At 46.7% G+C, this 71,474-nt stretch overlaps 2 protein-coding genes across 2 annotated transcripts; both read right to left on the bottom strand.

The window, feature by feature from the left end:
- Nucleotides 1-22,591: 22,591 nt before the first annotated feature.
- On the bottom strand, nt 22,592-35,529 carry LOC132585769 (alpha-tectorin-like). The gene is made up of 6 exons (XM_060257655.1): nt 35,463-35,529; nt 29,528-29,658; nt 27,293-27,574; nt 25,924-26,061; nt 24,639-24,798; nt 22,592-23,043 (listed from the first exon to the last, which is right to left on the bottom strand). Exons 1-6 carry the CDS (start codon nt 35,527-35,529, stop codon nt 22,592-22,594), a joined length of 1,230 nt encoding a protein of 409 aa, XP_060113638.1.
- A 10,012-nt stretch (nt 35,530-45,541) lies between these two features.
- LOC132585770 (alpha-tectorin-like) lies at nt 45,542-58,754 on the bottom strand. Its single transcript, XM_060257656.1, has 6 exons — nt 58,712-58,754; nt 57,786-57,830; nt 55,205-55,335; nt 53,128-53,427; nt 51,106-51,243; nt 45,542-46,360 (listed from the first exon to the last, which is right to left on the bottom strand). Exons 1-6 carry the CDS (start codon nt 58,746-58,748, stop codon nt 45,542-45,544), a joined length of 1,470 nt encoding a protein of 489 aa, XP_060113639.1. The 5' UTR covers nt 58,749-58,754.
- Between the last annotated feature and the right edge of the window lie 12,720 nt (nt 58,755-71,474).

Below are 71,474 nucleotides of genomic sequence, written 5' to 3' on the forward strand. Positions count from 1 at the left end.
TTTCCCCCCTAGATGATGGCATCCACTCTTTCCTGCTCAGCTCTTTCCTTCATGCAACATGAACACAGCTGATTTTGGGAGGCCCTGGACAGAATTCCCAGGGGCCCCCTTCCCATGCACTCATCCACGTGTCTCACCAGCTGCCTAAGCATCCTTCCCCTTGCTCTGCTCACAAGCCCTTCCATGGCCCATGCTCAAAGCCTGAGCCGGCCCTAGACTGTCTGGCACCCTAGGCAAGGCTAATGTCTAGTGCCCCCCTGCACTGATAACATCTCAGAATCACATGGGGGTGCCCAATTTGGCACCCCCAGAGGGCCAGCACCCTAGGCAATTGCCTAGTTTGCCTAGTGGCAGGGCCATTCCTGGATGGCTCTGGGCAATGTGTGTGGCTGGCCACATAAGCGACGAAGCACTCACAAGTGAGCAGGCAGGGAAATGGCATGTGGGGAGGGGGTCAGCAACAGTGGGCCCTGTCAGTAGCCCCACCTAAGAGTATGCTGACCTCAGCCCTGAATGTGTATCCCTGAGGTCATCTGTCTATATGTCCTGATGCTGTTAAACCGGAGACTATTCTTGATAACAGTTTTGGCTTAGACAGGACTGGGGGACTAGATCACCTTGTAGTAGCGTCCCTCCTGTTCGCAGCCACACTTGTTCTGAAGGACACACTCATTGCCACTCTGGAAGTAGTTATCATCACAGGGACATCCTTCAGAACACAAAGGTCCACTGATGTTCCGCAGCCAAGTCCCTGAACAGAGGCCATGCGCTGGCTTGTTACAGAGTTCGTAGTGACTGTGGGCTGGACAATGAAGAGCTAAAAGAAAAGGAAGAAAATGGGTTGGATCCAACTAGGTAATCCATTTATGATGATAAAGAATAAGCACAAAAAGAAGAGGAGATTGGATTTATACCTCACCCTTCACTACCCAAAGGAGTCTCAGAGCAGCTTCTCTTCCCTTCCCTTCCCTTCCCCTCCCCACAACACACACCCTGTGAGCAATGTTCCCTCTAAGCTGCAGAGTCTTGTGAGCAAAAATTGTACTTTGTGAGCTACTGGCATTAAAGTTGTGAGCTACTGTATAAACTAGTAGCTCTGAGGTCATCCTTCCTGAGCTAAAACGAAAATGTGTGAGCCGGAGGCTAAAAAATCTAGTTCATACTAACTCAGCTTAGTGGGAACACTGCCTGTGAGGTAGGTGAAGCTGAGAGAGCTCTGACAGAAACTGCTCTCAACCAGAAAAGATCTGTGAAAACTTGTGACTGACTCAAGGTCACACCAGCGGGTGCATGTGGCGGAGTGGGGAATCAAACCTGGTTCTCCCACGTAAGAGTCCATGCACTTAACCACTACGCCAAACTGATGAAAAAGGGAGAAGGGGTCTATGCGGGAGATTATCAGACCTGCATGGACAGAAACCATGGAGCTGTAGTACAAGTAAGGGAGAAATGGGTGAGAGTAAGCAAAAAAGTGGGCTGGATCCAACCCCAAGAGTGGTTCCTCTGTCCTTTGCACAGAGACAGTGGAGGAATTTATTAAATAGAACACTAGGTGAAGAACATCCTGTTATTAACTGGACAGATCTGAGCCCAGGCTAGCTTGATCTCATCAGATCTTGGAAGCTAAGCAGGGTCAGCCCTGGCTAGTATTTGGATGGGAGACCTCTAAGAGACTTCAGGGTCATGATTCAGAAGAAGGCAATGGCAAATCACCTGTGAATGTCTCATGCCTTGAAGACCCTACAGGGTTGTCCTAGGTCAGTTGCAATTTGACAGTTAGGTTTGGTGTAGTGGTTAAGTTTGTGGACTCTTATCTGGGAGAACTGGGTTTGATTCCCCACTCCTCCACTTGCAGCTGCTGGAATAGCCTTGGGTCAGCCATAGCTCTCTCAGAGCTGTCCTTGAAAAGGCAGCTTCTGTGAGAGCTCTTAGCCCCACCCACCTCACAGGGTATTTTTTGTGGGGGGGAAGAAGATAAAGGAGATTGTGAGCTGCTCTGAGACTCTGAGATTTGGAGTGGAGGGCAGGATATAAATCCAATATCTTATTTATTTTAACTTAAAGATAAGAAAAGGGGGGGGGGGAGGCTGAGTTCCAGTACTTTAAAATTTGCTTTCACGTGTGCATTGAAGGCTTAATGGATGATGTCAAGGGCTGAACGTAGAGTTTTTGGTATGCAAACAACCCTTCCCCTGGACTGGGAGACTATCTTGCAGAATCTAAAGATCTGCCACCAACCATTGGCAAATCAGCGCCATTTGAAACTAGCACCATCAATTAAAGGAGACTATTATGATCTGGAGTCCTGGGGCCATCAACCATGCTTTTTGTAGCTCTGGGAACAAATCCTGCTACACTTCCAGAAGAAAGTAAAAATAATACACTGATATTGCTAGAAGACATGCTCGTCCCGTGTCAATGGAGGGCTTTCTCCTCACAGTCGCATCATAAAAACGGCAGGTGTAATGCATCCTTGAGATACGTACCACAGAAATCTTTGTTCCTCCAGACGGAGATCTTGACGTTCCCTCTCTGACAGGCTGCTGCATACTTCTGAATGGACCGGCACAGGACATGTCTGTCCCCAGGGGAGATGCAGAGGTCAAAAACGCAGTTGGACAAAAAAGGCTCAGGGTTGATTTGAAAGTGACACGAGCCAAAGGGTCCCTGGGGGTCCTGGATGATCCAGCAGCTGGATTTTGCGTTGGTGAGCTGTTCCCCTTCTGGACACACAGGGTAGGGATCAGAGGCAGCGTCATCACAGCCGGGGACCGTCTCTGACTTCCACATCCCAGCAAAGAGGAAGATGTCCTTCTCTTGGGAGCCATTTTGTGTCACTAAGTCATCATCGGCAGCACCGTTGAAATTCCCACACAGCCCACAGGTTTGGCCTTGGTATTCAGGAGGGACAGTAACAAGCAGGCTGTGGTCCAGGTCGAAGCTCACTCTTAAACCAAACTTTGTTTCCACGGTGGTGTATATTCCATGACGATAAATCACTATTTGGCCCACATTGAGATTTACTGGCAGGTTCACCGTTACGCCATTGATCTGATTGGATGAAAAACAACAACAGAGAGCTCAATTCATGTTTTAGTTTGGTTTTTAAACTCTTTTTAATGATCTGTTGTTTAAATGGTGTTGTTTTATCAAATTGCTTTGACTTTGATGTTACCTTGCTGGAATGAAAGGTGGGTATGTAAATATTTTATTTGAGCAAATAAAACAACTTTGCAGGACCATCAAGGTCAGGCATCAGATCTGGCAAGACATATCTTTTCAGGAGCCAAGCCCGCTTGCCTGGAATGTGGAGATGTGCTGGTTTTTCTGCTGCAGATAAAGTTCTGCCCTCCCCCCCTTTTAATTAGGGTTTCCAAATCCTGCTTGGGAATAGGGTTGCCAATCCCCAGGTGGAGGCCCTTCCCCTGCTTCAGGGCCATCAGAAATCAGGAGGGGGGATGGAAATGTCTGCTGGGTGCTCCATTATTCCCTATGGAGACGGATTCCCATAGGGTATAATGGAGAATTGATCCACAGATATCTGGGGCTCTGGAGGGGGGCTGTTTTGTTGAGGTAGAGGCACAACATTTGCTGCATAGCATCCAATGCCTCCCCTCAAAACTCCTGTCAAGTTTCAAAAAGACTGGACCAGGAAGTCCAATTCTATGAGCCCCAAAAGAAGGTGCCCCTATCCTTCATTATTTCCAATGGAGGGGAGGCATTTAAAATCTGTGTGATCCCTTTCAATGTGATGGCCAGAACTCTCTTTGGAGTTCAATTATGCTTGCTAGAACCTTGCTTCTGGCTCCATCCCCAGTGTCTCCTGGCTCCACCCCAAGTCTCCTGGCTCCACCGCCAGATATTTCTTGAGTCAGAAATACCTGGAGATTTGGGGGTGGAGCTAGGGAAGGGCGGGGTTTGGAGAGGGGAGGGACCATAGAGTCAGTCCTGCCAAATGATTATTTTCTCCAGGGAAACTGATCTCTACTGACTTCAGCAGTGCAATCCTAAACAAAGTTAGATCCTTGGGGATCCATTGAAGATGCAAGTCTGCTGAGGACAGCGTGCTAATTCTTTAGACCAGAAAATGTAATTAATATAAAGAAAATGTGGCTGCCTCTTCTGTACTGATTTTGCACTACTTGCCCCATGATTTGGTTTTGGGTCTGTGTATGGTTGCCAGGCAGTGGCTGGAGATCTCCTGAGATTACAACTGATCTCCAGGCAAGGTTGCCAGGTCCTTCACTCTCACTGGCAAGGGTGAGAGGGAGCTTTTCGGGAGTGGGGGGTGGAGCAGCGTCACCACATGCAACACCCCCAGTGCGATGACATCACATAGAAGAGATGTCATCACACTGGGGATGCTGCGTGGTGACGTTCTGGTATTTTGTAATAGAAGAAACGTCAGGGTGAAACTATACTATCAAAACATTTATTACAAGAAAAAAAAATTGGGTGATAGGAAAAACCTTGTGGCCTCTATTTCTAAACAGCCTATGATGAAAAATATCAGTGTGCACTTTAATATTCCAAAGCTTCTACCTTTAAACAGACCACGATAAAAAACACAAGAGCGCCTGCAGGCACTTTAACATAAACTCTTTTCCCAAACAGTCTGCACAGAATGAATCCAAACAGTCTGCAGAAAAATAAATCAGAGTGCACACAGGCACTTTTTAAAGGTGAAGAGTCTGCATGTGACTCATAAACCAAAATCATAAGAAAACAGTCTGTAATGAATTCTTTCATCCAGATTGCACACAGGCACTTTATCAGACAAATTATCCCACTTCACAGTCTTGCACATTCAGTCCACTATTGTTTCAATTAGGTGTTAGGATAAAGAATAAATTCATCCACATAAAGCCTTTCCATGTTAGCCAGAGTCAAACGTTTCATTGCCTCTGTCAAGACTGATGGCTTTTAAGTGGAACCCAAAAATCCTGTCTCTTCCTCACAAGGCTCTAGCTCGTTCTTTGTAAAGAGATATTTTGGGTAAAACTCTACGACATCACTCCAGGTCATGGCAGTTGGGGGCAGGACTTCCCCCTACTGGCCAGGAGTCCACAAAATTGGGGGAATCCCCCACTCCCACCTGGGGAATGGCAGAGATGACAGAGATCGGTTCACTTGGAGAAAATGGCTACTTTGGAAGGTAAACTCTATGGCATTACACCCCATTGAAGTCTCTCCCCTCCCCAAATCCTGCGCCCTCAGGCTCCACCAGGGTTTTTTGTAGCAGGAACTCCTTTGCATATTGGGCCACACACCCCAGATGTAGCCAATCCTCCTGGAGCTTACAGCAGGCCCTGTATGAAGAGCCCTGTAAGCTCTTGAAAACCTCCAAGCATTTCCCAATCCTGAGCTGGCAACCCAAGGTCAGTGTCTCAGGAGGTGTCCTCACTTGACCAAGCTAGGATCCCACCCAGAACACCTCTAAAGTTCCTACCTCTGAACTCTGGTTTATTCCCCAAGTTATTTACCTCGACAGCCCCCTGGAGTCCTCTCTGCAGAAGTATCTGATGTGAGTTTATTTGGACAAACACCTCTGATGTCACCAGCCAAGGGTCACCAGGCAACTTCTTGTTCTGAACCTCCACCCTAAAGAAGGGTAAAGACAACCGTGCCCCACACATTTCAGCAAAGATGTATTTGCAGGTGCCGTGGAAACCGTAATGATGACCGTCGAACGTGGTATAATGGAGAAACCCTGAAGCCCAGCAGGTGCCATCGGATGGTGGATGGCACCCATAAACCCCCTTCTGAGTCCCACAAAACTCTCCCGGACTGCAAGAGGAGTTGCTGCATTCGACCGCATGGATGGAACCGTTGCATCGACAGAAGTCCTGGCAATTGTCTCCTTGCCAGAAGGTCTCCCCAGGCAGGTAGTATCGTCCATTGTGAGTGCAGCCGCACTGCTCACGAGGCACACAATGGATGCCGCTCAGCACAAATCCTGTCTCGCACTGACACCCTTCGATGCACTTAGTCCGGCAGGGGAATGATGTTGCTGGGCCGGCACATGTTTCAGGACAAGAAGATCCGCACAGTGTATACCGGCTGTTGTTATGGCACTTTAACTCTGGGGGGGAAAGGAGGACCAAAGGTTTCAACAAGGCAGAAGTAAAAAGGGAGAGGAGGCAAACAGGGGGAAAAATCAATAGGGATGATGTTGGAGTGAGCGACTCAGCATGCCTGGACATTTTGGGTGGGGGATGGATGGAATTCTAGCAGGGGCTCTTTTGCATATTAGGCCACACACCCCTTATGTAGCCAATCCTTCAAGAGCTTACAAAAAAGAGCCTTGTAAGCTCTTGAAGGATTGGCTACATAAGGGGTATGTGGCCTAATATGCAAATGAGCTCCTGCTAGAATTCCACCCCTGACTCTAAGGGTGTATAGATATCTCCTTGAATACCTCTCTTTGTCTTAACCTGGGAGCTGCCCTCTGACCTCTCCTTGCGCTTTGTCTTCTCCCAACTTCACATGGCCTTCTATGAAGACACACATGTCCCTGCAGGTTGTTCCTGTAGAGACAATGCCCTCATACTCCCACACGTATGATACCGGACAAGCTGGCTATTTATGATAGGGAAAGTTCTCTTTAGGCCTCTCTCTCTCCTTTTGACTGCAACCTGAATGTGAATTAGATCTACTTGAATAAATGTAAGTTTACCTTTTTTGAGTTTTTTTTAATAGCAGGAATGCACAGGAACGCAGTTCCAGTTGGTTTGGTGTCAGGGGTGTGGCCTAATATGCAAATAAGTTCCTGCTGGGCATTTTCTACAAAAAGCCCTGTGCAAAACAATGGTGATGTAATGGACTGTGGCCTAATATGCAAATAAGTTCCTGCTGGGCTTTTTTTACCCCCAAAGCCCTGCCTTTTTTGCAATATACTTCTTGGGAGATTTTTTTAGTTCACTCAGTATCACAGTTCTGTTACTGGACAAAACTCTGCTATATAAACCAAATGTCCCAACAGATAGAATACTGGCCACATCTGCATAGAATTGCCAGGTCCAATCATCACAACGACAGGGGTATTGGGGGGGGGTGTTCCTGGAGTGGGTGGGGACCTCACATGATGGGCAAGGCAGTTGACCCCCTTCCTGGACCCCGACGACCTAGCAACAGTGATCCATGCTACGGTCACCTCGAGGTTGGATTACTGCAATGCCCTCTACATGGGGCTGCCCCTGTGCCGGACCCGGAAATTGCAGCTGGTGCAGAATGCCGCGGCCCGGCTGTTACTGGGCCTCCCAAGATGGGGGCACATTCGGCCGGGTCTTCGGGCTCTGCACTGGCTCCCAATAACATACCGGGTCCGGTACAAGGTGCTGGTCATTACCTTTAAAGCCCTATATGGCCAGGGACCTGCCTACCTGAGAGACCGTCTCTCCCCACACGTTCCCCAGAGAGTACTGAGGTCTGGGACTCAAAATCTTCTCAACATCCCCGGGCCCAAGGAAGTGCGTCTCAAGACAACTAGAGACAGGGCCTTTTCTACAATGGCCCCTATGTGGTGGAACCAGCTACCGGAAGAGGTGAGGGCCCTGCAGGATCTTACTCAGTTCCGCAGGGCCTGTAAGACGACCCTCTTCCGGTTAGCCTACGCCTGACTGGATAAATGTAGCTTTCTAGATTTCTGTGATTACTGTATAGTTTTAATGCTAAATAATTTTAAGGTTTTTAAATGCTTGATTTTAAATGTAATTACTTCGTTCCGATTTTATTGTTTTATTGTTTGTTGTAAGCCGCCCTGAGCCACTCGTGGGAAGGGCGGGATATAAATCCCGGAATGAATGAATGAATGAATGAATGAATGAATAAATAAATAAATAAATGATGTGCATGATGTGCATAGAGAGCCAGTTTGGTGCAGTGGTTAAGTGTGCAGACTCTTATCTGGGAGAACCGGGTTTGATTCCCCACTCCTCCACTTGCAGCTGCTGGAATGGCCTTGGGTCAGCCATAGCTCTCGTAGGAGTTGTCCTTGAAAGAGCTCTCTCAGCCCCACCTACCTCACAGGGAGTCTGTTGTGGGGTGGGGGGGGAGATAAACGAGATTGTGACCACTCTGAGACTCTGAGATTCAGAGTATAGGGCAGGATATAAATCCAATATCTTCTTCTGTACATCACCTGTGACATAGACATGCTGGTGATGTTGGGGGTGATCCTCTCGTGTTTGGGCAAAACTCTATGGTTGCCAAATCTGGGTTGGGAAATACCTGCAGATTTTGGAGGTTGAGCCTGGAGAAGGTGAGGTTTGGAAGGGGAGGGACCTCAGGATGGTACAATGCCGTACAGTCCATCCTCCAACGTAGCCATTTTCTCCAAGGGATATTATTTCTGCATAGTTTGGAGATCAGCTGTAAAAACAGGAGATCTCTAAGCCTCACCTGGTGACTGGTAACTCTGTCTCTAGCCCAGAGGTCAGTTGTAGTTCTGGGAGAACTCCCAGCTCCACTCAGAGGTTGCCTCCCCTTACTGTAACATGCCATAAAAATCTTATATATCATTTCACTGTGTTAGACAGTAACAGCTTACCACACCCAGCAATCTCCCTCCATGGATGAATAGCGATTCCACGAATTTGGCACTGCTGAGCGTAACTTCGCAATATTTCACACAGAGTCTGGGGGCTCCCCTGAGTGACACACATGTCCTTCACGCAGCTCTCCACAAGGACCTGGGGACCTGCCGGGTCATAGCACTCTTTAAAGGGTCCACTCGCATCACTGAGGAGTCCACAGCAGTTCCGGGATCTGTACAAGGCTAGTTCCGTTTCGCTGCATGTGGCTGGGAGTCCAGTGGCTGTGCTCTGAGAAGGGCAGCCGGCATCTTTCCAGCTGTTGGCGAATGCAACCGCATCCTGAACCATCGAGCCATTGGGGGTCCTGAAATCATCGCTCTGGTTCCCATTGAAATTCCCCCCCAGGCCACAGAGGAGACCGGAGTAGGTCTCGGGAACAGAAATGGACACATAATATGACCAGTCATAGGAGACAAAGAGGCCAAAATCAGTCTGGACGGTGACTGAGGAACCGCTGAAATAGGCATAGACCTTCCCTGAGGCAAGGACAACAGGCAGGTTAACCAAAATGCTGTTCACCTGAAAGGAAAACAAAGACCTGAAAAATTCCTTCATAATTAGACCAGGGGGCAATTACGGTAGTTATCAAATCAGTTTTCTGGTGATCAGGAAATGTGTGGGGAAAGGCACATGAAATAAGTTCCTCGTTTATAGGAGTAAGCCCCCTCAACACAGTGGGGACTTTCTTATGAATAATCATGAACAGAATTAAGACCTAGAGTGGCCAACTCTGGGTTGGAAAATAGCTAGAGATTTGGGGGTGGAGCCCAGGGAAGGTGGAGCTTGGGGAAGGGAGAGGCTTCAGTAGAGTTGCCAACCTCCAGTTGGGGTCTGGAGGTCTCTCTCTATTGCAAGTGATCTCTAGATGACAGAGATCAGTTTCCCTGGTGAAAATGACTGCTTTGGAGGCCCAACTCTAAGGCGTTACACTCCCCTTGAGGCCTCCCTCTTCCCCAAACCCTGCCCTCCTCAGGCTCCACCTGCAAAAGCTCCAGGTTATTTCTCCTCCCAGAGCTGGCAACCCTAGACTTCAGCAAGGTATAAAGCCAGAGAGTCCACCCTTCAAAACAGCCGTTTTCTCCAGAGGAACTCCCTTTCTGTCACCTGGAGGTCAACTGTAACTCTATATCTTTGTGTCCCACCTGGAGTCAGCAACCCTAGACTGGACTCTGGGTTTGGTGGGATTTAATCTCAGGCAAACGTGTTGAAGATTATATATATTTTAATTGACTGATGCTATGCATTTCTGTTCAAATCCGAGCGCCAACTTCCTCCCTACTACAGGGCAGGACACGTCCTGGTGGTTCCTATTCCTGAGTAATAGGAAGCAGAGAGTGAGTATAAATGGGCAGTCTTTGCAATGGAGGAAGGTAAGCAGTGGGGTGCCGCAGGGCTCGGTACTGGGTCCCATGCTCTTTAACTTGTTCATAAATGATTTAGAGTTGGGAGTGAGCAGTGAAGTGGCCAAATTTGCGGATGACACTAAATTGTTCAGGGTGGTGAGAACCAGAGAGGATTGTGAGGAACTCCAAAGGGATCTGTTGAGGCTGGGTGAGTGGGCGTCAACGTGGCAGATGCGGTTCAATGTGGCCAAGTGCAAAGTAATGCACATTGGGGCCAAGAATCCCAGCTACAAATACAAGTTGATGGGGTATGAACTGGCAGACTTACCAAGAGAGAGATCTTGGGGTTGTGGTAGATAACTCACTGAAAATGTCAAGACAGTGTGCATTTGCAATAAAAAAGGCCAACGCCATGCTGGGAATTATTAGGAAGGGAATTGAAAACAAATCAGCCAGTATCATAATGCCCCTGTATAAATCGATGGTGCGGTCTCATTTGGAGTACTGTGTGCAGTTCTGGTCGCCACACCTCAAAAAGGATATTACAGCATTGGAGAAAGTCCAGAAAAGGGTAACTAGAATGATTAAAGGGCTGGAACACTTTCCTATGAAGAAAGGTTGAAACGCTTGGGGCTCTTTAGCTTGGAGAAACGTCGACTGCGGGGTGACATGATAGAGGTTTACAACATAATGCATGGAATGGAGAAAGCAGAGAAAGAAGTCCTTTTCTCCCTTTCTCACAATACAAGAACTCGTGGGCATTCGATGAAATTGCTGAGCAGAAAGGTTAAAATGGATAAAAGGAAGTACTTCTTCACCCAAAGGGTTATTAACATGCAGAATTCACTGCCACAGGAGGTGGTGGCGGCCACAAGCATAGCCACCTTCAAGAGGGGTTTAGATAAAAATATGGAGCAGAGGTCCATCAGTGGCTATTAGCCACAGTGTGTATATGTGTGTGTGTGTGTATGTGTATATATATATATATATATATATATATATATATATATATATATATATATATATATAATTTTTTTTGGCCACTGTGTGACACAGAGTGTTGGACTGGATGGGCCATTGGCCTGATCTAACATGGCTTCTCTTATGTTCTTATGTGGTTAAGTGTGCGCACTCTTATCTGGAAGAACTGGGTTTGATTCCCCACTCCTCCGCTTGCAATTGCTGGAATGGCCTTGGGTTAGCCATAGCTATTGCAGGAGTTGTCCTTGAAAGGTCGGTTGCTGTGAGAGCTCTCTCAGCCCAACCCACCTCACAGCAGGGTGTTTGTTGTGGGAGAGGAAGATAAAGGAGATTGTGAACAACTCTGAGACTCTGAGCTTTTTCCCACACAGCTTACCGCGGAGTGAAGTCCCTCCTCACCGCGCAGTGTCTGCTCGGATTTCCCACCAACTGCTCCGCAGAAGCAGGAAGATCCGTGGCTTTTGCGTCGATAACATAAACTGGGTTTTAGCGATTTACATTTGAGATTCAGAAGGGAGGGTGGGATATAAATCTAATACCTTTGTCTTTATGCTCATCATTTGAAAAATGTGACTGACAAGGAACAACACCTTTTAAAATTAGCACCATATTTATTTTCTGCATGGAGCCACACCAGATGGTGCTGAGCCCCACCAACACCCCCCCCCCCCCCGCCATGCTGTACCATCAACTTGAGTTAGGGTTGCATCAGGTCTGGGTTGGGAATTGCCTGGATAATTAAAAAGGTAAAGGTAGTCCCCTGTGCAAGCATCAGTCGTTTCCGACTCTGGGGTGACGTTGCATCATGACGTTTTCACAGCAGACTTTTTATGGGGTGGTTTGCCATTGCCTTCCCTAGTCATCTACACTTTCCCCCCAGCAAGCTGGGTACTCATTTTACCCACCTCGGAAGGATGGAAGGCTGAGTCAACTTTGAGCTGGCTACTTGAACCCAGCTTCCGCCGGGATCGAACTCAGGTTGTGAGCAGAGCTTGGACTGCAGTACTGCAGCTTTATCACTCTGTGCCACGGGGCTCTTCATACCTGGATAATTGCAGGAGGGAAGTAAAAGCCTGGAGAGAGTGGAGGGTGGGGAGGGGAGGGGAGGGACCACAGAGTCCTCTCTCCAAAGCAGCCATTTCTCCAAGGGAACTGATCTTGGTCATCTGGAGATCAGCTATTAACAGTGGGAGATCACCAGGTGCCACTGGAGGTTGGCATCCCTAGGGTTCAGTTAAATGCCTCCCGGCAACAAGGGAGCATCCTCCCCATGCCCCAAGCAGCAGGACTTTTTTTGTAGCAGGAACTCCTTTGCATATTAGGCCACATACCCCTGATGTAGCCAGTCCTCCTGGAGCTTACAGTAGACCCTGTACGAAGAGCCCTGTAAGCTCTTGGAAGATTGGCTCCATCAGGGATGTGTGGCCTAATATGCAAAGGAGCTCCTGATAGAAAAAAAGCCCTGCTGAGCAGTATCGCCAACAGGTGGCTGGTGTAGGCAAACTCCCATCATCAAAAGGTACCCCAAGGTGCTTGCAAAGTTGTCCTGCCCACCTCAGTGTTTCAGAAACCTAGCTGAATTATTGATGGCCACTGTCAAAGCCGTTCTCATTGAACAAATTACTTTCACTGCAACAATTAATATTTACCTACCACTCCCAGTGAGCCGATTTCAATGGAACATTAGCGGTTAGACCACAGAGAGCTATCAGGGGGTTGACTCAACAAATACAGGCTGTTACGACCTTAACCAAGAGCTGCGTGCCTTCCAGTGTTTTTTTCAACATTCATTTGACTGGCATGATGTTATAGCAGCCACAGGTCTGACTTGTGGCCACCGATGCCATTTTAGAGAAGATTTTGGCCATTTGCAAAAAATGTTTAGGGCCCAATCCTGATTGACCCTTGCAGGATGGGAGGGGGGCAAGAGAAGGGGCACTTTCACACACACCAAATAATGCACTTTTAATCTCCTTTCAGTGCACTTTGCAACTGGATTTTACTGTGTGAAATGACAAAATCCAGGGGTGGAATTCTAGCAGGAGCTCCTTTGCATATTAGGCCACATACCCCTGATGTAGCCAATCCTTCCAAAAGCTTACAAAGAAGAAGAACTGCACTTTAACACCTTGCATCTACTACTCTGTAGTTGTGTACAGCAGCACTTTACTTCTCGAGTTTCTGCCACCACCAGTCGACGAATTGGTGTCCACCACAGAAGATGACTGGCCTGGGGATTCCGGTACTCCTGGGGAGGGGAAGGTATGACGGTGGGAGCAGGCAGACTTACAAGCGAAGGAGGCTGAGACATGAGAGTGCTCGACCACCTTCCAGCCTGCGGCCCATCCCGATGGTGACAGGTAGTGGGACCAGACGAATTGACCCGCCTCCGACACTGGTGTTATGCAACGCCAGGTCCATTAACAATAAGACCGGTGTCCTTCGGGACTATCTGCTGGAGCAGAACGCGGACCTAGCTTGTGTGACCGAGACCTGGGTGCGAGATGGGGAGACCGTGGCTCTCTCCCAGATGACCCCCCCAGGTTACTCGGTCTTTCACCAGTCCCGGACTAGCGGGCGGGGGGGAGGAGTGGCATTACTCATACGGGAGGCTTACTCCTTTAGGGCTCTCCCAGCCCCGAAGATCCCAGGCATTGAATGTGCCGGCCTGATGTGGGATGTTGGGGAGGGGTTGGCGATCTGGCTGGTGTACCGGCCGCCTAACGCACCAGCCGGCGCCTTACCATCCCTGGTGGAGGCCATGGCAGGCTGGGCGCTGGAACACCCAAGGCTATTGGTCTTGGGTGACTTCAATGTCCATGCCGACGACGCGGCCTCCAGCCAGGCGATGGACCTAGTGTCATAGATGGCGACACTAGGACTCTGCCAGGTTGTTACAACACCCACTCATCAGGCGGGACACATGTTAGACCTGGTCTTTGCGGCGGGAATACAAGTGAACGATATTGCAATGGAAGCAGTGCCATGGTCGGATCACTTTGCCCTCAAGGCTCGTATGGATACGTCACCCCAAACCCGTTTAGGCGGGGAGCGTATTTTGGCTCGCCCGCGGAGCCTGATGGACCCAGAACGGTTCCTGACGGCTCTGCGGGATACCTGGCCCACTGGCGACTCCCTGGATGATCTGGTAGAGTCCTGGAACGATGGACTCTCCAGGGCCATCGAGGAGATCGCACCTAGGCGTCCTCTGCGCCCCCGCCTTAAGCCGTCTCCCTGGTTTAACCAGGAACTGCGGCAACTGAAGCGGGATCTCAGACGACTAGAGAGGCAATGGCGGCGTACTCGAGACGAAGTGACCCGAACATCTTATAGAGAGAGTTTGAAGACCTATGAGATGGCAATCAAATCCGCAAAGAAAACATACTTTGCGGCTAAGATTGCGTCCGCAACTTCGCGCCCGGCACAATTGTTTGATATAATTCGGGATCTCACCACGCTGCCCCAGGGCAGACTAAATTCTTTTGAATTGGAGATAGGCTGTGAGGCTTTTGCGAATTATTTTGCGGACAAGATCGCATCACTCCGCCTCGACCTCCCCGTCAATTTAGAGACAGTTAACGCAACCGAGGCCCCGAGCATGTCTTCGGACTATATTCTGGACGGTTTCAGCCCCCTCAGCCTGGAGGAAGTTGACAGGATTCTCTTAGCTGCCCGCCCAACAACTTGTAAATTGGACCCATGCCCTTCCTGGCTTATTAAATCTTGCCAAGGGGATCTCAGATATCCTGTACGGGACATCATAAACAGATCCCTGACGGAAGGGCTTTTTCCAGCGCCGCTTAAAGAGGCTGTGGTCCGTCCCCTCCTAAAAAAACCATCTTTAGACCCGGCCCGATTGGCACATTATAGGCCGGTCTCAAATTTGCCTTTTCTAGGCAAACTTATCGAGAGGGCAGTGGCGAGGCAGCTACAGACTTTCCTGGAGGACGCTTCCATCCTTGACCCACTCCAGTCCGGCTTCTGCCCAGGTCATGGGACGGAGACGGTGTTGGTTGCCCTAGTGGATGACCTTCAACGGCATCTGGATCGGGGTGGCTCGGCAGTGCTGATGTTGTTGGACCTATCGGCGGCGTTCGATACGGTCGACCATCGGTTACTGACTTGCTGCCTCGCCGACGCGGGGATTCAGGGGCTGGCCTTGCAGTGGCTTTCCTCTTTCCTTGAAGGTCGGGGACAAAGGGTCGCGATTGGGGGGGAGCTATCCCGGAGGCACACACTTAATTGTGGAGTGCCCCAGGGAGCGGTTCTCTCCCCGATGTTATTTAACATCTATATGCGACCTCTTGCCCAGATTGCCCGAAGGTATGGGCTGGGGTGTCACCAGTATGCTGATGACACCCAGCTCTATCTACTTATGGACGACCGACCTGTCTCCGCCCCAGAAAATCTAGATCGGGCATTGCAGGCCGTGGCTGAGTGGCTCAGACTGAGTGGACTGAGACTGAATCCTGCGAAGACAGAGGTCCTCTGTTTGGGCCGTCGTGGACCGGAGGGGGAAATCCCCCTGCCGACTTTTGACGGTGCGCCGCTGACAGCGGCGGACAGGGTCAAGAGCATAGGGGTGCTGTTGGAGCCGTCCCTAAAGATGGAGGCTCAGATAGCAACCACTGCCAAGTCCGCGTTCTTTCATCTTAGACGGGCAAGGCAGTTGGCCCCCTTCCTGGACCGCGACGACCTAGCAACAGTGATCCATGCTACGGTCACCTCGAGATTGGATTACTGCAATGCCCTCTACATGGGGCTGCCCCTGTGCCGGACCCGGAAATTGCAGCTGGTGCAGAATGCCGCGGCCCGGCTGTTATTGGGCCTCCCAAGGTGGGGGCACATCCGGCCGGGCCTTCGGGCTCTGCACTGGCTTCCAATAACATACCGAGTCCGGTACAAGGTGCTGGTCATTACCTTTAAAGCCCTATATGGCCTGGGACCTGCCTACCTGAAGGACCGTCTCTCCCCACACGTTCCCCAGAGAGTACTGAGGTCTGGGACTCAAAACCTTCTCACCATCCCCGGGCCCAAGGAAGTCCGTCTCAAGACAACCAGAGACAGGGCCTTTTCTACAATGGCCCCCACATGGTGGAACCAGCTGCCGGAAGAGGTGAGGGCCCTGCGGGATCTTACTCAGTTCCGCAGGGCCTGTAAGACAACCCTCTTCCGGTTAGCTTATGCCGACTAGATAAATGTAGCTTATCAGATTTTAGTGAAATATACTGGATAGTTTTAATGTTAAGATTTTAAGGTTTTTAGGTTTTTTAAATGTTTTGACTTTTAAATGTATTAACTTTGTACCTTGTTTATTGTTTTGTCGTTGTTGTGAGCCGCCCTGAGCCACTTTGTGGGAAGGGCGGGATATAAATTATAGAACAAACAAATAAATAAATAAATAAATAAATAAATAAATAAATAAATAAATAAATAAAGGCTCTTTTTTTAAGCTCTTGGAGGATTGGCCACATCAGGGGTGTGTGGCCTAATATACAAAGGAGCTCCTGCTAGACTTCCACCCCTTAAAAAATCCATTTGCAAAATATCGCTGAAATGGATTGAAATGGCATTGCTTAGCATGTGAGAAAGCACCCTTCCTACCATTGCCTTTCAATCACCTAAGTTTTTTCAGGGGGGTTATTTTGGTACTTGAAAAGGCACAGAAGGAAGGAAACAAGATCACTTGGTCCTAGCTTTGGGATTACAATTGACCTCTGGACTACAGAGATCAGGTCCCCTGGAGAAAACGGATGCTTTGGAGGGTGGACTCTATGCCATTATACCCTGTGGAGGTCCCTCCACTCCCCAAAGCCTGCCCTCTCAAGACTCCATGCTCCAGATCTCCAGGAATTCCCCAACACAGAGTTGGCAGCCCTATTTGGTCCCTCCTGCACATAAGCCCTCGAGGCATTTTTAAAATCTCTAAAATGGTGATGGTGATTAACATCTGGTTTGGCTTTTAAATGGCCACATTGGAGCCTTGACCTGGATAGCCCAGGCAAGCCCGATCTTGTCAGATCTTAGAAGCTAAGCAGGGCCAACCCTGGTAAGTACTTGGGTGGGAGACCTCCCTTGGAATACCAGGAGTGGGATGCAAGGGCAGGCTGTATCAAGCCATTTCTCTGAAAATCCTCCATGCCTCAGTAGAGGTCAGCAGAAGTTGCCATGTCTACCAGGCATAACAAGGTAAAGGTAGTCCCCTGTGCAAGCACCAAATCATTGCCGACCTCTGGGGTGATGTCACATCATGACATTTTCTTGGCAGACTGTTGTGTATGAGGACCAAAGTGAAGGCTATTTGTGTGTGTTCCTGCCTGGCTCATTGGAGCCTTTAGGCCTGAGCTTGGGGACTCAGGAACAATGGGCAGTTGGAACCAAATCCCTGCTGCCCTGCTCCAATCAGGGGCCCCCTGCTGGTTTGAATGATCCAATGACATGCTTGCGTGGGAACTTGGATGTAGTTGGCCCTGTGGGCCCAGTTCTCCAGTCTTAGAGTGCAGCCCTATACTATGCTGTACTACAATAAAAGAGCATGATCACTACCACCTTGCCTCTTCATTGCATCGAACCCACTGTATTATACACACTTTAACAGGGTGGTTTGCCATTGCCTTCCCCAGTCATCTACGCTTCCCCCCCCCAGCAAGCTGGGGACTCATTTTATCCACCTTGGAAGGATATAAGGCTGAGTCAACCTTGAGTTGGCTACCCGAACCCAGCTTCCGCCGGGATCGAACTCAGGTCATCATGAGCAGAGCTTGGACTGCAGTACTGCAGCTTCCCACTCTGCGCCACGGGGCTCCTTGACTACCAGGTGTGCATGGACACAAAATTTCAAAAATACCCCTCCCCCAAAAGTGGCCCCTTTGAGATCACAGACATACCGTGTCCTTACCTGCACTTTGCCATACTGCCCTGCCACTATAGTAACATTCTCCCCCTCGATCTCCAGCTCCACCAGCCGTACCCAGGAAGCTGCTGCGGAGCCCCGGCGTTGGTTCTCTGCTTTGATGGTGAAGCCTGGGAGCTTGCCCGAGGGGCCCCGGTACTTGCTCAGAGTGTATCTGCAGTCTCCTTCGTAATCAAATGCCACCCCGTCAAAGGTGACATAATGGGGATCGCCGAAGACCCAGCTGTTGCCATACGCCACAGGGTAGCAGTTCCGGACCCCGTCCACAACTTTGCAGATCTCCAGAAGCCCACAGGCATGGTCCCAGCACTCCATGGGGAGAGAAGGGTGCCTACAGGAACATCGCTGGCCGCAGGTCTCTGTCAGCATGACCTCGTCTCCCACTTGGTAGTACTGGCCATTCAACACACAGCCACAGTGATTCAGGGGCACACATGCCCCTCCGCTGAGAATGTAACCTTTGTCACAAAAGCAGCCCTCTCTGCAAGGCTCGGCGCAGTACAGCGGGGCAGTGGAATCCATGCAGCTGGCAGGGCAAGCAGTTGAGCAAGGTTCATAATGGCTGTTTTCGGGGCATGTGATTCCTGATGGGGAAGGAGAGATGAGGAGGAAGAGCTGTTAGCTTTCTGGGTCATGTTAAGAGGGCATTAACTGGAGTGCATATTATTCTCAGGCCTCGGATTCAGCAGGAGCTCACAGGAGCATAGCTCCTGAACCTTTCTGAGGGTTCCCCCTCTTCCTCCCCACTTACCTTGTCCATTGACTAGTAGGTGCAGCTGCATAACAATTCCTGTATTAGGAGAGTGGCAGCCAGCCAGCCGCCAGGAGCTTTGCCACACCCCCAGCAGCCCTCATTAACCCCTGGAGAAGCCCATACCACCCTTTCTTCACTTCTTATGTGATTTTGGGTGGCAGTGGCTTGCTGGCCTTTTGACTGGGGGTGTGTGGCCCAGGAGAGCCTCAGGTGAGCGAGGCCTGTTTGGGCTGGCTGAATCTCTAGCCAGCCCAAGCAGGCCTTGCTTGCCCGGAGCTCTCCTTTCTTGAATCAGGTTGCTTTTGGCTGGCAGGATATGCTAATGAGTTATGCTAATGAGCTCCACCACCTATTTTTCTATAAAACCACCTCTGCATATTCTGCCATTTTTCTATTGGTTACTGATTAATTTCCCGGTTCAATGCAGGAAGGGCCAGGGCTTTTTTTTTTGCAGGAACTCCTTTGCATATTAGACCACACCCTCCTGATGTAGCCAATCCTCCAAGAGCTTACAGGGCTCTTAGGACGGGGCCTATTGTAAGCTGTTGGAGGATTGGCTACATCAGGGGTGTGTGGCCTAAAATTCAAAGGAGTTCCTGCTACAAAAAAAGCCCTGGGAAGGGCTGTGACTAAGTAGCAGAGCATCTGCTTGGCATGCAGAAGGGCATCACCTATTCAAACCAGTTAAAGAATCCCCAGTTAAAGAATCTGGTGGTAGGTGATGGGAAACACCTCTGCTTGGGATTCTGGGGAGCTGCTGCCAGTCTGAGCAGACAATACTGATGGCGATAGACCGATGGTCTGATTCAGTATAGGACAGCTTCATGTATGTTCAAGACCCTGCTCTTTACAAGGAAGATTATGCAAAGCCTTCCTCCTTGACACTCTGTAGTTGTCTCTGCCTCCTCTGGCAGCCATTTTGTGGTTGTGCCCATCACTCTGTGTCAGATTTCCAAAGATGCCCACTGGCTCAGAAAAGGTGGGAACTTGGGCAATAAACAGGTGTAGGCCACTAACACGATAGTTTTCTACCTGCAGGGAGCTGTTGGGATGGGGCAGAATTAGGCCATGGGATGTGACATCTGCATTCGACAATGAATCACAGAATCACAGAGTTGGAAGGTGCCTTACAGGTCATCTAGTCCAACCCCCTGCTCAATGAAGGTTCAGCCTAGGGCACTCTTGACAAGCATTTGTCCAGCTGCTACTTAAAGATTGCCAGTGAGGGGGCGCTCACCACCTCCCTAGATAACAGATTCCACTGCTGAATAACTCTTACTGTAAAAAATGTTTTTCCTAATATCCAGCCAGTACCTTCCCATTTTTAATTTAAAACCATTATTACAAGTCCTCTCCTCTGCTGCCCACAGGAACAGTTCCCTGCCCTCGCCTAAGTGACAGTCCTTCAAATACTTAAAGTAAGCAATCTTACCCCCCCCCCCCCTCAACCCTCTCTTCTCCAGAATGAACATTCCCAAGTCCCTCAGCCTTTCCTCACAGGACTTGGTCTCCAGGCCCCTGATCATCCTCATGGCTCTCTTCTTCACCTGCTCCATTCTGTCCACATCCTTCTTGAAGTGAGGCCTCCAGAACTGCACACAATACTCCGTGTGGCCTGACCAATGCAGCATACAGAGGGAATATGACATCTTAAGATTTGAATGATATGCCTCTGTTGATGCACCCCAAGAACAGCCTTTTTTGTTGCTGCATCACACTGGCCACCCATATTCAACTTATGGTCAATCCATACCCCAAGATCTTGTTCACACACACTGCTACCCAGAAGTGTATGGTAGTGTCCAGGAAGGTTACAACACATGATTCTTCTAAAATGGACCCAAAGAGACCTCTACCCACCACAAAAGTTGGCTGATCTCCATGGCCCAACCGTTATATTGGCTGCTTGACACCACTCGGCATAAGCGTGCAGAATTTCACAAAGCACCATCACGTTGCCCCCGGACATGCAAAGGTTGTACATGCAGCTCTCTATGAAGCCAGAGGGAGGCAAGACCTGTGAGCAGGCTGCAAAGGGACCAGGAGATTTCTTCAGAACGCCACAGTAGTCAGGACTGGAGTAACGAGCCAGTTCAGTGGAGGGACAAGGAGAGAGCTCTTGGACTTCCGCACAGGGGTATGCTGCATGTGCCACCTGCCAGTATGTGGCAAACTGAGCAGCTGATGTGGCTAAGGAGCCGCTCGGCATCACGAGCTCATCAGCAACGTTCCCATTCAGCGTTCCACAAAGGCCGCAGGTGGCATTCCGGTAACTAGCAGGAACAGTAACCTGCACGTGTTGGTTCCCGTCATAGGAAACTTCCACCCCAAAATCCGTTGCTATCTTGGTTGAGAATCCACTCTGACGCACTCGGACTTTGCCGTCAAGAAGGGTTGCCGGAAGAAGGGTCTTCATTCCATTGATCTGGCGTGGTAGGTTGTGGGAATGAAGCAGAATTAAAGTTATGGCATACCTGTAATGGCTTGATTTGAGTTGTGGAGCAACAAGATTTCTATGGTTTGTCAGGGCTTTTTTTGTAGCAGGAACTCCTTTGCATATTAGGCCACGCACCCCCGATGTAGCCAATCCTCCAAGAGCTTACAGGGCTCTTCTTACAGGGCTTACTGTAAGCTCTTGGAGGATTGGCTACATCAGGGATGTGTGGCCTAATATGCAAAGGAGTTCCTGCTACAAAAAAAGCCCTGGGTATAAGCTTTTGAAAGTCAAAGCTTTCTGATAACGAGTCCTGTAACTCTCAAAAGTTTATACTCTGGAAATCCTGTTGGCCAAACTTGCTTAATGTAAGAGCCACATAGAATAAACATCAGATGTTTGAGAGCAGGAAGGAAGGAAGGAAGGAGAAAGAGGTGGAAAGAAAGCAAATTTAACTTATATTCTCCAAGCCTATGGCTGGCTTGGCTTTGAGAAGTGATTTGAAGAAAGAAGTGCCTTCTCCAAGCTGGCTGATCAGGTGGTGGCGGCTTTGAGAACCACACAATATATGTGAAACAGCCACATTTGGCTCCTGAGCCACAGTTTGTCCATCCCTAGGCTAAGAGGTGCCACTGAACTCAACTCATGCTGTTCTACATTGAATTTCTTTATTATTTGATTTATTTAGATATTTATCTCTCACTTCGCTTCTCAACAGGATCAAAGCAGTTTACAATCTCACTCGCTGTTTTATCCTCGCCAACAACCCTGTGAGGTAGGTTAGGCTGAATGAGAATGATGGGCCTAAGGTTATCCAGAAAACTTTCACAATGAAGTGGGAATTGGAGCTCAAGTCTCAATCTTAGTGCAGCACTAAGCACCCTGACTCCATATTGTGGTTTCCATACTGAAAAATCTGCAACTAACCTTGATAAACTTGGGCAAAAAATATTGAATTTCCAAATCTACTCATGAGGAGGAGATTGGATTTATACCCTGCCCTTCACTCAGAGTGGCTTACAATCTCTTTTCCCTTCGTCTCCCCACAACAGACACCCTATGAGGTAGGTGGGGCTGAGAGAGCTCTGAGAGAACTGCTCTTGAGAGAACAATTCTTTCAAGAATTGTGCCTGACCCAAGGTCACCCAGCTGGTTGCATGTGAAAGAGTGGGGAATCAAACCCAGTTCTTCCAGATTAGAGTCTGCTGCTCTTAACCACTATACTAAACTGGCTGAGAGCCAATGGTCTATTGGTATGAGGCTGCTGTCTGTGTTCTGGTTAAGGTGAACAGGTGGGTCTCTGTAATGATATAACCAAGTTTGCATGCACATGCTCCCAAGTCCAATCCTTTCCCCACAACAGACATCTTGTGAGGTAGGTGGGGCTGGGAGAGCTCCGAAAGAACTCTGACTGACCCAAGGTTACTCAGCAGCTGCATTCGGAGGAATGGGGAACCAAATCCGGTTCTCCAGATTAAAGTCCTCTGCTCTTAACTGCAACGCCAAACTGGCTCTCAACAAAGAACAAAGCAATAACTGGAAAGGATGGGGAAAGAAGCGCACAATATCGACTCAAAGAGAACCATACTTCTGATGACTTACTAGGACGTGTTCAGTGGTACCTATAATACTGGCCACCTCCTGCCCATAGACCATCATGCGCAAGCGTTCGATGTGTGGTGCTCCCAGGTCTGTTTCTGGCATCAGGATATCTGCCTCTATGTGATAATATTCCAGGTTGTGTTTGTGCAAAGGCATACACATCTGAGACAGCACATAGGTGCAGGAGCCTTGGAAATGATAAAGTTGCCCGTCAAAGGTAGTGTAATGCCATCCACTCAGAACTTGGCATGTCGCTCTATGCATTGGCTGGCACAGATAGTAAAAAGAAGCTGATTGGCAAATCTCATCAGATGCGCATTTTCCAGCCTGGCACACCACCCTGTTGCCATCGGAAATGCACTGGCATTTGTTTTCACAGGTATTGTCACTCCAGATGATGGCACCAAACGACAGGAAGTTAGCTAGGGAAAGAAAAAGAATGCAAGTTCTGAGGAGTAATTGCAAAGAGTTTGTAAAAAGGTAAAGGTGGACCCCTATGCAAGCACCTGTCGTTGGCAACTCTGGGGTGTCGTTACATCACGTTTTCACAGCAAATTTTTATTACAGGGTGGTTTGCCATTGCTTTCCCCAGTCATTTCCACTTTCCCTCCAGCAAGCTGGGTACTCATTTTACCAACCTCGGAAGTATGGAAGGCTAAGTCAACCTTGAGCCGGCTACCTGAACCCAGTTTCCGCCGGGATCAAACTCAGGTCATGAACAGAGCTTTGGACTGCAGTACTGCAGCTTTTCCACTCTACGCCACTAGTTTGATCCAGAAAGTGATTAAAATTTGGAATTTGCTGCCACAGGATGTAGGGATGGCCACAAGAATTAACAGTTTTAAAAGGGGATTACACAGATTTACAGAGGATAAGTTTATCAATGGCTACTAGTCATGGTGACTGAGGGAAACCTCTGCATTCAGAGGCAGTCGGGCTCTGAATCCCAGAGCCAGCGGGTAACATCAGGGGAAGGTCTCAGCCTCTGTACCCTGTTGGTGGCCCTCCAGAGGAACAGGTTGGCCACTGTGTGAGACAGGATGCTGGACTAGATGGACCCTCCCTGGTCTGACCCAGGAGGGCTCTTCTGATGTTCTTCTTATATGATACAGACTACTACATGCAGGGGGTTGTACTAGATGGCCTGTATGGCTTTTCCAACTCAGTGATTCTATGACATGCACATTGCAAACTCTGCTGAAGCAAAAACTGCTACAAAAGTCCTGTCTGAGAATGTTCAATGTTACTTTCAGCAGGAAAGAGCTCTTGCAGCAGATCCGTGTTGCTCCTATAAATCCTGCAGAATTTTGAGAACGGAGAGTGGGCACTAGAGACAATAATAAGGTACTGGGAGGCTGAAGCAAAGCATTCTCCTATGATGGATGGATGAATGGATGCCCCCATTTCCTAAGTGGATGCCCCCTGTTTCCAGTTAGATGCCTCCTGTTTCGAATTGGATGCCCCTGGGCCCTGTTTCCTATTGGATGCACCCTGTTTCCAACTGGATGCACCCTGGGTTATTCTGAAGCACCTCCTGCTCCAGTAAAGTGGAGGAAAGCCAGGACTGGATCTTTGCTTTGGGGGAGAAACAAAAGGTTGCTAAAATAGTCAGTCATGAGTGACACATCTTATAATATCCTGCAGTGTAAGGGCAATAAAATGATGATGAGTATAAACCACAGTTTGTGATACAGGTACAAGAACAAACTATGGTTTGCTGCAAAACCCACCCACAATTCTTTAATTCTATTGGGGCAGGACCTTGGAGGGATAGAAGGGGAACTTCATGGACCCCCAGACTTAGTCATATATTAACAAACTATGGTTTGTTGTGACATCTGAACACTATATGCTGGGCAGAAACAACAGGTTGTATTGTCTCCTTGCCCTGAGTGGGAAGCTTCTCAGAGACATCTGGCTGACCTCTTTTGCAATGGAAACAAATTTCTGGACTAAATGGACCTTTAGATTGATCTTTCATGGATCACATGTTCTTAACGAGTAGAATTCACCATACCTTTATAAATGCAGCCATTGGGCACTGCAAAGATGTCCACTTGAAAGACCCAACGCCCAGGGACCATGACATTACTTGTTGAACTGACATTAATGATCCTTGGAGTCCAAGACCCAGGAATGTTGAAATAGTTTTTGGCATCTCCGTTGTTAAATCCAGCCTGAGAAAATAAGAGAGGAAAGAACATAATCAAAGGATGAAGATATTGTTCACTGATAACCTCCTTCTGCACATATCAATCAACCAGTAAATCCGACATTGAGTCAGTCTAGAGAATCTCTTCTTTTACAGATAAGGGCTGGCTGCCAGCTTCTGTATTTTCATGAACTGCTTTATGCTCCAGATCATGGCCTTGGGAGCATATTTAGCTGTAAAAACTGGTTTTTTGGGGGGCGGGGGGGGGGCTTCATAATAAAAGCCTGTATCACTGAGCAATAACAAATTATGGAACTTGTAATCTCAAGCAGACCGCGGCAAAATATACATAGCTACAAAGAGATTCATTGATGTGCAAGGAGGATTTTTTTTTTCTTATCCAAACTGGAAAATTTTGAAATATTTTGAGTGCAATCCGTAGCACAGTTATACCCTTCTAAGCCTATTGACTCTAATGAAACAGAAGAGTGCTTCTGTAGTTGGGCCTGCACTGTTTGATAGCCCCGTTTTGGACCTAAGACCACTTTCTTGGGAGCAAGTGCCATTGGGTACAACAGCACATTCCAAAGTAGCACTGCTTTGTATTGCTGTCTGGCTTCAGCCCCTTTAATAATTAGGGTGGTTTTTTTCATGTCAGAGGAGATCCTTGTGACTAATCATGTGCTGACCTTGGGTTTTGGCTCTTTTGATCCGAATGTCATGTAAGGTTCCCAGCATGCTTAGGGAGGGTGGGGTTTGAGGAGGATGCGATGCCATTTCTGGATAATGGTCTAGGAATTTCTCCTAATTTGGACATGGACATGGAAATCTCTAGAGTGACCCTTTAGGGCCATTTCTCTCTCTCGCTCCTCGGTGTCTCAAGGGCAGGAGCTGGGGCAGAGAATTCCCCACTGGGGCCTGGCAATTGGGAAGCCTATCTGTATCCCCTTTATTGCCCCAAATATCTCATCATTCCACACCCCCATTTTGTTGCTGTTAGGTTGAGAATCAGATGGACTACATGGATGACAATCTATTCAAGCATCAGAAAAGCATACTGTCAAAACCTGAACAGTCAGTACAATGGTTTTGCACAAGCGGTGCTGAAAAAGAGAGGGTCAGGTGATAAATTTATCACAGGTGGAACTACCTGAGCAGGTGTGCCCCCTAGGCCAGTGAATGCATCTCCCCCACTTGCTTTCCCCGATGTCCACTGGATGTCCTGGTAGTGCAGCATTATGAAAGACAAGTGGCCATTGGAGGTCAACACAGCCTGGAATGTGTTCACCTACGCAGAACAAATACCAAAAAGAATGGATAGCTTCTATGATGAAGGAAGTGTCCAAAAGAACTGCCATACATGTGAGATTTATAAATCAACCTTAACTAAAGATACTTTCAAAATTGCTTTGCAATTTGTTTGATTGAACATTGGACTATTCTACATTCTCACTTCCCTTGCATGCAAGTTTCTGGGTGGGTGGGGGGAATGTCAGTTCCATACTTGTTTTGCCCCCTCTAGTGGCTGATATTACATCACTTTATGTCCAACATAAAAACCTGCAGTTTAAATCTTCAGTGAGATGTAACACAAACAGTGTGACATAAACTGAGCTAATATCAACTCAACCCCTAGAGGGAGCAAAACAAATGCAGAACTGGGCAGGTGAGCAAAGAAACAGGTGCTTAAAAGTGAAGAAAATGAGAATGCAGGAAAAGCCCATTTTTGTGCACAGGTTTTAATAACAGGTCCTACTTCAATGGAGTTTGCAAGGCACATATGAAACTCCTATAGTCAAAATCCTATGGACTGGTTCCGGTGATATTTGTTCATGTCAAAAACTGACCCAAACTGTCTGAGTGGCATAGAAAATTTAAAACTAATGAACCAGTGTAGAGTAGTAGTTGAAGTGTGGGAGGTTCAAATCCTTGCTCTGCCATGGAAACTTGCTGGGTGATCTTGAACCAGTCATACACTCTTTGCGTAAAATCCCCCACAGGGTTGTTTTGGCACTTCCTGTGCATGTCAGAAGTTACATCATGTCACTGGCAATGTAGCAGTGCTCTGGTATTTGGGCAAAAACTCTATGATAGAAGCCATTTTTACCATAGAGTTTTTGCCAAATACCAGAGTATCCCTACATCACTGGTGATGTGACAACACCACTTCTGGTGTGTACTGGAAGTGACATTGCTGCATTGCCGGTGACAATGCTGAGGTGCTGGTGTAGGCCTCCCCCACTGCTGGTAAGACACCCCACACAACTAGCTGATTGGTAGCAGGGGGGTGGGCCCAGGGGTGAGAAATCACACCCTCTCCACCAGCAGGGGGTGGCAACCCTAGATATGAAACACTGTATTGGTGTAGCGGGTTTTGAGGTAAAGAACTCACACCACAACTCAAGATACTTTTGTCTTGGAAGTTTTATAACTGGGTTACCCCTGCAGAACCCACACCGGCCTAGATTATATATGCATGAAGGGTTGGTGCTCCCTAAAGCCTGATGTAAGAGTCCTACCTTGGAGGACAAGGATCCGTAGAAAGCCACCCGGTCCCAGGTGGCCACAAAGACCCAGGTGGCCACAAAAGTTTCTTTCGGGAAGTAAACATTGATGTCAGCTGTGACTCTCTTCAACAGTTGCTCGTCTCGGCTCTGCCGGTGGTACACTTCGCCCGTGATACGGTTGTCAACGTCAGCCCAGAACGGGGCAACGAACGCCCGGCCGTCAGTCAGTGGGAAAGGATCGGGGGTGAACTGGCTGACGGGGTTGTCAAAGGACACCACCCCATTATTGTTCACCTAGGGGAGCGAACAGAGAAGGCAAGTTAGCACAAGCTTCAGACTTGTGCCTAATTCACATGGCAAGTGTGGCTCAGCACTGAGTGCTCCACCTTTCAAAAAAAAACACCCATCCAAAAGAGTACATCCCAACAAGAGTTTAACAGTTGATGAAGCCGACAAATAGAAGCACAATCCTAAGCAGACAAATAGAAGCACAGCTGATGAAGCTGACAAATAGAAGCACAATCCTAAGCAGACAAATAGAAGCACAGCTGATGAAGCAGACAAATAGAAGCACAATCCTAAGCAGAATTATAACCAGGGAAAAAGAGGTGCCGGGGCTCATTAGCACAACTCGTTTGCATAACTCATTTGCATATGCCCCACCCCTGACGTCACCAGAAGGTGGACTAAATTATATCAGTTCAGCATTATGACAATTATCGTTGTCATAATAAAGGCTTACTCCCATCATACTTCTAAAATTATTTTCTCCTGTGTGGCCACAGTGGCACGATGAAGATTTCCATCCGTCACTCTGTTTTATATGTTTTGTAACATTTCTCATTTTTTTTGTGGGGAAAAATATTAGAAGGTTTGTCAAATCTAAGAGTTCAGCAAAATTCTCACAGGGGGTTTGAACAATGGAGCCCAGAAGCAAGAGTTTTTTTGGGGGGGGGGGTAAGAAAGAAGGAGCACAATAAAATTTAGAGGTTTTGGCTCTCCACTCCTTTGAGCTCCTGCCCAAAATGAGGCCTGGTTATATCCTTCCAAATCAATAGAAGAATAAGAATTGGATTTATATTCTGCCCTTCACTTGGAGTCTCAGAGCAACTTACCGTCTCCTTCCTTTCACAACAGACACCCTGTGAGGAAAGTGGGGCTGAGAGAGCTCTGAGAGAACTGTGACTGACTTAAGTGGTGTGTTCACACTACATTAAATAATGTGTTTTATATCCGGATTTTTACTGTGTAAGAATAGCAAAAATCCAGATGTAAAATGCATTATTTAGTGAAGTGTAAATGCACCAAAGGTCACCCAGCTGGCTGCATGTTGGGAAGGAGTGGGGAATCAAACTCGGTTCTCCAGATCAGTGTCCACTGGTCTTGACCACTAGACCACCAAACTAGCTCTCATACTGACGTCAGTGGCCTCAGAAGGGTGGAAGTCAGGGGTCTCCAACCTTTTTAAGTCTGTGGCACATTTGGAATTGTGACAGAACATGCTGGGCACAGCCACAAAATGGCTGACACAGGAGTTGAAGCCAGCTACCAAATGGCTGCCACAGCTTACCTTCATGTACATAGGGAAGATTCTTGGGCTACTGTAGCAGCTGCTGCCAAAGGAACATTTTTAAAAAAATCTGCACAGCCAATCAGATCTCCAGTGGCCAATCAGAAGCCTTGCTGGGTGGAAGTCCCACCTGGCCCTTGCTACTTTCTAAAAACAGGGAAGGCAGGCATAATAGTGCCCATGGTCACACATTGGGGATCACGGGGTAACTCTTTTTGGGATTACACTGCATGCCTTTCTTTTAAAATAGGGTTGCCACCTCCTGGTTGGGAAATACCTGGAGATTTTGGGGGTGGAACCTGAGGAAGGTGTGGTTTGGTGAGGGACTTCAATGGTGTATAATGGCATAGAGTCCACCTTCCAAAACAGCCATTTTCTTCAGGTGAACTGATCTCTATTGCCTGCAGGTCAGTTGTAACCTCAGGAGGTTTCCAGCCACTGACCTGGAGACTGGCAACCCTACCAACAAATTCAATGAGATACGCATGATTTCTAATATCTATTGATCCAATTTTTGTCCCACCGTTCTTCCAAAAAGATTAGGCACTTTAGCAGCCATAGAAAAACTGAGAGCACTAATTCTTCTTCATCATTCCCCTAGGCATGCTGAGTAGGCAAGAAGTCCTCTCTTGGACGCTCCAATTTATGGGTGCTGCAGAAATTGGGATGAGACTTACGTAAAGAGACCGAAATTTCTGGGTAAAGAAGTAGAAGTCCTCAGAGATGGGAATTGGAGGGGAGGCCCCATCATCTGCCTTAGGGGTTCTTGTGTCCTGATATTTGGGTCCATATGGGTAGAGCAACGTGTCTGAAAAACGAATTTAGGAGTGACAGTCAGAAAGAGAATCGGGAAGATACTAGACAGTTGCACAATATCTAGAGCAGTGGTGTCAAACATGTGGCTCAAGGGCCAAATCAGGCCCTCGGAGGGCTCCTATCAGGACCCTGAGCAACTGACTATCATCTGCTTCCTTCTCCTTCTCTCTTGCTTCCTTCTGCAACACAGCTTGCTTTGCCAGGCTTGCTCAATCACACAAGAGCTATGGAGCAAAACCTCTATTTTCTCCATTGGCTGAGGCTCCTCTCTTGAGGAGGAAGGGGGGAGGCAGAGCTTGCTTTGCCAGGCACTCTCAGTTGCACAGCAGTTACTGAGCCTTCTATTGACTGAGGCCCCTCCCTCTCCTGGTCCCCTGCGGAAGGAAGGAAAGAGCTTCCTTTACCCAGTTCCTTGGATCCCATGAGAGAGATTCAAAGAAAATATCTCTTTAAGACCAATGAATGTTAATGTTTTAATCATGTTTTATGTTTGTTTTTTTAAAAAAATCTTTAATTGTGTTTGTCTCTGTTCTTTTATAAAATTTATTTCCCCACTACTAGGCATTTCATTTTATGACACACATGACCCGGCCCGACAAGGTCTCATTTATGTCAGATTCGGCCCTCATAACAAATTATTTCAACACCCCTGATCTAGGGGGAAAAGGCAACTATTGTTTTTCAGTTAAGAAGCTACACAATACATCCGTCTAAGTACCGTGCCACTATTTAGCTTCCTTACAGAAGTTCCTCCAGGGGACAGAGTGCTGTCTTCAGGTTGTGGCTCCCAACTTTCATGTGATTGAAAATTCCAAAGATTCCCCTGAATCAGTTACCTTGTGAGAAGACTGTACTGGCCTTTATATTAGGGACACTTCCTCACCACCCAAGAAAAGCAAGGGAGGAGGTGCGGGCCCTGTGGGACCTAGGGCAGTTCCGCAGGGCCTGCAAGACAGCCCTCTTCCGGCAGGCCTATAACACCTAACTGATACTTCGGATGGAACATCTTTGGATGGAGCAAAATGCTCTTATAGACCGCTGGCTTTATTTTATCTTGTTTTATTAACTATGCTTTTATTGTATCTGTAAATGTTTTAAATGGAATTGTATGAATCATTATGTTGTGAGCCGCCCTGAGACACTTCGGTGAGAAGGGCGGGATATAAGTTCATTAAATAAATAAATAAATAAATAAAAACAGTATCAATCTGTGACACCCAGGCCTTGAATTCAGCAGGTGCTTACAGGAGCTCAGCTCCTGAACCTTTCTGACGGTTTCCCCTCCCCCCCATCTTGTCCATTGAATAGTAGGTGCAGCTGCATAACAATCTCTGGATGAGCTCCACCACTTATTTCTCTACAAAACGACCCCTGGTGACACCCAACCAACTCCAAATTCAGAGTAATGTGTCCTATATAAACTGCCTCCCAATCAAAGTATTTCCTTCCACCAAACATGAAGAGTATTGTGGCTAATAGCCACCCATCTAGGGTTTCCAGTTCCCACTTGGAAAATATCTGGAGATTTTGGAGGTGGAGCCTAGGAAGGGTGAAGTTTGGGGCATAATGCCACAGAGTCCAACATCCAAAGCAGTCCTTTCCCCCCAGGGGAACTAATCTCCATCATCTGGAGATCAGTTGTAATCCCAGGAGATCTCCAGCCTCCACCTGGAGGTTGGCAACCCTGACTGCAACTGCAAAAGCCATTGAACAAATCTCTTCTAATCCTCAGCACCCAATGAGAGGGCATCTTTCATTATGCAACATCTTTAAGAACTGGTAATTGAAGATGCTTTGGGCTGCTTCTGACACCATGTAATGTTTTTGTGTCCGCAGCAGAACACAATTACGAGGAATGGCTTTAACCCCCCCCCCCCCCCCACAAAACTTGAACTTGCTCAGCAGTCAAACATCCTGCACAGCAGTTTCGAAGCCTACTTCTTGAACCCGATAAGATCATGTGGGCAGGTTTAGTGCTTGCAGGGAGCAAGGGATATGTTTATCCGCATGCATTTGTATCTTTGCATCCCGATTTTGAGGTTGGAACTGTCCGTACCATGGTCCTCAGAAAGATTATTTTATGTACACTTTCTTCTGGGAGCCATCGGAGCTGTGAATTTATTCATGGAAAGGCAAAAGATAACCTTACTTATTTAATTAATCCATTTGTACCCCACCTTCTCCCCAGTGGGAACCCAAAGCTGCTTAACATTGTTCTCCTCTCTCCCATTTCATCCTCCCTACAGCCCTGTGAAATAGGTTAGGCTGTGCTGGCCAAAGGTCACCCAGCAAGCAGGTTCCTTGGCACAAGCAGGGATTTGAACCCAGATCTTTCAGATACCAATTTGACATTTTTAACCACTACACCACACTGACTACATACATGGCTAAATATAGAACAGTTCTCTAAAACACAACAAACATTGCTCTTCACCAACATAAATTCCTAGTATTCAGGGCCGGTCCTAGACTGTCTAGCACCCTAGGCAAGGCTAACTTCTAGCACCCCTCCCCCCATGCACTGATAATGTCACCGAGTCATATGAAGGCCGGCGCCCTAGGCAATTGTCTATTTTCATTGTGGCGGAGCTGGCCCTGCTTGTATTCTGCAAAGGCTCTTCAGTTTTGCCTTCCTTCCAGTGTAACGATATTTATATCCATCCTACCTGCATCAGCTGCTTCTCCCAGGAACAGCACCTGTGTTGCTAAAGCCAGGGAGACCAAGTTAGTGGAAAGATCCACAAGAGTACAGATTTATCTTCATTTTTATATGGTTTTTTTTAAACCTCACTTCTAGCTATGCTCAAAGATCAATAAAAACATTACAAGAAAATACAAGAACCCCCCCCCCCTCCAAAAGTGCTATAACTACTACACAAAACAGTCCAGCGTAAGGTTGCCAGCTCTGTGTTGGGAAACATCCAAGGAGAAGCACTGGAGCGAGTGATTTAGTATGCTCAGACACTGGGGGACGCTACAGCACTCTAAGGGTGCTTAGGAGTTATCTCCTTGAATAGGATGCCTCTCTTTGTCTTGATGCAGAGTGTTAAAGCTGCAGTAGTGCAGTACTAAGCTCTGCTCATGACCTGAGTTTGATCCCCAGCGGAGGCTGGGTTTTCAGGTAGCCGGCTCGAGGTTGACTCAGCCTTCCAGCCTTCCGAGGTTGGTAAAATGAGTACCCAGCTTGCTGGGGGAAAAGTGTAGATGACTGGGGAAGGCAATGGCAAACCACCCTGTAAAAAGTCTGCCGTGAAAACACTTTGAAAGCAACATCATCCCAGAGTTGGAAATGACTGTTGCTTGCACAGGGGACCTTTCCTTTCCTTTGTCTTAACCTGAGAGCTGCCCTCTGACCCGTCTTCTTTTTCTCACTTTGTCCTCTCCCTTTCTCTACATGGCCTTCCATGGAGATAGAGACAATGCCCTCATAGTCCTACACACATGATGCCTTGCAAGCCGGCCATTTGTGACAGGGAAAGTACTCTTCAGATTAGGCTTCTTATGACTGCAGCCTGAATGTGAATCAATGTAAGTTTGCCTTTTTGGCAATGTACCTTTTGGAAGATTTATTTACCGCACTCAGTATCTTGCTTCGATGGCAGGACAAGCTCTACTACGTTAACCAGCTATCCCTATAAAAGCCTGGTGAGGGCAGGGCTTGGGAAGGGGAAACACCTCTATTTAAAAAGAAAAGGAAACCATCTGTGGTGCTTTCTGGTGTCCTTACCAAGTATTAAGAGGTCTCTGAGCAGAGGAAGAGAAGATCTCATAACTGCACCCTCTCCTTTGCTTCTCGTAGCAGAAACAGTCTGGGAGACCTGAAGACTAGTTGGAGGTTTTTTTATCTAACAGAGCAAGTGAGAGAACAAAGTAGGAGTCAAGTTGTACCTTTAAGACCAACAAAGTTTCATTCAGAATGTAAGCTTTCATATGCATGCATACTTCTTCAGTCAAGGGGATAGGATACAGTGGGCTGAAATACACGTAGTTGTAAACTCCAAGAGTTTACAAGGCTCTTTTTTGTAAGCTCTTGGAGGACTGGCTACCTCAGGGGTGTGTGACCTAATATGCAAAGGAGCTCCTGCTAGAATTCCACCTCTGGAGACCACCAAGGGAAGCCCAAGGGTGCTATGCAGAGTCAGACAATGGCAAACCACCTCTATTTTGCCTTGAAAACCCTCTGGGGTGGCCATTAGTCAGAAGAAGATGAAGAAGAAGATATTGGATTTATATCCCGCCCTCCACTCCAAAGAGTCTCAGAGTGGCTTACAATCTCCTTTACTTTCCTCCCCCACAACAGACACCCTGTGAGGTGGGTGGGGCTGGAGAGGGCTCTCACAGCAGCTGCCCTTTCAAGGACAACCTCTGCCAGAGCTATGGCTGACCCAAGGCCATGCTAGCAGGTGCAAATGGAGGAGTGGGGAATCAAACCTGGTTCTCCCAGATAAGAGTCCGCACACCCCTCACAGTTCTCAGCTCCTAGTCTGAAACTAACAAGAATCCTACAAAGACAGCTTGCAGTTCTTTATAGATAAGAACCCTAGCTCTGTCTGACAACAGTTCTCATACTCACCCTAATTGCATACCTGAAGTCTTTTAATGGGAGATACTAGCAACTGGAGGAGGAAGAAGACAATGAAGAGAAGGAGGAAGAAGAAGAGGAGGAAGAGGAGATTGGATTTATACCCTGCCCTTCACTCGGAGTCTCAGAGCAGTTTACAATCGCCTTCCCTTCCTCTCTCCACAACAGACACCCTGTGAAGTAGGTGAGGCTGAGAGAGCTCTGAGAGAACTGTGACTGGCCCAAGGCCACCCAGCAGGCTGCATGCAGAAGAGGAGTGGGGAATCAAACCTGGATCTGCAGATTAGAATCCACCACTCTTAACCATTACACCAAACTGACTCTCAATGCAACATCTTCTGCATGCAAACCATACACTTTGCCGCAGAGCTATCTATTGGCTTTTTAAATATCCAGCAAGGGAAAAAGAAAGGGGGGGATCCATGATCAAAGATTCATAGCTTTAAACAACCCCCCCCCAAAGGTTATACCTGTATTAGTCAATAGGGAAGAGGTCACTGGGGGAGTGGGGAGAGGTAGCTGTCAATTTCCTGCATTGTGAAGGAGATTTGACTAGATGACCTTTGAGGCCCCTTCTCTATATTTCAATGTTATTCAAATAGAGTTGGCTTTTCCAGGTAAAGTAGCTGTGCCTTTAAGAATTGCAAGACAAAACAGGAATTCTGTAGCTTTCTTCATAAGTGGGTGCTCTGACAGAGGAAGCTTCACAAGGCGAATACGATTGCTGGGCTGAGAAAAATTGTTCCTACCCAAATCCTTCCCTTTTATATGAGTACTAAAGCTGCAGGACCAGAGTCTGCTATTGATAGCCGGTCTTATGTTGTGGTTAGAGTGTCATACAAGGGTGAAGGAGATCTGGGTTCGAATCCTTGCTCTGCCATGGGTACTTGCTGTGTGACCTTGAGCCAGTCACACACTCTCAGCCTCAGCTACCTCACAGGGTTGTTGTCAAGATAAAATGGAGCAGAGGAGAATGATGTCAAGTGAATGGGGAAGTGGGGAAAAAGGCACGGCATAAGCCAAATAAATGAATAAACATTGGATAACTCTAACTTTGTGCTGACCTGGATGATGCAATGTAGCCTGGTCTCATCAGATCTCAAAAGCTAAGCAGAGCCATCCCTGGTTGGTATTTGGATGGGAGACTGCCAAGGAATACCAGGGCTGGGTTGCAGAGGCAGACAACAGTAAAACCTCATCTGAACATCTCTCACCTTGAAAAGCATACAGGGTCACCACCACATAAGCAGGAGATGACTTGATGGCACTTTCCACCACCATGACCAACTCTAATCTTGCTGATTAACATTAACATTAGAGCATTAATAATGAATAATAATCTTCCAACTTCAATATTTATCCACTCCGCCTGGTTTTTTTCTAACCCCCTCTTAAACCAAATGGTCTCCATAACTGGGAACCAGTGTTCCCTCTAAGCTGAGTTAGGGTGAGCTAGCTCACAGATATTTAGCCTCCAGCTCACAGATTTTTGTCTTAGCTCAGGAAGGATGACCCCAGAGCACAGTAATGTATGCGGTAGCTCACAACTTTCATGCCAGTAGCTCACAAAGTAGAATTTTTTTGCTCACAAGACTCTGCAGCTTAGAGGGAACATTGCTGGGAACACAGCAGATTTCGAAGCAGGAGAATGTGCGTTTGAATGCTCGTGAGCACTGCAGTGTTTGGAGAATTTCTCCGTCTGGTCCCTCTCAAAAGCTCTTACCAGCCTCCCATTGGTGTCCACACAGAGCAGTCCTTCAGAATTCCTCAGGTCACCTGCCCATAGTACTCACTCACATGATCTCCATCTGCAACACAGGGGATTTTATAACTTTCCTCAGGAGGTACAACTCGCCTCAGATCCTGGACACTGAAGTCCTCATGAATAGAGTCATTTATCAACCCAGGCCATGTCAGGATATGTGGCCAGATGTGTATTGTTCTGCTTTCCTCAGACTTTCCCACTCAATTCCTGGCAAACTCTAGATGCAAATATTCCAATTGCATAATTTTAAAAAATTAAATCTTGTATGTTTGGTATTGAGGGGGGAAAGCCTTGACATTGTAACAGGCAAGGCAGAGAGCGGTAGCTGTGCACATAAAGAGCTGAATAATGATTTCATACCCTCGTTGTTTAGGGTCAGACAGAATGGATAGGGTTGCTAGGTCTAGGTTGGGAATTATGTGGTGATTTTGGGGGGTGGAGCTTGAGGAGGGCGCCGTTTGGGGGTGGGAGGGACTTCATTGCCATAGAGTTTACTTTCCACAGTGGCCATTTTTTCCCCTCAGATGAACTGATCTCTGTTGCCAGAAGATTATTCTAACCCCAGGAGATTTCCTGCCACCCCCTGGAGGTTGAAACGAGAGGATACACCAAGATAATCCAAAATAACTAACAGCTCTACAGTATACCAAAACTCATAAATGTGTCTTATAAATAAACTGTAATCCAAAACCTCAATACTGATAGAATTATTTTTGAAAAATAACAATCCACAAAAATTTATTGTTTCGCAAGCATTTAAAGGTGTTTAAGTGTATAAAGTCTTGGAAGTTTTGACCAAGATGAAGTGATTGATGTGAAACAAGCAGAACCAATCAACTTTCTTGTCATCAGGGCCTGTCGATTTGGGTTTGGTTCTTCTGTACCAGGATTCATCTGGAGGGTCTGCTACTAAAGGTTTATCCAGGATTTATATGGAGGTTCAATGAGGCTGTTATAAGAGACGATTGAATAATTTCTTCATTGAAGCATACAGTTATCTCATTTTTTTTGTTCTGGACTTTTGGATGTGAGGGCGAGCTGGCTGTGACATCTGCCACCCCATTGATCATGAGGGTTGATTCGGCTGATCTGGCTAGGTAGGCAGGTGTCCCCTACCTCCTTCACCGCTCCATGTGCATCCCTCCCGAAGCTACGCGCTCAGTGGAAGAGGACGGCCATCCCAGTTAGGAGTGTACCATTCTTCAGTCAAGGGTTCTGGACTTTTATGGACTTACTGCACTTAAACACCTTTCAATGCTTCTGAAACTAGATATTTTTTGTGGATTGTCCGCCGCACCTGGAGGTCTCCTGGAATTATGACTTCAGACTACAAGGATCAGTTCCCCGCATACTCAGACTGATTGTGTGACTGTGCATCAGGTATAATAGAGACACTAGATCACCTTACGTTATTCTGCCATCAGTGGACTGTGCCCAGATCCTTTTGGACTACTCCTGTCTTACACAAACATCAACTTCCTGTGTAACCTGGGGTGACAAACCTACTGCTGCCAGATGTGAACCCTGAAATAACTTATTCAGTGGCAAAATATCTGTCAATAGTGCTTTCTTTAAAACACCTCTGAAATTTGTTGTGCTGTTATTATGTACTAAGCTTTTAAAGTCTAATTTTACAACGTTAAAGAGTTTTATAGAATTTTATATTAATATTAGGTATTCTTTCATATTATTTAATTATGTCCTGTGATCACGATTATTGGTTTTCTTCCTTGCTGTTAATCTATTTTGGTTTTAAATTATTTATAATTTATTTTGTATTTACTGTCTTGTTTTATCTTGAGCTTAAGACCACTGGTCAAAGAAACTAATAAATAAAAGGAAAGGATCAGTTCCTCTGGAGGACACTGTCAGAGTAAGATGATTCCGCATGCCTGGAAACTGGGAGGAGGTGGCACTACATCACTCTAGACCAGGGGTATCAAACGTGTTGTCTGGGGTCCGAATAAGCCTCCCGAAGGGCTCCTATCAGGCCCCCAAGCAACTGGCTGTTGTCTGCTTCCTTCTCCCTCTCTCTTGCTTCCTTCTGCATCACAGCTTGCTTTGCCAGGCTTGCTTAATCACACAGGAGTTACAGAGCAAAACCTCTTATTTTCTCCATTGGCTGAGGCTTCTCCCTTGGGGAGGATGGCAGGGAGAGAGAGCTTGCTTTGCCAGACTCTCTCAATTGCACAGCAGAGCTACTGAGCTAAGCCTCTCTTCCTTCTATTGGCTGAGGCTCCTCCCCCTCCTGGGCCCCTGGAGAAGGAAGGAAAGAGCCAGAGCTTCCTTTGCCCAGTTTCCTGGATCCCATGGAAGAGATACCAAGAAAGCACCTTTAAGATTAAGTACTACTGTTTTAAGTGTTTTATCTTAAGATTTTTTTAAAAAATCTTTAATTGTGCTTGTGTGAGTCCTTTATAAAGTTAATATCTCTGCTACCTGGTGTTACATTTTATGACACGCATGGCCTAGCCTGACAAGGTCTCATTTGTGTCAGATCTGGCCCTCATAACAATTGAGATTGACACCCCTGCTCTAGAGGCACGTATGTGTTATCTTCTTTTTAAAAAGTTCTGAACTTGTATTTATGTATTTCTATAACCATAATTGCACTCTATACGAAAAATAAGCAAAAGAAAGACAATTCAATTGCTAAACACATTCAAGCAAAGTAAATGAATGAAATTATTACTTGTATGTGTTATCTTCTTAACAAATGAGATGCCTCTTTTCAGCTTTTTTTGTAGAAAAAAAGCAGCAGGAACTCATCTGCATATTAGGTCACACCCCCTGATGCCAAGTCAGCTGGGACTGTGTCCCTGTGCATCCCTGTTAAAACAAAAACAAAAACCCCTGCCTCTCTTCACATAACCTGGGAGCTGCTCTCTGACTCCTCCTTCTCTTCCTGTGCCCTTTGTGGACGTGGAAGGTTGCAGGAGACATCTACAGGGCACTTCTGTAGAAGCCCTGTCATCTCACCTGCAAATGCATGCTACCAGATTAGCAGGTCATTCATGCCAGAGCAAAATCCTCCTTTTGAGATTAGGCATCTCTCCTTCCTTCCCCCTGGCTATGAACTGTATCTACATCAATAAATGTACGTTTTACCTTTTTTGCAATGAACTCGCTTGGGGTTCTTTAGTGCCCATGATACCGTGCTTTCATGCCTGTGCAACTTTGCTACATTGAGTAATACATATGAAATGGCAACTTCAAAGGTTGAGGTCTATGGTCTCATATCCTTGCTGGCTCTCTCCCCTTCCTTCCCCAGGCCCCACCTCCAAATCACCACAGCCTTCCAAACCAGATTTGGCAACCCTTCTCTCAATATAAAACAGCTTCATATCCGTCCTTCCCTGAGTTGCTGTTGGAGTGAGTAACTCAGCATGTCTGGCTGTTTGGTGGGGGGGGGGGGGGTGTATGTGTGTGTGCTACATCACTAAGACTACATAGGTGTTGTCTCCTTGAATTGGATGCCTCTCTTAATCTGAGAGCTGTCCTTTGACCCCTTCCCTCCCTTTCTCTTTGTCCTCTCCCTTGTTTTACATGGCCTTCCATGCAGACATATTTCTCTGCAGGTCTCTCTTGCAGAGACAATACCCTCAAACTCCCACACCCGATGCTGAAAATGCTGGCCATTTGTCATAAGGAAAGTATTCTTTAGATTAGTTTTCTTTCTCTCTTTTTGGCTGCAAGAACATGATCTGGATCTACTTGAATAAATGTAAGCTTACCTTTTTTGCAAGATACTTCTTGGGTGGTTTATCTACTGCACTCGGTATTATGCTTCTAGGACTGGGGGAATTCTGCTATATTAACCAAATATCCCAGTAGCTGCTTTGTGGCTTGTCTGTGCTTAAGGGTTCCACTGGTGCTGAACAAAATTCTTCTACCTCACTCTTTAAAGTAGCAGTTAGGTCAGGAAGAACGAGAAACTGGTCACATTGAGCCCCATGCAATGGAAAAGTCTTCATCTTGCTGCAAATCAAACCTCCATTAAAGGGACAGGAACAAGCCAAACTGGTTTTCCCTAATGGGCAATTTGTGCTTGCTGGTGCTTAAGGAAGAGTTTGAACTCCACATCCGGTTCTTGATAGATGGAGATGTCACTGTGTCCTGCGAGGGAGCCAGTTGTTGGTGCCAGATTGGTCCTCTTTTCTTTATTTGAAAGGTGAGAAGAATGGGGCCCACAGGGTCCTCAGGTCCCATAGCGTGCAAGAACAATGGCCCAGCTGAAGGAGACAGATTGTACATCCGCCTGGAACCGCAGACCAGAGCCCTGCTTGTTAATAGTTAACTGTCACCTCGTTCCCTCACCAAGGGTTGCCGATTGGTCAGGGAAAAAAATAATAACCAGGGCCTCTTCTGCTACAGTTTCCATTCTCAGCTTGGGAAATTCCTGGAAGGTTTGGGGGTGGTGCATGGGAAAGGAGGAGTTAGAGTTCCCAACTTTGGACTGGGAAATCCCTGGAGCTTTGAGGGTGGAGTCTGGGGATGGGGAGGCTTACAATGCCATAGAGTCTATTACGCAGGCTTTGGGATGGGGAGGGTACAATGCCATAGAGTCTACCTTCCGAAGCAGCCATTTTCACCAGGGGATGATCAAAACAACTGGAACCAGTGTAATCAATGGAAATAACAGAAAAACTACCTGAAGCAATGAAATTTACACAGAAAAGTGTAGCAATACATTTTAGTGCAAGTTTAAATGAAACTTTAACAAAACAACACTAAGGAACACTGAGCTTTCAACGTGTGAATTTTCCCACACAGTCTTTCAGCAGCCCTGTAAATCGGCTTTCTTGGAGTAGACTCAGTTGTGGCAGCAACTGATGAGAGCATGTGTAGACCCATGTTGAAAAAATTGAGCTGAGGCTCCGTGTAACATCGGGAGAAGGAGGCTGACGAAGTGATCGAAACCATGAGGAGTCCTTTCATAAGCGGTTCCTTCCTTACTCTCTCCACATCATTAGGAGTCGGGCACTGAGGAAAAAAGCATTCACCCATAACTGAGTCTACTCGAAGGAAGACAATTTACAGGGCTACTGAAAGACTGTGGGAAAATTCATATGTTGAAAGTTCAGTATTCCTTAGTGTTGTTTTGTTTAAGTTTCATTTAAGCTTGCACTAAAACGTATTTATACACATTTGTGTAAATTTCATTGCTTCCAGTGGTTTTTCTGTTATTTCCATTTTCACCAGGAGAACTGATCTCTGTCACCTGAAGGTTGGTTATTGTACCAGGAGATCTCCAGGCCCCACCTTGAGTTTGGCAGCTCTAGATAGGACTCTGAGTAGCAGCAGTCAAGTGACCCAGAAGAACTGTGAAAGGACTATGTTTGTGAGTCCTCCTGAGAAGATGTGATTCTTGCATCAAGGATTATCACTGTGCAAGGGCTTGTTCCACAGAAAGATGGTGACTAAGATGGTGTGTTAGGACTGCCTCTGTTGTGCAAAGGTAGTTCAAAATGGCATACCCAGACCCCTTGGCTTTTGCTAGCTGGTGGTAGAGTGTCATAGTTGACTTATGGCAACTCTATAGGATGTTCAAGGCAAGAGACATACAGAGGTGGATGGCCATTTCCTGAATCTGCAGAGCAACCCTGAACTTCCTTGGTGGTCTCCCAGCCAAATACTAATCAGGACTGACCCTACTTGACTTCCAAGATCTGATGAGATCAGGCTAGCCTGGGCCTGAAAGGGAAACGTCTGTAGGGTTGCCAGAGGTGGGCTGGGGAATTTTTGGTGATTTGGGGGTGAAGATTGGGGAGGATGGAGTTTGTGAGGGAAGGGAGCTCCATAGGGATGTGACATTGCTCTAGGACCTCTGCTTCTCCTTGACTCAACAGTATACCACAGAGTCTGCCCTCCAGAGCTGCCATTTCCTCTAGGGAAACTGATCTTTATTGTGTGGAAATTACTTCTTATTCTGAGAGATCCAGGGCTTTTTTTTGTAACAGGAACTCTTTTGCATATTAGGACACACCTCTCTGGTGTAGCCAATCCTCCTGGAGCTTATAGGACTCTTCGTACAGAGCCTACGGTAAGCTCTTGGAGGACTGACTACATCAGCAACATGTGGCCTAATATGCAAAGGAGTTCCTGCTACAAAAAAAGCCCTGGAGAGAGCTCTAGGTGGCACCTAGAGGCTGACAACCCATAGGGTATGGAGACGCAACAAGTGGTGTGAGTTGCTCTACACAGCAAGATTAGGGTTGCCAATCCCCAGGTGGGGGCAGGGGATCCCCTGGTTTGGAGCCTTCCCCCTGCTTCAGGGTCATCAGAAAGCGGGGGGAGGGGAAGGAAACATCTTCTGGGAACTTTGTTATTCCCTATGGAGACTTATTCCCATAGAAAATAATGGAGAATTGATCTGCGGATATCTGGAGCTCGGGGTGGGGGGGGGGCTGTTGCTTGAGGTAGAGGCACCAAATTTTCAGCATAGCATCTGGTGCCTCTTCCCCAAACACCCCCAAGTTTAAAAAAGATTGGACCAGGGGGTCCAATTCTATGAGCCCCAAAAGAAGGTGCCTTTAACCTTCATTATTTCTACTGGAGGGAAGGCATTTAAAAGGCCTATGGTCCCTTGAAATGAGATGGCCAGAACTCCCTTTGGAGTTCAATTATGCTTGTCCCACCCTTGTTTCTGGCTCCACCCCCAAAGTCTCCTGGCTCCACCCCCAAAGTCCCCAGATATTTCTTGAATTGGGCTTGGCAACCCTAAGCAAGATGAGCACCAGATATACAGATTTTGAAGTGGGTGTGTGTATCTAAAATAGCCCTACATGTTATAGTACATTAAAGTGAGTTGATTCATTTCACTGTGAGTTCCTTGAGTACTTTCACGAGGTCAACAAATCCACATATTTCTGAATGATCTCAAGAGATTCATTGCTCTGGAGAAAAGGGACAGGCCTTGTGGTAGCCCAAAAGGCTCTTAGATCTTGCATACAGTGTCCTGTATTAGTGTTCTCATGTCCCCAGAAAGCACCCCAGAGTTTCAGATCAGTGAACGAGGCTCTGTTTCAAATTCTAAAATATGGAGACTCTGAAAACTGGTTGCCCTGATTTGGATGGCCTAGGCTAGCCTGATCTCACCAGATCTCAGAAGCTAAGCAGGGTCAGCCCTAATTAGTACTTGGATGGGAGACCACCCAGGAAGTCCAGGGATATTATGCTGAGGCAGGCAATGGGAAAGTTTGTCTCTTGCCTTGACTGTCCTCCAAGAGTGGCCGCAAGTCGGCTGCAACTTGGCAGCACTTTCCATCACCAAAACCTGGCCTCTGCTGAAAGCAGAGCATTTTTGGTGGTAGCCCCCAGCATTTTAGAATGCTTTGTAATAAGCTGTTTATCTGGTATCCTTTCACGGCCAAGTCAACATAGTTTTGATCATAAAATTATGTTGGGGATGTTTGTATTTTTTTTGTTATTCATCATTTTTAATGGTACCCAGAGTTTGAATGCAACTGAGAAAGTAGCCTATACAATGGGTAACCAGTCAAATAAATACACACCACAGCTGGCTCAAAAGCTAGTTTGGGGAAACAGAAGGAAGAGCTGAATGCAGGAAGGAGATGCTTCACCTACTAGACTTCAGATCTCAGAAGCTAAATAAGGTTAGCACTTGGCTGCTAAGGACCCCCAAGGAAACCCAAGGTTGCTACACGGAGGCAGGCAATGGCAAACTACCTCTGTTCCTCTCTTGCCTTGAAAAGCCTCTAGGGGTCACTATAAGTCAGCTGAGACTTGCCGGCACTTTCTGCCACAGGAAAGAGGTGCTGCACATGCTGCAAAATGGAACAGGAGTCCAGGGCCACCTTACAGATTAAAAGGGGGCTTTTGTGAATCAGAGCTTTATTGGACACAGCTTGCATATGGACTTTCAGGTGCCCCCTGGGTTGCTGTTTCGCTTTGCCACATCAAACCAACACAGCAACCTTTCTGAAGCGACCCACCCAACTGCTCACCCTGAAACTCATGAGCCAACCAGTCCTGATACTTAAAAAAAAACAAAAAACCCCAAAGAAACACTGGTAATATCCTGTACATATGAAGCTGCCTTCTACAAAATCAGACCCATGTTTCATCAAGATCTTGGTTGTCTACTCAGGCTGGCAGCAGCTCTCCAGGGTCTCAGGTGGAGGTTTCCCATCACCTATTGGTGGCCAAAGGTGCTGTCAAGGGAAGAGACATTCAGAGGTGGTTGGCATTGGCAACTGTCTGCCTCTGTGTCCCATCCCTGGACCTTCTCGGTGGTTTCCTGTCCAAGCACTAGCCAGGACTGACCCCGCTTAGCATCCGAGATCTGATGAGATTGGGCCATCCAGGTCAAGGCAGTAGTCTTTCACATCACCTGCTACCTATCAAAGAGCCCTGTGGTGCAGAGTGGTAAAGCTGCAGTACTGCAGTCCTAAGCTCTGCTCACAACCTGACTTCTTCAGGTAGCCGGCTCTAGGTTGACTCAGCCTTCCATCCTTCCGAGATCGGCAAAATGAGTACCCAGCTTGCTGGAGGGGGGCAGGGGAGTGTAGATGACTGGGGAAGGAAGTGGCAAACCACCCCGTAAGACTGCCATGAAAATGTCGTGATGCCATGTCACCCCAGAATCAGAAACGACTGGTGCTTGCACAGGGGACTACCTTTACCTTTACTACCTATCAACCCTGAATGCAGAAACAGCCTCTATTAACTGGAGATTCTCTGGGTTGAATCTGGGACCTTCTGCATACCATGGGATGCTCTTTCACTCAGACCCCCTCCTTTCCCCTTATATAAGCATACTCATTCCTTCCTCCTTCCACCCTCCCTGTGACGTCTCTTGATTTCTTCTCTCTTAAGAGACAGAATGCAGCTAGATCATCAGAGCTTTCCTTTATTACTGTTCTACATTTGAAATGTGTCTACAGAAGGCTTCTGGCCTTTCTAGGACAGCAGAGGAATATTTTCACATCCTGGATATCTTCGTTTTGATAGATCCTCAGCTGATCTTGCAAACTTGGAGCAGCGGTATCTAGGAGAGGGAGAAAATACATCGTTTACATTGAAAGAAAGGTTTAGTCCATTCTAGGATCGAGTTTGTTTTTTTTAAAGGGAGCAACTGCAACAAAAATTAAAAAACCCAGACAACAAGAAGTTGCAGGAAAACAATATCAAAATTAATAAAAATGAAAAGCTATTGAACTAAAATGCAAAATCTATTGGACTGTGTTCCCAAGTTTATACATTTATTAACAACGAAGTCTTTATGTCTGACAAAACCAAGAATAACCAGGTGTGTAATGTCAAAAAGTGAGTATAAATAGAGGGTAGGGGGAGAGCAGATCTGACTTTGCAAAATCACTATGGGTGGGAATGGGGGGGGGGGAGAAGGTTCTGCATTTCTGCTTTGTCCCCCAAAATAACCGATACAGAAAAGGTGTGGCGGATGTGACCTCTAGCTGCATGACCTGCATAGGCAAGGCACACCAGGCTTTTTCCCATGAACTCCCAGGAGAACCCAGCTAACACCTGGCTTTTGCATACTTACCATTAACAGTCCTCCTCTTCCTCCTCGCTATCATCAATAATCTGTGTGTCTGGCTGTGGTTCTTCCACTGGAAAGTCTGGTTGGTCCACGGCTGAAACACCACCATTTTCTTCCTCCTCCTGTTGTCCTTCTTCCTCAGGGTTTTCATAGTCTTGGTTGCCCTGTGATTCTTCTTTCTCATCTTGGTTCTCCAAAGGAACAGGTTTTATTCCTTCTTCTTTCTCTTGTCCTTCTGCCTCAGGGTTGACTTCCTCATCCTGGTTGACCTGTGGTTCTTCTTCCACATGTACATCCCCTGAAGGAACAGGTTCTTCTTCTTTCTCTTGCCCTTCTGCCTCAGGGTTGGCTTCATTGTCCTGGCTGACCTGAGTTTCTTCTTCCTCATGCACGTCCCCTGAAGGAACAGGTTCCACTTCTTCTTCTTTCTCTTGCCCTTCTGCCTCAGGGTTGACTTCATTATCCTGGCTGACCTGTGGTTCTTCTTCATGTGCATCACCTGAAGGAACAGGTTCTATTTCTTCCTGGTGTTCTTGTCCTTGGACTTCAGAATTGACCTCGTTGCCCTGGACAATTTGTGGTTCTCCAGTCTCATTAGGTTCATTGCTCTGTTGTCCCTGTTCTTCATTGCTGTTTGCTTTTTCTTCTTCTTTTGCAGGGTGAAGTAGCTCTTCAGGGATTCCAGACACTTCGAAATGATCTACTCGGAACACCCAGACTCCTGGGACATGGACGTTACTTGTTTTTATAATGTTGATAATTTCAGCTGTGCGAGAGCCAGGGATGCTGAAATAGTTTTTGTCATCACCACTGTTAAAGCCAGCCTGAAAGAAACATTATATATTCCACATATTAACATCAATGAAGCTCTGTTTTATGGCAACAGTTCATTCATTTGTTTTTCTTTCAAAATTATCCAACCTTTTCAACCAAAACATGCAGAAGCAATAAAAACACCAACAGTTTTAGCAAACCTGATAACTGAAGCAAGAGTAAATCCACCAAGCAGAAGAAAAATAGCATATAAAGAGGGTTTATGTTCCACCAGAACTCAACCAATCAGAATAGTGACACAAAAGCTTATAACTGACCGGCACCAAAATACTGAAGGAAGTCTATAGATAGCACACTGTTGGATTGATGTATTGATATTAATGTTTTAATTATGTAAATTGTTATTGTATTTTAATTTTAATTTTATTGTTAGAACTCTTATGCTGTGAGCCACCCTGAGCCCGCTTGGGGGGGGGTAGGGCGGGATATAAATCAAATCAAATCAAAAGCACTGATGAGTGCAATGGGAAGGCACTAACTTGGCTGCTTTCAACTCGAAAGCAGCCGGGCACCGCTAAAACAGTGCGCTCTTTGGAGGTCTCCAAGGAAGCCTCTGAAGAGCATACTATTCTGTGTAGCACTCCTCTAATCCTGCCCTCAAGGCAGGCTTGGAGGAGTGTTCTACAGGGCCAAGGGGGAGTAAGGGTGGCGCTCTAGGCAGCTGCCTACCCTGCCTACTCCTAAACTCTGGCCCTGTGTGTACCTTTTTACAATTAGATAGCAGAGAGATAAACTTTATAAAGGGCACAGACAAATCCAATCAAAGATTAAAGTTGCACCTTTAAGACCAACAAAATTTTATTCAGAATGTAAGTTTTCGTATGCATGCACACTTCTTCAGACGAGGGGATGGGGTACAGTGGGCTGAAATACATATAGCTGGTGGGTAAAGAGTGTAAACTGATACAAAGTTAGAATCAAATGGCAAAATAGTGTAATAAACTGAAAGACCATTTGGTCTGGATAGCATTTACGTGGGAAACCAATAAAAGGTAATAAAGATTGCCTGTTAATTGCTCTTGCTACAAGTCTAGGTAAAACAAAAGGACACATATTTCCTAGTGATGTTCTTGTCCACCTAATCTACTTTTTAACATTTAACGTATATTATAAACATCATTCTATACATTATAAACATCATTTAGTTTGCCATTAGAAAAAAAGAATACAGTAAAAAGAATACAATTGAAGATCAGCACTTGTTGGTCTTAATGGTGCTTTCTTTATATCTCTCCCATGCGATCTATGGAACTGGGCAAATGAAGCTTGGGATCTTTCCTTCCTTCCCCAGGTGACCAGGAGGAGAAGGAGCCTCAGCCAATAGAAGGAAGAGAGGCTTGGCTCAGTAGCTCTGCTTTACGATTGAGAGAGCCTGGCAAAGCAAGCTATTCCTACCCCCTTCCTCCTCAAGGGAGGAACCTCAGCCAATGGAGAAAATAGAGGCTTTGCTCTGTAGTTCCTATGCGATTGAGCAGGCCTGGCAAAATAAGCTGTGATACAGAAGGATGCAAGAGAGAGGGAGAAGGAAGCAGATGACAGCCAGTTGTTCGGAAGCCTACTAGGAGCCCTCAAGGGGCCTGATTTGGCCTCTGGGCCACATGTTTGTCATCCCTGCTTTAGAATTAAGCCTGTCAGAACTGGACATTCTAAAAATGTATAAAAATATTGTTTTAAGATCTATGCTTAATTCAACTTGAATTCAAGTTTTGTCTTCTTATTGCTTAGTGTTTGATGTATGTTGTACAAAAATTTAAAATATTTAACTTTCAAAAAGAGTGGCAGACCCTAATCTGGAGAACCAGGTTTGATTCCCCACTCCTCCATATGAAACCTGCTGGGTGATCTTGGGTCAGTCACAGTTTTCTTAGAACTCTCAGCCCCACCTACCTTACAAGGTGTCTATGGTGGGGAGGGGGAGGGAAGTGATTGTAAGCCACTTGGAGACTCCTTAAGATAGAGAAAAGCAGGGTATAACAACCAACTCTTCTTCGTATCCTCATTCAACACTGTAGCCACTACACTAGCCCAGCTATCTATAGGACACGGGGCTTTGATTTTCCTTTCCCCATCTTTGGTACGCTCTTCCGTAAACCTTGCTTTGCTCAGATCTGTTTTGGAAAGAGCGCTCTCCAAACACATTAGCATGCATCTGCACAGAAAGGTGTCCTTTTTCTCAGGTTTCCATCCAAATCAGAACCCTTTTCCCCCTTTCTGTCATCCCCTCATGGTTATTTCCCCTGCAGCTATCAACTGAGTACCAGATCCATTTCAAGGTTCTAATTCTGATAGTTAAAGCCTTACATGGCCTGGGACCAACATATCTACGGGACTGCCTCTCCCCATATGTGCCCCCAGTGGTCATTTTGTAGAAAAATAGGTGGTGGAGCTTATTAGCATAACTCATTAGCATATGCTGCTCCCTCACCAGCCAAAAGCAACCCAACACAAGGAAGGAGAGCCTCGGGCGAGCGAGGCCTACTTGGAATGGCTAGGGTGGGTGTTAGGACAGCCTAAGCAGGCCTCACTTACCTGGGGCTCTCCTTGGCTGCACACCCCCCCCCCCCAACAATCAAAAGGCCAGCAAGCCACCTGCTGCCCAAAATCACATAAGAAGTGGAGAAACGGTGGTGTGGGCTTCTCCAGGGGTTAATGAGGGCTGCTGGGGGTGTGGCAAAGCTCCTGGTGGCTAGCTGGCTGCACCTCCTATTCAATGGACAAGGTAGATGGGGAGGAGGAGGGGGAACCCTCAGAAAAGATCAGGAGCTGCACTCCTGTCAGCTTCTGCTGAATTCAAGGCCTGTGTGCCCCAAAGATCACTACGATCTGGCTCACAACATCTGCTGACCATCCCTGGCCCGAAGGACGTCCGACTTGCCTCAACCTTTTCAGCCCTGGCCTGGTGGAATCAGCTCCCTTTAGAGATGCAGGCCCTCACTGAATCCAGCTGCCTCCTCTCCAGACTAAACATCCCTTTAGAGATCCAGGCCCTCACCTTTCCATAGGGCCTGTAAAACAGAGCTATTCCATCAGGCCTTTGGCTGAGGCAGCAGGCGTCCTATTTAATCGACTGGCCCTATGCTGTGATACCACCTCTGCTGTGATACTATATTTTATTCCTAAGTACTATTCTGGACCCTGAGTATATATAATATGTGCCCAACTGAGCCACCATTTATAACTTGTCTATAATCTAGAGTTCAGGTCAGGAACAAATTAAAATATTTCTTTACTCAACAAAGGGTCTCAACAGTGTGATGCGGTGGCTAAAAAGGCAAATGCAGTTTTGGGCTGTATCAACAGAAGTATAGTGTCCAGATCACGTGAAGTGATGGTATCACTTTGCTCTGGTAAGACCTCACCTGGAGTATTGTGTTCAGTTTTGGACACCACATTTTAAGAAGGATAAAGACAAACTGGAATGGGTCCAGAGGAGAGTGATGAAGATGGTGAGGGGTCTGGAGACCTATGAGGAAAGGTTGAAGGAGCTGGGGATGTTTAGCCTGGAGAGGAGGCAGCTGAGAGGTGATATGATCACCATCTTAAAGTACTTGAAGAAGGACTGTCATCTAGAGGATGGTGTGGAATTGTTTTCTGTGGCCCCAGAAGGTAGGACCGGAACCAACAGGTTGAAATTACATAGAAAGAGTTTCCGGCTCAACATTAGGAAGAACTTCCTGACCATTAGAGCAGTTCCTCAGTGGAACAGGCTTCCTCGGGAGGTGGTGGGCTCTCCTTCCTTGGAGGTTTTTAAACAGAAGCTAGATGGCCATCTGACAGCGATGAAGATCCTGTGAATTTGGAGTAGGTATTTGTGGGTTTCCTGCATTGTGCAGGGGGTTGGACTAGATGACCCTGTAGATCCCTTCCAACTCTATGATTCTATTTAAATGTATTGTTCATATCGGTCTGGTTTTAACTACATTTTAAATTGTTTTTATTATGTTATCCACCCTGAGCCCATTTTTGGGAAAGGGCGGAATATAAATTGCCTAAAATAAAATAAATAAAATAAAGCGTCACCACAGAACTTGATGATGGCTTTTCTACGATCATTACTGTAACAGTTACTGATTTTTTTAAAAGCCTTTGTTGGCACAATGGAAAAATAGAATGGAAAACAAAGACGTTCTGTGGAAAACGCCTGTGTAGATGGGGGCTCCATTGCAAATGCCTCCATACCATTTTTGCAATGGGAATGAATGCAAAACAGAGAAACCTTACTGTACAGATACAGTCAAAGGAGCATCAGACAAACACCTTCTTAGTCAAACCTATGTAGCAGGAGTGGCTGAACTGTGGCTCAGGAGCCACATGTGGCTCTTTCACACATACTGTATGGCTCTCAGAGCCCTCCCCCACCTAATTGGCTGGCTTGGAGAAGGCATTTCTCTCTTTAAATCACTTATCCAAGCTAAGTCAGCCAGCAGCTTAGAGAAGGCATTTAAAGTTAAAAGTTGCTTTCTCTCCACCTCTCTCCCCCTCCTCAATCTATTTTCCTTCCTTCTTGCAGCTCTTGAATGTCTAACATTCATGCCTTGTGGCTCTCAAACATCTGACGTTTATTCTATGTGGCTTCTTACATTAAGCAAGTTAGGCCACTCCTGCTATATAGGATCACTGGAGAGTGCACCACTTAACATGGAAGAGAGGTGACAAGGAAGAGAGAAAACAGCTTTTTCAGAGAAACAGTCTCCAAGGGACCTCTATTACCTGCTTGTTTGTGGAATGAACTTACCTGTGCTTGGGTTCCCCCCAGACCTGTCCTACGATCTCCACCACTTGCTGCACCGGTTGTCCATTGGATGTCTCCATAGATTAGTATTATATAGGATCGTTTTCCATCAGTTGTCAAGATAGCCTGGAAAGTGTTTGTCTGGCAGGGAGATGAACAAAAAGAATTAAGACACAGCATATTTAATTTAATTTTTAGATTTATATCCCACCCTTTCCCACATGCAGGCTCAGGGTGGCTTCCCGCAAAAGTTTAACATAGACAAAAGTTTAACACATACGAATTAAAATATAAAACATCATAAAAACATGCAGTGTACAGCATAAAATTCAAAGGCAGTACAACATCAACAAGCAGGCCAATATCCGGCAACATAGCACAGTCACATATATTGCCTCATGCCTTCTCTGGACTGACGACCAACAATATAGGCTCCAGGGCTTTTTTTGTAGCAGGAATGTCTTTGCACAACTATAATTCAATAAACAGTATTTTCAGATATTCCATAACATTAAAGATTATTTATATAAGGCTCATACAAGCACAAAAGATTCAACTTTTGGTAATACCCGGCCCCAGAGACAGAGCCCTGGCCCCTGCCTGGTGGAATGAGCTCCCCTTGGAAATCCGGGCTCTGCGTGATCTGCTTCAGTTCCACAGGGCCTATAAAACAGAGCTCTTTCACCAGGCTTTCAACTAGGCAGTGGGCATCACTTGTTACCGGCCTCCCACCCTCATTCCATCTCAGTGCTACAAGACCTGCTGGACCTAGACAATAGGCCATGTCTGTGAGGTGGAATTTGCCATCTTAGTCTTTGCAATTTTAGATTTTATATATTTTAATTTGGTCTTTTACTGTTTTTACTATTGACTGTTTTTATGATGTAATCTGCCCTAAGCCTGTTTTACAGGAATGGCGGGCTAAAAATCGAATATAATAAATAAACACTCACAATACAATAAAACACAAGATATTCACATCACAACTAATGTTCCCTCTAAGCTGCAGAGTCTTGTGAGCAAAAATTCTACTTTGTGAGCTACTGGCATTAAAGTTGTGAGCTACTGCATAAAATATTGTGCTCTGGGACCATTTGTCCTGAGCTAGGACAAAAATGTGTGAGCTGGAGGCTGAAAATCTATGAGCTAGCTCACACTAACTCAGCTTAGAGAGAACACTGTTCACAACTACAATATCACAATACATACATACACCAAAAATCCAAGACTGCTCTCAGTAATTAAAGTCCAAAACCTCTTGTGTAGCTACTCAGGTAGGTTCTCATCTGGTGCTACAATGGGAATAGCAACAAAATGTCTTCAGCTGACAGGTGATTGATATAAATATTCTGTTTCAATGTCTTTAATCTACAGCTGAGAGTTCTGTGGAGCAATATCCTCGTAAAGGCTGATAACAGATGGCCAGATCAGGGCGGATGAGAGGCATCCCAAATCGGGCAGGCTCAAAAAGAAGTGTCCTAAACCATCCACATGCTCCCATGCAAGGTGTTCCCATCCCATCCGCGGGGTGACATAGATTAGTTTGCTCTGGGGCCATTTCCCCTGAGCTAAGACAAAAATGTGTGAGCCAGAGGCTAAAAACCTGTAACCTGGCTCACACTAACTTAACTTAGAGAGAACACTGGTCTGGATACTAGTGAGGCAACTGGCGTGTGCTCAGAAATTTGCTACCGCTTCAAAAATGGCTGCTTTCTGAGTCGCTCTGCAGATGCCGGAGGATGGGGTGAGGATGGATGGGGGAGGGTGGCAGATGTGCTCGTTTGGACAGGTTTTTCAAGGTGGTTTCTGACGCGTCTCTGGGTCACCTCAAACTGCTGAAGATGGAGGAGAGATGTTATTCTCCCCCCACAAGTCTTATGGGCCTTCATTTGTTTATCCTGTTTTGTAGAAATTTTGCTTTGATTTAATTTTTTAAAAAATGGAATCATAGTGGCCAGAAAAGAGGATAAGTAGGGAATCAGCTGTGACAGAAAAATATGAGACTTGTTCATATGAGTGCCTTACCTTTTTGGAGACAGATCCGAAATAGGCTACGCGGTCCCAGGTGGCAATAAAAGCCCAGATAGCTTTGAAAGGGACCTCTGGGAAGTAATTGTTCATGTCTCTGGTAATTCTTCCAAGCTCTTCTTTGTCTTTGTCTTTGCCTATGTCTTTTACCTCCCGATAGTAAACGTCACCACCCAGCATATTATTGACATCCCCCCAGTAGGGGGCAACAAAGTGTTCTCCATTCTTCAAAGGGATAGCGTCAGGAGTGTACGCTGAAACAGGCGTACCAAAGGAAATCACACCATTGTTGTTCACCTGTGGTGGGGCAGAATGCAGCAGCATAAACATAATAGCAATATGGTAATAATTGCATGACATTTATAGAGTGAGCTCTGTCAGTCTTTGGTGCTCAGCCTCTCGTAGTAAGATTACAGCATCCCTCTAATGTAGAACAGGGTTCTTACCCTTGCACTACATGGTAGGGTGCTCAGGATGAAAGAGGTTTTCCTATAGCTACATCATGGATTTGTGGCAGGACAGGGAATGGAACCACACCTCAGCCACTGTACTACCCAGGGCTTTCTTTGTAGCAGGAACTCCTTCGCAAATTTGGCTACACACCCCTGATGTAGCCAGTCCTCCTGGAGCTTACAGTAGGCCCTGTAAGAAGAGCCCTGTAAGCTCTTGGAGGATTGGCTACATCAAGGAGGTGTGGCCTAATATGCAAAGGAGTTCCTGCTATGAAAAAAGCGCTGGTACTACCCAAACTGAAACGCTCTTCTACCACTTAGTGGGTTGTCCAGAGACCTACTTTGTCCTCACAGTTAAGAATGTCAGACTTGATCTTACTCCATGAACTCTCAGACATTGTCTCTGGTCAAACTGACTTTGCAGAAATCTTCCAATTCCATTGTTGATCAAGGGAGTGAATTGAAGCATTCAACAAGCTTTTTCTGCAACTTGCTAACTCCCATGTTCTAAGTTCCCAAACCCACTCTAACTTGCACCCACTTAAGGACTTCTATGAAAACTTAGCACCTTGGGTTCAGTACTCCCTCTAAACTGTGGAGTCTTATGAGAAAAATTTTTACTTTGTGAGCTACTGGCATTAAAGTTGTGAGCTACTGCATAAATTAGTTTATTCTGGGGTCATTTTTCCTGAGTGAAGACAAAAATGGATGAGTCAAAGGCTAAAAAACTGTAAGCTAGCTCATGCTAACTCAGCTTAAAGGGAACACTGCTTGGGTTACTATGTGGAGAGCACAGGGCTTTTTTTGTAGCAGGAACGCCTTTGCATATTAGGCTACACCCCCTTGATGTAGCCAATCCTCCAAGAGCTTACAGAGCACTTCTTACAGAGCCTACTGTAAGCTCTTGGAGGGTTGGCTACATCAGGGGTGTGTGGCCTAATATGCAAAGGAGTTCCTGTTAAAAAAAAGCCCCGGGAGAGAGGAACTAGTGTATATTTGGTCAAAGTTTCAGAGAACAATAATGTAGGTCAAGGGTCTCCAAACTTTCTGAATATGGCCACCTTTGGAATTCTGACACAAGGTGGTAGGTACAAGCACAAAATGGCTGCCACAGGAGGCAGACCCAACCACAAAATGGCTACCACAGGAGGTGGAGCCCCACATGCACAGAGAAAACCCAAGTGCAGGGGGTGTGAGGAGTCATTTTTTTAAAAAAAGAAAAACATTGGGAATTAGTGAGAGAGGATAAAACTAAAACAGTAGTGTCAGCTTCTGCTGAACCAATATTATTTTAATCTGCACAGCGACCCAAATCTCTAGTCCAATCAGATGCCCTGCTAGGTAGGAATCCCACTTGGCCCCACCCACTTTCTAAAAATGATTGGCAGGATCCAGGAAAAGTGTTGATGGGGGTCATTGTGCCCACATGCACTGTGTTGGGGACTCCTGATATAGAAGTGCATGGTAACGATGAGACTGCGATGTGCTCCACTTGTACTGAGCATATCAGCATCCCCAAACTGACAGCACACTTCCCAGGCTAATCCTGGAATACGGGACAAGTTCTTTGCTTCCCATCCCATGCTTCTGCCTAGGTTTTGGGCTATTGGAGTCCTACATACAAAAACAGTATGATACAGTTTTCCATAAAAGGTGAACGGTATTTCAATATCAATCTCTGGGGATGTCCCATCGTCATCCTTGGGGTTCTTCATATCTCCCACAGCTTCTCCATAGGGATACAACACATGCCCTGGGAAGAAGGGAGGGAGAAAGTGTTACACCACAATCAATGATGCTCTATATTCTTAGTGTTGTGGGGAGGAACTGTGGGAGGGCTTCTAGTGTCCTGGCCGTACTGATGGACCTCCTGATGGCACCTGCGGTTGCTTTGGCCACTGTGTGACACAGAGTGTTGGACTAGATGGACCATTGGTCTGATCTAACATGGTTTCTCTTATGCTCATACCAAGGCACAGACTTAGAAAGGAAGAGATGCTGCTGTGGAGCACTGGGAGAAATCTGCATGGGTGTGAACACATGAAGCTGCCTTGTATCAAGTCAGGGCATTGGTCCATCTAAATCAGTTTGGTCTACTCAGACTGGCCATGGGTCTACAGGATCTTGGGCAGATGTCTGTCATATCACCTCCTCCTTGATATTTTTTTATTGGAGATGCTAGGGATTGAACCTGGTATCTTCTGCGTGTGGTCCACCGTGGCCCCTCCCTCCAAAAGGCCAAAGACCTTGCCTATATTTGAGATGAGCCAAAGGAGGAAGAAGAAAAAGAAACAGGGGGAGGAGGAGAAGGAGGAGGAGAAGGAGAAGGAGAAGAAGGAAGAGGAGAAAAAGAAGAATTGGATTTATAACCCACCCTTCACAGGGAGTCTCAGAGAGGCTTACAATTAGGGTTGCCAAGTCCAATTCAAGGAATATCTGGGGACTTTGGGGATGGAGCCAGGAGACTTTGGGGGTTGAGCCAGGAGACATTAGGGGCTGAGCCTGGAGCAAGGATGTGACAAGCATAAATGAACTCCAAGGGAGTTCTGGCCATCACATTTAAAGGGACGGCACACCTTTTCAATGCCTTCCTTCCATAGGAAATAATGAAGGACAGGGGCACCTTCTTTTGGGGCTCATAGAATGGGACCCCCGGTCCAATCTTTTTGAAACTTGGGGGGCATTTTGGGGAGAGGCAATAGATGCTATACTGAAAATTTGGTCTTCTACCTAAAAAAACAGCCCCCCCCCCCAGAGCCCCAGATACCCGCAGATCAATTCTCCATGATTTTCTATGGGAATAAATCTCCATAGGGAATAATAGAGTTCCCAGCAGACATTTCCCTCCCCTCCCCCCGCTTTCTGATGACCCTGAAGTGGGGGGAGGGTCTCTAAACCAGGGGATCCCCTGCCCCCACCTGGGGATTGGCAACCCTACTTACAATCACCTTCCCTTCCTCTCTTCACAACAGACACCCTGTGAGGGAGATGGGGCTGCCACGGAGCTCTGAGAGAACTGTGACAGGCCCATGGCTGTATGTGAAGGAGCGGGTTCTGCAAATTAGAGTCCGCTTCTCTTAACCACTACACCAAACGGGTAAAGGAAGGTTCTAAGGAAGGACAACCATGCTTTGTATGAGCCAGTGAGGTGTATATTTTATTTACTGTGTTTGAAGCCAGTCTTTCTCACAAAAGCTCAAGGCAGATTACAGATCAGAATGTACAAATCCCTGATATTCAAGAGGGCATTTTCAAACAGAAATTTGCACTGGAGTAGAATGGAACAGCCCAGGAGGGCACCATTAGAATGGAACTACATTGGAATCCACAATCATTATTAGGGTAGGTATCAATTACTTTTACTGCATTATCTTACATTTTGTAATTCACCTGTATTTTCTATAGCAGCAGTGGCAAACATATGGCCTTTGGGATGGAACTGACCAGGGCTAATTTTGTAGCAGGAGCTCCTTTGCATATTAGGCCACACACCCCTGATGTAGCAAATCCTCCAAGAGCTTACAGTAGGCCCTTTAAGAAGAGCCCTGTTTGATCCTGGAGGACTGGCTACATCAGGGGTGTGTGGCCTAATATGCAAAGGAGCTCCTGCTTCAAAATGAGCCTTGGAACTGGCCCATCCAGGTCTCCTATTCGGCCTGCAAGCCGCTGTTCATTAACTTTATCACCAGATGACAGAGACTGTGCACTATGCTGCAAATCTGGTGCCTCTTCCTCAAAAAACAGCCCCCTCCCAGAGCCCCAGATACCCATGGATCAATTCTCCATTATACCCTATGAGAATTGGTCTCCATAGGGAATAATGGAGTACCCAGCAGACATTTTCCTCCCCCCCCCCAATTTCTGATGACTCTAAAGTGGGGGGGGAGGGCCTCCAAACAAAGGGATTCCCTGCCCCCACCAGGGCCCTACTATAGAATAGTAGTCTATTCAATTCTCATATCCCTTGCTTTAAAAAACCCCAAACTGTTTGCTAGCCAATCAGTAGGCACATCTAGATCATGTGGTACAACCTCTATGGCCAATATTCTCAGCAAATGATACAGTCAACCAGATGATGCAGTTTCCCTCTAGGCTGTCATCCTCTAAACTAGTGTTAAACAACCCAGGCCCCTAAAAATGCTTTCCCTTTGAAGACAGCTTCTCACCCCACTCCCACACTCCCTTTTGCCCACCAGATTTTACCGTTGGCCAATTTTGCTTCCGGCACTGGGGAAGGCAGAGCTGAACCTGTAGGAGGAAAAAAACCTTGAGTCTCATTTCAAATCTATGTCCTTGCTCTGAGTTTAGTATGGGGATCCCATGCAAGGATACATTTGCACGCTTGGTTCAGAAAAGAAATCAAAACATGCCCCCTCTAGCTTCCAAATGACCCATTATGACAACTCTCTTTGGTACCCATGAATTCTGAGCATGCCCAGTTGAAATAAAACTGTACCTTTGCGTGAATACTGTAGTATCTGCAGATGGGATTAGGGTTGCTGGCTCTGGGTAGGGAAATTCCTGGATATTCATGGGTGGGGTCTGGGGAAAACAGGGTTTGGGGAGGGAAGGGACTCCAGCAAGGTACAATGCCATAGAATCCAAGCTCCAAAAGCTGCCATTTTCTTCTGGGGAAACGGCCACACACCCCTGATGTAGCCGATCCTCCTGGAGCTTACAGGGCTATTCTTACAGAGCCTACTGTAAGCTCCAGGAAGATTGGCTACATCAGGGGTGTGTGGCCTAATATGCAATGCAGTTCCTGTTACTTAAAAAAGCCCTGGTGCCATGTTGGGTAGGGACCTGATTTTTTAAACATCTTATTCATTTAATTTCTGCCTTGTTTTTCTCCCCAATGGGGATGCAAAGCATCTTTCATCAGTCTCCTTTCCTCCATTTTATTCATCCTGACATTTGCTCAGTTTCCAGGGACAACTTTAGAGTCATCCAATCCCATGGATTCCACCCAGCCTATCTGCACTCCACATACTTCAACAGGGAGGTTTTGGTAACCTACTTTCTTCCACTGGCGTCGGAAAATGCTGCTCTCTTTTTTACTATTGCCCAGGTGTTAATAATACTTATTTTCCAGAGGTGGGACTCAGATCATTCGGTAAGCTTCAACTTACCCAGCAGGAGCAGCAAGAAGGCGATGGAGATCTTCATGCTGGTGTCTCTCTTCATGAAGTCATTCAGCAGTAGCATTCCAAGAAACAGCAAAGAAGAAGAAAGCAAGACTGGATTAGTGTGGTGCAGATGCTGCCAGTGGACATCATGATGGCCATGAACATATATGGCTTTAAAAGGGGGCTAGACAAATTTAGCGGCTTGATTAGCCCACTCTAGTCTGAGCTCATTAGAGCTTGGAAGCTAAGCAGGGTTGCCTATGGTTAATATCTGGATGGGAGCCCACCAAAGAATATCTGGGTTCCTATTGCAGAGTTAGGCAACGGCTGCCACCTCTTCTCCTCTCTTGTCTTGAAAACGCCACAAAAGGTTGCCATAAGTTAGTTGCAACTTGACAGTGCTTAATTATTATTAGACAGATTCATGGGAAAGAGGTCCACCAGTGGCTGCTAGCCTTGCTGGTTAAAGGGAACCTCCACATTCAGAGGCCTCTGAATATGAACATATGAAGCTGCCTTCTACTGAATCAGACCCTGGGTCCATTAAAGTCAGTACTGTCTACTCAGACTGGCAGTGGCTCTCCAGGGTCTCAAGCTGAGGTTTTTCACAACTACTTGCCTGGACCCTTTTTAGTTGGAGATGCTGGAGATTGAACCTGGGACCTTCTGCTTATCAAACAGATGCTCTACCACTGAGCCACCGTCCCTCCCTCCCAGCACTAAGAGGCAACTTCAGGGGAAGTTTCTGTGACCGATTCCCCGCTAGGTTTGTTCTGGCATCGGAGCTCTCCCCCCCACACTGACACTTCCATTAGGTTTCACACAAGCTGCTGCACTGCAGCAACTTGGTCCACCTTTTTCCAGCAGCAAGCAAGATCCTCTGAAAACTGGTTTCTGCTTGCTGTGGAAAAGAGGTAGGCCAAGTCACGGAAGTGTGCGGGGGGGGGGAGAGCTCTGATGCCAGAACAAGCCTAGTGGTGAATCATTCTAAGTCTTTTCTCTTAACCTTCCAGAGTAACTGTCTGGTTACTGTGTAAAACAGGCAGCCAGATTAGGTGGACCACTGCTCTGATTTCATCCTGCTGTGTTCTTATCCTTTGCTTCTGTGTTGTTGTAGCTGCATTTCCTTGAAGGGAGTTTAACTTTAGATCCCCTCCTATTTTTTTTTTCTTGGAATCTCCCTGTCCATTTTATTCCACCCCACGCCATAAAGTGGGGAGAGATCCAGATCTTTCCATTTCTCATCCTACATCCTAACCAAAATACCCTACAGGTTCTCAGACCTCTGAGTTTACGAATGTAGGAATGAGAGAGAGCAAGAACATCTTCCTTCTGTCTGTGATTCAATTTATAAATGTCTTGAATAAGTATGGATTCCCCAGCCAGCTTCCAGCCACCTTTGCCTCACTTACCTCTCAGTTCTTCTGGGCTTCAGTCTCCCTCTTGCCCAGGCATAAAATCTCACCGAGCTTCTGCCTGGCTTTATATATAGCCCATTCACCTTCCGGATCCCCACCCTACTCTGCAGAAATCACTCCACCTTTCTTCCCCTCTCATCCCTCTGGATTAGAAACTTGGCCATCTGCCCTAGAAGCGAATAGTTAGCCCAGTGGCAAGCATGAAGCATGAGATCTATGGTTAATCCACTGTGTATCTTTCTTTTGGAGGGTGCTCAGTCACGGCCTGGAAGCTTTATTCTGAAAGAGAGTTCCAAAGAGGAGCAAATAGATAAGGCCTCTGGGCTTCCTCCCAGACAAGGGTCTTTCAGAGCAGCTGAGGTTCTCCTTGTCTGCAAGTCAGCTAGAGGAGGCCTGCCCCCATGTTCAGTTCCCTGGAATTTTGAGGGAGAACAAAGTGGGCACCATCCCAAGATGATTGTCCTGGAGGTGGTGGGACCATCACGAAATGGATGTCATGGCCCTGTTAGATGGCTCAGCCTTGTTAGATCTCAGAAGCTACACAGGTCTGACCCTGGCAAGTACCTGGATGGGAGACCTCCTTAGAATTAAATAAATAAATAAATAATACCAGGAGCAGGAGGCAGAGGCAGGCTGTATCGAGCAACTCCTCTGAAAATCCTCCACACCAGGGGTGGCCAAACTTACTTAATGTAAGAGGTATAATAGAATAAACGTCAGATGTTTGAGAGCCTCAAGACAGGAAGGAAGAAAGAAGGGAAATATTGGGGGGGGAGGTGGAGGTGGAAAGAAAGCAACTTTAACATTAAATGCATTCTCCAAGCTGCCAACTGGCTTGACTTGGAGAAGTAATTTAAAGAGAAATGCCTTCTCTGAGCCAGCCAGTCGGGTGGTGGGGACTTTGAGAGCCACACAATGTGTGTGAAAGAGCCACAGTTTGGCCACCCCTACTCCACACCATGACCTCCAGGCATGCACAGAGAGAGAGAGAAAGAGAGAGAGAGATGCCATGGAGGGCAATCACAAAATGCAGTAAGACTGTAAGCTAAGCGTCCTGCCTAGATGAGAGCAGCAATTTCTGGTTTTTCCCTACTGACATAAAGGAGAGTCATCCTTGGGGTCTTCCTGTTCAAAGGAGGTGCTTGAAAACCAAGGTTGCTTGGGTAGGGATGCCAACCTCCAGATGGGACCTGGGGATCCCCAGGAATTAAACCTCATCTCCAGAGATTTGCAGAGGGACTGTGCCTCACTAGCAGAGCATTTGCTTGGCATTCATAAATTCCATCCCCAGCATCTCCAGTTAAAGCGATCAGGTAGGAGGTGATGGAAAAGATCTTCTCCTGAGACCCTGAAGAGCTACTGCCAGTCTGCATACACAATACGGACTTTGATGGACCAAGAGTCCGATTCAGTATAAAGCTCATCAGTTCCCCTTGAGGAAACAGATCCTTCGGAGGGTGGACTTTATGGTATTGTACCCCACTGAGGCCCCTGTCCTCCCCAGGCTCCATCTCCAAATATCCAGGAGTTTCCTAACCTAAATCTGGCAATCTACCCTCCACATTCCCCTGGCAAGGAACGATCATTGTCTGCAGTTCAAGGGTCCAGTACTGTCTGACATGGGAGCACCACTGTCTGAAGTTCAGTCCACCCTTGCTGTCTTTGCATTAAATTTTGCTGTGCCAGGAAGAAAATCATTAATATGCACACACACAAATGATGCATTGTAGCGAAATCCGACAGCGCCCCCATTAAAAACAATTCAAGCTATTGAAGATCCTGTTCAGTGGGAGAGGGAGATTAGCCCCTGGTCCTCCCATTGTTTGCTTCTCCCCATAAAGGCGCTCAAGAAAGGCTTAGGTGAGCATACAGGGTTTATTTACTGTGTACCTTGGCCACTTCTGCTTTTGTTGACCTCCATGATGTTTGCAAAGGGGGACCTGGGCTTTAGGAACAGGATCCTGCCACACCCTTTGGCTTTGCTGCAGCCTTGCCTCCAAAGAATGCATTGGCCTTCCACCTCATGGGCAGAGACCAGCAAAAGGGTCAAACATAAGAGAAGGCATGTTGGATCAGGCCAATGGCCCATCCAGTCCAACCAAGGCTTTTTTCATAGCAGGAACTCCTTTGCATATTAGGCCACACACCTCTGATGTGGTCAATACTCCTGGAGCTTAGAGTAGGCCCTGTACTAGGAGCCCTGTAAGCTCTTGGAGGATTGGCTACATCAGGGGGTGTGACCTAATATGCAAAGGAGTTCCTGCTACAAAAAAAAAGCCCTGAGTCTGGGTCCCGGATTCAGCAGGAGCTCACCGGAGCGCAGCGCCTGAAACTTTCTGGGTGTTCCCCCTCCTCATCCCCACCTTGTCCATTGAATAGCATTGTGTTCTAGGTTTTGTTTCCCCCCCCTCTTTCTTCTCTGTTGGAAGCAATTAAGGTAGTATTAAGGATTGTCAATATTGTTAAAGTAACTAGTTAGTTCTTATCCCTAATATTGTTAAAATTAACCAGTGGGTTATGTTTTGTGGTTGGTTTCTTTGCTTTGTATGTATCAAAGATGAATAGCTTGGATCTATATCATAAGCAATAGAATAGTAAAAAGTATATAATAAAATAATAAGACCGTAACTGCTATATTTGCTGCTTTTCTTTGTCTTTTGTTTTTCAGTTTTGTCCCTCCCCTTTTCATTTTTTTTTTTTGCTTCTGTATCCCTGCATTACTCCTTTCGCTTTGTACTTAAACTTAATAAAAAATTTAAACCGGAAAAAAAGGAAAACAAATTTCATCATTTGCCCCAATGACCTGGAAGTGATGATGTCACTTCTGGGTCATGCGGTCAATGATGTTGACACATTGTATGTCATATGGATCTTCCTCTTTGTGGGGGGTAAGTTCCTCCCATGGTCCCACCAGCCAGCTGATCAGTGCCAGGGAGGCGGGGCCTGGTCAGTGAGGGGGGGGGGGCGCTCAACCAGGGGGTCTGACAAACCTACTCCCAGCTCAGCACTCAGGAAACCCTTCTACCCTGGTATCACTCTTCTTATAGCCACTCATTTCCTAGTCTATGCCCACTTTTATGCTCACCTGAACAAGCCCTTGGCCACCTCCTTGCACACTTTGCATGATATATAGCCTATGTTCCCTCACTCAGGCACCACAGTGCTGGTATCTTCATGCTCCTTTCCTACTGGGTCAGGTGCTGGGAAGATACAGCTGCCCACTTCCTTCAGGACTAGATTGCCGCTCCTTCCAGAGAACACCATCTTTCTTTGTGGCTTCCAGATAGGGTTGCCAATCCCCAGGTGGGGGCAGGGGATCCCCCGGTTTGGAGGTCCAGGGGGTCCAATTCTATGAGCCCCAAAAGAAGGTGCCCCTATCCTTCATTATTTCCTATGGAAGGAAGGCATTGAAAAGGTGTGCCATCCCTTTAAATGTGACGGCCAGAACTCCCTTTGGAGTTCAATTATGCTTGCCACAGCCTTGATCTTGGCTCCACCCCTAATGTCTCCTGGCTCCACCCCCAAAGTCTCCTGGCCCCACTCCCAAAATCCCCAGATATTTCTTAAATTGGATTTGGCAACCCTACTTCCAGACGCCAAGTAGGGCCTGGAAATCTCTTTGAATTAGAACAGCTTTCCAGACTACCGAGGCCATTTGCCCTGGAGAAAAGGACTATGTTGGATGGAAGAAGAAGAAGAAGAAGATGATAATATTGGATTTATATCCCATCCTTCACTCTGAATCTCAGAGCTGCTCACAATCTCCTTTACCTTCTTCCACCACAGCAGACACCCAGTGAGGTGGGTGGGGCTGAGAGAGCTCTCACAGCAGCTGCCCTTTCAAGGACAACCTCTGCCAGAGCTATGGCTGACCCAAGGCAATTCCAGCAGGTGCAAGTGGAGGAGTGGAGAATCAAACCCAGTTCTCCCAGATAAGAGTCCAGACACTTAGCCACTACACCAAACTGTATGGTATTATACCCTCCGCTCCCCAAACCCCACCATTCCCAGTTTCTGCCTCCAAATCTCCCAGAATTTCCCAGTCAGGATCTGGCAGCCCTATCTCTTTTCTCAGCACCCCCACCACTACCTCCATCACCTGTTGCTTGGCATGGACCTGAGTCCTACACCTACACCTTGGGGCCTTCGTTCAGGAAAGGTAGCCCCTAACTCTACCCAAGGAGATCTGCAAAAATGAATGTTTGTTCTGGATTTCTACTCTCTCCTATAGCTAAAACACAGAGCCAAGTGCAACTGAAATCTTTAACTTTTAGATGACATATAATCCAGCGCAGGTTCAATTTCCAGTTAAACAGCTCAAGTAGCTCTGATTTGAATAGCCCAGGCAAGTCCAATCTCATCTGATCTCGGAAGTTAAGCAGGCCAACCCTGCCAAAAATGAGAGCCAGTTTGGTGTAGTGGTTAAGTGTGTGGACTCTTATCTGGGAGAGCCGGGTTTGATTCCCCACTCCTCCACTTGCACCTGCTGGCATGGCCTTGGGTCAGCCATAGCTCTGACAGAGGTTGTCCTTGAAAGGGCAGCTGCTGTAAGAGCTCTCTTAGCCCCACGCACTTCACAGGGTGTCTGTTGTGGGGGAGGAAGGTAAAGGAGATTGTGAGCCGCTTTGAGACTCTTCGGAGTGGAGGGTGGGATATAAATCCAATTTCTTCTTCTTCTTCTTCCACATACACCGGCTGATGTGACCTTGGGTCAGCCACAAGTTCTCACAGAGGTTCTGCTCAAGAGCAGTTCTGGGAGAGCTCTCTCAGCCCCACCTACCTCACAGGTTTCTATTTAGGGAGGAGAAGGGAAAGGAGATTGTAAACCACCCAGAGACACCTTAGGGTAGTGAAGAGCAGGGTATAAATTCAATCTTTCTTCCTTTTCTATTTGGATGAGAGGCCTCCAATGAATACCAGCATCAGGAGGCAGAGGCAGGCTGTATCAAGCCACTTCTCTGAATGTCCTCCAGGACCCAGTAGAGATCGCCATGACTTCCAGGCACAGTCTCACGAATGTTCCCTTGAATCCGTGGACTCTTGTGAGCAAAAATTCTACTTTGTGAGCTACTGACATTAAAGTTGTGAGCTACTGCATAAATTAGTTTGCTCTCAGGCCATTTTTCCTGAGCTGAGACAAAAATGTGTGAGCTGGAGGCACACAGAGATATACAGACACAAACCCCCAAAAAACCACCAGAACACCAGCTGAAGTAAAAGATGATGTGAGGGACCTTCTCCACCTGAGACTCTGGTTAGCTGCTACCAGTCAGAGCAACAATACTGAGCAATGCTCTGACTTAGCAGAAGGCAACTTTTGTGTGTGTGTGTGCTCACATTACCTCCAAGACTGCCAGGTCCCTGCCCAGGTGGATCTGGAAGTCAAAAGCTGGATCTTGATTGGTAAAGGTTACCATTTATTCCTTTAAATCTCTTTACTGATGCAAAAAATCCCCAACAACCCTCTCTTTTCGCCTAGAGTAAGTTTGTACTGTAAGGGTTCATCTGCGTCCCACCCATCTTCTGGGCTGGTTCCAGAATGCCTCAGGGAAGGCAGGGGATGAAATCCAGGGACTTGTCCAAGCCCTGATCTGTTTGCTAACCATGGGGTGCTCCTCACCTCAGGTCATACCATGTTCCTGCATTTTTAAAGTTGTTTTCCTATAATGGGGTAGGTAATCTGCTAAACCTATTGCATCAGCTGTGCAACTTGCTTTTTAAGTAACTGTTTGCAGAGGAGATGTGGACTTGGCTGAGACAGGGCTGGTCTGTGGCCCATCAAGAGCCACTCCCAACCATCTGAGCCAGTTTGGTGTAGTGGTTAAGTGTGTGGACTCTTATCTGGGAGAACTGGGTTTGATTCCCCACTTCTCCACTTGCACCTGCTGGAATGGCCTTGGGTCAGCCATAGCTATCTCTGAGCTGTCCTTGAAAGGGCAGCTTCTGGGAAAACTCTCTCAGTCCCACCCACCTCACAGGTTGTTGGTTGTAGGGGAGGAAGATGAAGGAGATTGTGAGTCACTCTGAGACTCTGATTCAGGGTGGAGGAAAGGAAAGGAAAGGTCCCCTGTGCAAGCACCAGTCATTTCCGAATCTGGGTGACGTTGCTCTCACGTTTTCACAGCAGACTTTTTTACGGGGTGGTTTGCCATTGCCTTCCCCAGTCATCTACACTTTCCCCCCAGCAAGCTGGGTACTCATTTTACCAATCTTGGAAGGATGGAAGGCTGAGTCAACCTGAGCCAGCTACCTGAAACCAGCTTCCACCGGAATTGAACTCAGGTCATGAGCAGAGCTTATGACTGCAGTACTGCAGCTTTAACACTCTGCGCCACGGGGCTCTCTTCAGGGTGGAGGCCAGGTGGAATATAAATCCAATGCCTTCTTCTTATTCTGCTCCTAGGCTTCATTTATACCTCTCCTTCCTCCCCCAAGGGAATCTAAAGCAGGTTACATTGTTCTCCCCCCTTCTGTCTTCATAATAACTCTGTGAGGTAGGTTAGGCTGAGAGAGAGAGACAGAGAGAGAGAGACACAGAGAGAGAGAGAGAGAGTGAAGCCCAGAAGAAAGTATTTTTTTGGTGGGGGATGGAAGATTAAAAAACAACAACACTCGGGGCTTTTTTGTAGCAGGAACTCCATATTAGATCTCACACCCCTGTACCTCTTAGTACAGGGCCTACTGTAAGCTCTAAGAGGATTGGTTACATCAGGGGTGTTTGGCCTAAGATGCAATGGAGTTCCTGCTACCAAAAAAAAAAAAAAAGCCCTGACACCACCAATCTAGCTTCTGTGAAACCCCTCAAAATAAGACTTAAAGCTGGAGATCTCTCTCTCTCTCTCTGTGACATCTCACAGGCAACCAAGGCTAAGCTTAAAAAATAAAGGAATATGCCAGGGGTGGCCAACGGTAGCTCTCCAGATGCTTTTTGCCTACAACTCCCATCAGCTCCAGCCAGCATGGCCAATAGCAACTGTTGGCCACCCCTGGAATATGCTATTGCAAGTGGCTTCTAACTACAGCTACACTTAAATTTAAGGAGTTAACAGTAGCATCTGGTACATTTTATTCACCGCTGCCCTCTCCTGGATGGAACCTGCCACTACTGCTCAGCCATCTCCCCTCATCTGACAAATCCTCCATGACCAACCTATGCAACATGCTGTAAAAAGAGAAATGCATGAGTTTACATTCAGGCACTCTGTCAGCTGACTGTGTCATCCCCAGGACCTGTGAAGCTGTGTGGAGAAGATTTGCCACTTCCATGGGAAGGAGTTCAACAGCCAGCAAATTGTCTCTAAGGTGGGAAACGCCTCCTTCCAGAAGACAAAGGAGAACAAGATCTCCCACTCCTCCCAGGCTGTATTGCCTTGAGCTTCATTATCTGTTGCAACTGAATCGAGATCTAGGTTTCCTGTCTTATTACCAGTGCTGATTTCTCCATACCTACTGCCTCTCTGCATATCACCCCTAATCCAATCACACCTGCTATTGTCATCCACCTGCTAATGTCATTTGACATCTGAAGCCACTTCACTTTCCAATATGGAGGACAGATGGATTCACATTCTAGCTGAAAAAGTGAGCAGCGATTCACAAAAGCTCATACCCTACCACAGATTTTGTTAGCCTTTAAGGTGCTACTGGGCTCTTACTCTTTGTGACTGTTGCAGACGGACTAACACGGCTTAATCTAGCATCAAAAAAATTGCATCTTTTTATATTTCCTAATCAAAATAACCCAAATCTATGCAGAAAATGTAGGCAATCAAATGCAGCATTCTAAATCTTCTAATTCTAAATGGTTTGTTTGTTTGTTTATTTAACTTTGATTTATATTCCGCCCATTCCAAAATGTACTCAGAACATATGAACATGAACATATGAAGCTGCCTTATACTGAATCAGACCCTTGGTCCATCAAAGTCAGTATTGTCTTCTCAGACTGGCAGCGGCATTCCAGGGTCTCAAGCTGAGGTTTTTCACACCTATTTGCCTGGACTCTTTTTTGGAGATGCCAGGGACTGAACCTGGGACCTTCTGCTTCCCAAGCAGATGCTCTACCACTGAGCCACCGTCCTGTTGATATAAGGAGTCCTCCTTTACACAGCCTGACAGGTGCAACGTGCCAGCAGAAGATCTAACTGACAGGTCAGGTCACAGTGGCCTTGTCAGCAAGCCGGTTCTGGCTGGTTAAGGACAAGAGGAAAGTACCTGCTGGAGTCAGCAAGATTGTGGACTGCCTTGATTGGCTGATGGACATATATAAGGACTGCACTACCTGTGTATAGTCCTCTCACTGGAGAGATAGATGCTGGCGGAGCACTTTGTCACTGAGATCTATGTTTGTCACTGCACTAGTAATTACTTTGTATATAGCTTGTAAATACACTGTTTTAATACTAGGTGCAGGTGTCTGGCTCACTTCCTTACCGGAGCTCACTATTGTATATATCTCAGTTTCTCACTCTGCACACACACGCACCGATACGTCCCTCCCCTAAGCTGCTACTCAGGGCAGCTAACAGTCATAATAAAACCAACATCTCAATTACAGGTATAAAGCGATAAAACATAAACAATTTACAATTTAAAACAAGATATTAATGCTATACAGACTATTAATGCATAGGTGGATCAGATTGTATTAGATCTTCTATTTATCTGTTGGTAGTCCTTCTGGTGGAATTGTCCAGCAGAATAGAAACGGCTGCCTTCTTCCACTAGCTACTATAGGCCTGTTTTAAAAGTTGGGTTTTACAAGCCCTGCGGAATTAAGAGAGATCCCACAGGGCTCTTATGGCCTCAGGGAGAGCCTTCCACAGCATTGATGCTGCCACTGAGAAGGCCCTGGCCCATGTAGATCCTAGTCTGGCCTCCCTTGGTCCAGGGATGGACAACAGATTTTGATTTCCTGAATGCAGTGCTCTCTGGGGAACATGTGGGGAAAGATGGACAGGTCCTCGGCCATATAGGGCTTTAAAGGTCAATACCAGCACTCGGTACATAATAGGCAGCCAGTGCAGCTCTTTCAACGCTGGTTGAATGTACTCCCATCGAGGGAGCCCAATTAACAATTGTGCCTCAGCATTCTGCGCTATCTGCATTCTCCGAGTTGTCAAGGGCAGCCCCATGTAGAGGGCATTACAGTAGTCTATTCTCGAGGTGACCGTAGCATGGAACATCATTGCTAAGTCACAGTGCTCCAGAAAAGGGGCCAACTGCTGAACCCGCAGCAGGCAGACTTGGCAGTGGTTGCTACCTGGGCCTCCATAGACAAGGAGGGCTCCAGGAGCACTCCCAGGCTCTTGACCTTCGGGGCCAGAATTAGTGGCACCCTGTCAAAAGCTGGCAAGGGGGTCTCCTTTTGTGACTCAGATAGAGAACTTCCATCTTCGTCAGAGTATTTGGTTGCACATGTCTGCTAGCTATCTGATACATCAGAAAGCCCTACCCTTTCATCAGAAGTAGCGTTCATCATTCACACATGAAGCTGCCTTGCCTTGAATCAGATGCTTGGCCCATCAAGGTCGGTGTTGACTACTCATTCTGGCAACAGCTCTCCAATACAGATCTTTCAAATCTCCTAATACCTCACTGCTGCAGCTGGAGCTGCCTGATATCAAACCTGGGACTTTCTGCATGCCTATCAGATGTTCTACCACTGAGCTGTGGCCCCTCCCCGCTTCTCCCTCCCTCGTTTGACCATTAAACCAACCTTGTGAGGTAGGTTACACTGAGACCGGGCCAGAGTCATTCACTGAGCTTCATGCCAGATTTTGAATCCAAATCATTGTCTGATACACTAACTGCTTTGTCACACAATGGCCATGACCTGTTTCCCCCGTCTTAGAGGATGACGCAACATCTACAAATGTTGTTTTAGTTTTGTTCTTCTGGACATCCAGACACTTTAAGATGAGAAAGAAAGGGAAGCATCTAATACAACATCCTCCTCGGGGAGGGATGGTGGCTCAGTGGTAGAGCATCTGCTTGGGAAGCAGAAGATCCCAGGTTCAATCCCCGGCATCTCCAAAAAAGGGTCCAGGCAAATAGGTGTGAAAAACCTCAGCTTGAGACCCTGGAGAGCCGCTGCCAGTCTGAGAAGACAATACTGACTTTGATGGACTAAGGGTCTGATTCAGTATAAGGCAGCTTCATATGTTCAACAGTTTGCACAAATAGGCCACAAGGAGCTTGTGGAAGAACACCTGGTGTGATCGATAATATCCAGGGTTTTTTTTTTTTTTAGCAGGATAGTACAGGAACACAGTTCCGGCTGGTTTGGCATTGGGGTGTGTGGCCTAATATCCAAATGAATTCCTGCTGGGCTTTATCTACAAAAAAGCCCTGTGTGAAACAATGGTGATGTCAGGGGGTGTGGGCTAATATGCAAATGAGTTCCTGCTGGGCTTTTTCACACACACACCCCAATAACATCGCAGAATACGTGACGGCTGCTTGCTGTGCAACACCGTCTTGTGGATTTGATGTAGGAAAACAAAGAACTCTGTGCAGTTTTAATGCTCAGCCTCTCTGAGTTGCATTTTAACTTCTGGCTAATGGGAAATCCAAATGCAGGCAGATTCTTTCCCAAATAGTGCCTATTGTGCAAATGCCTCATTTGTCTCTTAATATACTAACTGCAAAGAATTCTAACAGTTTTAATAGGAGTTTATCCTCCATCCTTCCGAGGTCGGTAAAATGAGTACCCAGCTTATTGGGAGGGAAGTGTAGATGACTGGGGAAGGCAATGGTAAACCACCCCGTAAGAAGTCTGCTGTGAAAACGTTGTGAGAGCAATGTCACCCCAGAGTCGGAAACAACTGGTGCTTGCACAGGGGACCTTTCCTTTTCATCCTGTTTCAGAGCTGTGCAAGAGTCAGGGATTCAGCTGATCAAATGTCTCATTGCAACACGGTCCTTGAAAAGCAAAGCAATGTGTGTTTTTCAAGAAATGCACAGTGCGCAGGCAAGGGTAGCTAAACCATGTTCCTTCCAATTCAGTTGCTCAAAACATTTCCCACTTAGCCAAGCTGAGAATTCAAACATGCACTGTAAGGTCAGTCACTTGAGTTTATCTGCCCTCTCTTGGGTATTCCACTTTTGTTTAGAAATAGGCCCTCCACATATTTGAGGCTCCCAGAAAAGGAAGGCACCATATATCACCCACCAATGTTATTGTCCGGGACTTCCAAGTTTCAGATTGATGTCTGGGGGAGGGCAAGGCAAGGGACCCGAATACTTTGCAGCAATCAGCACCATGGATAGCTCACTGTGACGCCTGGATTCAAGGGCATAGGTAAACCAGGAGCTCATAGTATTGTTCCAGCATTTGTCTAGAGACA

Source organism: Heteronotia binoei, chromosome 17 (genome assembly GCF_032191835.1).
Source record: "Heteronotia binoei isolate CCM8104 ecotype False Entrance Well chromosome 17, APGP_CSIRO_Hbin_v1, whole genome shotgun sequence".
Classification (NCBI taxonomy): Eukaryota; Metazoa; Chordata; class Lepidosauria; order Squamata; family Gekkonidae; genus Heteronotia; species Heteronotia binoei.

Excerpts from the sequence above, each read along its gene's own strand:
- LOC132585769 (XM_060257655.1), bottom strand. The coding sequence starts at position 35,529 with ATGGTGGTGGAAAGTGCCATCAAGTCATCTCCTGCTTATGTGGTGGTG. Across the intron at positions 27,575-29,527 it reads AGAAATTTCGGTCTCTTTAC|GTGAACAATAATGGGGTGGT; the intron begins GTAAGTCTCATC and ends TCGCTCCCCTAG. Across the intron at positions 24,799-25,923 it reads TAGGGGGCACACCTGCTCAG|GCTGGATTTAACAACGGAGA; the intron begins GTAGTTCCACCT and ends TTATTTTCTCAG.
- LOC132585770 (XM_060257656.1), bottom strand. The coding sequence starts at position 58,748 with ATGAAGATCTCCATCGCCTTCTTGCTGCTCCTGCTGG. Across the intron at positions 57,831-58,711 it reads CTTCTTGCTGCTCCTGCTGG|GTTCAGCTCTGCCTTCCCCA; the intron begins GTAAGTTGAAGC and ends TTCCTCCTACAG. Across the intron at positions 46,361-51,105 it reads TGGGGGGAACCCAAGCACAG|GCTGGCTTTAACAGTGGTGA; the intron begins GTAAGTTCATTC and ends TGTTTCTTTCAG.